The sequence below is a fragment of the Cyrtonyx montezumae genome, unplaced genomic scaffold (genome assembly GCF_038088225.1).
Source record: "Cyrtonyx montezumae isolate F1298 unplaced genomic scaffold, pur_monq_1.0 scaffold_11, whole genome shotgun sequence".
NCBI lineage: Eukaryota > Metazoa > Chordata > Aves > Galliformes > Odontophoridae > Cyrtonyx > Cyrtonyx montezumae.
The window spans coordinates 10,450,727-10,511,674 of record NW_027071837.1 but is presented as its reverse complement, the minus strand read 5'-3'; the positions used below and the strand labels follow the sequence as shown (position 1 = coordinate 10,511,674).

Genomic DNA, 60,948 nt, shown 5'->3' with positions numbered 1-60,948 from the left:
TGCCATGGTCCAATGCTCACATGTCCAAATTGAGGGCATTCCCAGTATAAGTTTCCTGTGTACTTGCCCTAGCTGCTCCCTAGGGAAGGTGTGCAGGAGCCAGAAATCCTCCCTTCTGCTGCTCCAACAATAGTGTTAAGCCCAGCAGTGATAGAACTCTGAATAGAGCATTTCCAACGCACCCATCTTTAATTAAGCCAGTGCCTGCCCACAGACACAGGTCACACTGTCAGCCCTGAGTGGGAGCCAGGAGCAAGGGCAGTGCATTCCTCCTCCTCTCCAGCAGGAAGTCTCTTGCCAAATATTTTCTTGCCTCCTCTCTGAATCAGCTGCCAAGGAGCAAAACATTCACGGTGAAAGCCTTGAATGAAAGGCAGTGCCTGAGCATAGCATCCCATGTGGCCATGGGCTGCAGCTTCTCCTTGCTCTGCATACTGGCCCCCATCACCTCGGCCCTCTCCTTTCCCAGAGCAGCAATGAGTAACTCAGCTTTGTTACCTGGCTGTGGAAAGTGGGTGTATGGCCTTTTGCCTTGAAATCCACCATGGTCCCTGATAATGAGCATCCTTCATGGTGAGGAAGGAAGAAAGTGTGACTCACGCTGTTATCAGGAGCGTTAGCCCTGCAGGTAAGTGCAGTTGCACTGACGCAAGGTTAATGGTGACGACTCAGTTGGGAACCTGCCTCGCTAGGGAACCTGGTGCCCTCTTCTCTGGGACCTAATCTAAATTGATTTACAAGGGGCTAGCGGGTGGACTAAACTTCCATTGACAAAGGAGTTATCTTGCATCCGGAAAAGGGATGTGGTACCAAGGGACAAAGGAGGTGGCCTGAGGGTTAAAAAGTGCTCAAACCTCTATGGGCACCTTGCACCCTCTCTCTGTTTTCCCTGCTTTGGCACAAGTGGCTTTGCTCAGCACCACCAGAAACCTCTTCACAGATCCTTGCCAGCTGTTGGGGCTGCAGCTGCACATCACATCCCACCTGTGCTACAGGTATGCAGGAAGCAGGTTTGGCCCTGCCCTCCCATCCCAAACCTGCCCCTGCAGGGATCCATGGGCTTAGGCCCAGCCTTCAAGACCCCTCTGTGTTTTAATTCATCTCCTGTATGGCCAAGAGCAAGAGATGGGGCTCCCTTTGAAGGACGGATGAAGCAGGCAGGTGAGCACGGCCCTGCCATAGTGTGCCCTGCCACTGGTGAGGTGCCAGAGGAAATCTCAATCACAGCCCATCTAGAAACACAGATTTATTGCGATAACAGCTTGCAATCAGTACTCCATCCCCCCGCTCTCCCTCAGTGATTCTGGGCCCCTGTGGGTGCCCTAATCCCCCCCCTCTCCCCAACGTCTCCAGAGCCCCCAAGGTCACAATTTCACTGTCCTTGCTGGGCTGTGGGCTGCATGCTGGAATTTGGCCATGACAAGGCTTCTGCGCAGGGGCTGTGGGTGCACTTCCAACTTGCTTGCAGGGGCAGCTCCAGCAGGCTGACAGCACCGAAGTGGTAACAGAAGCTGGATTCAGGGTCCTTTACCATCAGCTGGGATTTCTGAGCAGTCATATATCAAGACCCCCAAGCATGCGCACGTGAGCAAGAGATATGAGTGTGGGAGACACCGCTGTGTCCTCTCCTCTTATTGTGTGTCCTCCGTGCCAGCCCAGGTGTTTGGGAGCTGGGAAAGGTGCTGACCAGGCACCCTACAGCCTCTACACGTATCCTGTCAGGTTGTAGGAGCTGAACTCACTCTTGGGTTTCTGCATCTGTTTGACAGAGGGCTGGGGACTCCTGCTCATCAGCAGTCGGGGTGAGTAGGGGCCCGAAGGGTCACGGGGAGGGCAGGAGGCACAGAGGATGAAGCCACCAATGAGGGAGAGCAGAGAGGAGATGATGCCCAGATATAAAGCCTCCCCCATTTCGAATTTGGTGCTGTCAGGGAGGATGGGGTTGTAGAAATCTCGCAGCACCACGTGGATGTTCCACACCAGTGGGATGAAGCAGAGCAGCCCCCCGAGGATGAAGACTACACCACCTGCCACTGCTACTCGGTCCTTGGCTGGCGAGTCCTGATTGAAGACGGTGCACCTCATGCCCACCACGGCCACAACGCAAGCGAGGGAGGAGACGGCACAGGAGCTCACCATGAGGGCCTGGGCTGCCTGGATGTCGGGAGGCAGGTTGAGCAGGGAGCTGTAGATGTCACACTGAGTGATGCCTGTGCTGTATGTAGCACACTCCATCCACAGCCCCTTGGTGAAGCTCACGGCTGTCACAATGCTTGAACCAATGTAGGAGCTGATCTTCCAGTTGGGCAGCAGCGTGGTCGTCAGTGTGCCGACGTAGCCCAAGAAGGCCACGATGTAGCCCACCAGCTGGAGTCCCATAGACACCATGGTTGGGCCGGGTGTCACCTCTCCCGCACGCTTACCTTCCCATGGCCCAGCTGGCGGCTCCTCTCGCTGTGCTGAAGCTCCTTGCCGCTCCTGTGGGTGCTGGTTTTGTGAGGGCACGGGCACGTGGGGGGAGCCAGGGGGAGGAGAGGTTACCTGCAAGAGTGGAAAGCAATCCCTCCCCGATTAACGATTGACTCGAGCCTGCGGAGAAGCGCCAAGAACCCTTTCACCTCTGTTATCTTCCCAGGCAGGCTTCAATAGGTAGCACAGCACAGCCTGGGCAGGCCGCCAGAAGCCCTCCCTTGTGCTGCGGGCAGGATGGGGAGTCCTCAGCAGGTCTCTGCTGGGCCATCTCCTGCTGCATGGTGTCTCCTGGTGCAAGCCTCCCCAGCCACCTCTTCCTTCACCCCGCGTGCTGCTTAATGGAAATATTCATTTGCTGCTTTGCACTCCTCCAGCTGCCTTTGCAAACTCAGCTAATCTTTATCTTTCTCTGTCTCAAGGCAAAAAAAAAAAAAAAAAAAGAAGCCAAAACACAGTGACCGCATGTTGTTTATTTGGGACTGCTGGAAGTGCTTCGGAGTGGTGGCCCTGAGGTTTCCTCAGCAAAGGAATGGGGTTTCCTAAGGCATCTGCTGCTGCCCACCCACCCCGTGGAGACTCCAGCAGGGATGGGGCAAAGCGATGTGTTCTCTTGAGGCTGAATCGCAGCTATCAGCCTTCCCATGTCACGATGACAGGGAGGAATGGCAGGTGACAGTGACACCTACATCCCTGGGAGAGCCTGGAAGTCCACAAAGGTCAGCAATGCACTGGGCATTTGTGGTGGTGAGTCCATGCCAGCTCCTGGAGCACTGTCCTGCAGTGGGGTGCAGCGTGCAGGGATGCAGTGTGTGCTCCCCATGCGGGTGCTGGTGCTATGGAGTTTTTTTCTACCCCGGCTCAGGGTGGGCAATGAAGATTTGTCAGACACAGGGCAGTTTGTTTTCCTTTCACCTTATTTCAAAATTCCCCCTGCTGTGGTTATTGCGAAACAGCAAACCACATTGATACCGCCTGGCCAGCGGCCTCTTGCCCTGGGAAAGTTGCCGGCTGAGGGTGCAACCCCTCCCGGAGCCTCCATTCCCCTTCCCCGGCCCTGGAACATCAAACGTTTGTTATCAAAGCGTCCTGACTTTCGTCTCTTTTCCCATGCGCAAAGCAAGAGGCGACCACTCCATCTTAGGGGTGCTGCTAGAAAAGGAACACCCAGGTTTGGGGTGCTGGCAAACCGGGGTGTGCGAGGGACCGTGTACTTACAGAGATGGCTGGAGATGTGGTGTGGGATCGAGGGCAGCTGCAATCCTACAGGAAGAGGCTCGTTAGGGCCGGGATCAGGGACTGCGAATGGTTCACGTCAGCTTTGCAAAATCCATCCACAAATCTCAGCCTGGAGGCTTACTGCAGATCAGAATTAAACCCTTTCGGTGTCAGGAAGGATTGGGGAGCTGGGATGCCTTGTTTTGCTTGTTTTCTATTATCAGGGTAGGTGGTTGCCTAAGTGGCTTGGGATACCAGGCTAGGGCGGGGGCAGTGGAGGAAAGGCGGTGAGAAGAGATGGGGTGGAGTGAAGGGAGCAGAGCCAAGGATGGAAACCAGCTGCAGAGATGAAGCCAAATTCCTCCCTTGCCCTCCATCTGCACTGGCTCTGGGGGCCCTTTGCACTCAGTGGTGATGCCTGGCTGGCAGGGGAACAGCAGGGACTTTCCTCCTGCAGGGCTCAACAGCCCCTGGTATCTGTTTTGGCCAGTGCTAGAGAGACTGGATGGGCATAGAGCAGTGCAGTGGGCAAGCTGGCAAGAGGTCCCTCAGCAGACCAGTACCCCAAGAGATGGACAACCACGGCGTTTTCATCTTGTGTCCATGCCAGGCTGTGTGCTGGGATTGCAGGGCAGCAAAACTCCAGCAGGTTGAACTCCCAGCCTTGCTTGTCCTCTGTGGGGTTTGTTATTCTAAGACTCCTGGCCCAAATGAGGAGCAAATGGGGACAGTAATGAGGGCTGTGCTCGTGCCATGCCCCCTCCCGCTCCCCGGCTGCTGCAGATGGACAGGGGCAGGGAGGGCCCCTGGTGACAAATTGTGCTCAGAGTCAAGCTGATCCTGGCCAATGTTTGGACACTGCTGGCAGAGCTACAGCAGGGACCATTTGCTATTTTCTTTCCTTGTCTCAAACTGAAACTCTCCCAGGACTGGGAGGTGACCTGCCTGCAAGTGGCACCTCGTCTCTAGTGAGTGCCCAGCAGCATGAGGGGTGGGATGCATAGTGGTGCCAGGGGTGTGAGCCTTGCACCGTCCTATTAAGAATCTTTCTTGCATCTCCTGATGCTGTCTGTATCCCACAGAGCCTAGGAAGAGCCAGGCACGCAGGGATCGCTGGCAAGCACTGCAGAAGCAAATTACAGAATCACAGAATTATTTGGGTTGGAAAAGACCTTTGAAGATCATCTAATCCAACTGCCCTGCTATGGGCACGGACATCTTTTTAAGATATCATGTTGAACCGTTCTGCCAGGAGGGGACAGCCAGCTCTGGGTGGGCTGTGTCAGCTCAGCAGAGAGACTGCCACAGCTCTTTGCTGCCAGTTTCATGCTGCAGCTGTGCCCAGCCCTGCAAGGCTGAAGCTTGAGAAGAAGTTGCCTTGAGTCTGTGTCCTGCTCACCTTGGGGGTGGTCCTGCAGCCAGCCTTGGGGATACAACAGCCATTGCACCTCTCTGCTGTAGGAATAGAACCTGGGGGACCTGAGCAGGGACATGTGTGCCTGAGCAGGACCACTGCAATCCCCTGGCACCTATCTTCACCCCCATCCTCTCTGAGCATCCTTTCTCTCACCTCCTGGTTGGACTGTGCTCACTTCTGCTGCAGCCCATCACACTGTCACCATCATGCCATCCCCATCCCTTGCCCACTGGGATGCCCCAGCACTCCTGATCCTTTCCCCAAATCCCCTCTCCCATATGCAAATGGCTACTAAGAACACTTAATCATCCTTGTTAATTGTCTTTGCCCTATGCTGTTCTCCCCCACACCCCTCCCCAAGCCCTCCTGGGGACTTTCTCACAAATGGTGTCTAACTTTTCCCTTCTGTGTTTTGCTTTTCCACAACACCCTGTTTCCAGTCCCCCCCAGCCCTCTGTTTACACAACTGGGACAAATTTCACACCCTGTGGACTGCTGCCCCTTAGCCCCCAGCCCCACACTCTCCTGCCACAAAGAATTTGTGAGTCACCAGCCAGGGCAGGGCTATATATAAAGCTATCCTCACCAAGGGCCTGCAGCCTTGGAGGGGACATTGCTGTCACCATGGAAGCTGCTGCCTGTTGCCTGCCTCTTTTCTGGCTCCCATTGCCCACAGCTGGTGCATGCCCAGCCCCAGGGCTGCAGCAGGGAGGAAGGTACTTGGAGTGCAGCATGGCTGGGGAAGGGGGGTGAGCAGAGTGGGCAGCAATAGTGAGGTGTGGGAAGGCTCCAGGTGAGTTTGGGTGAAGGCTGTGATGATTCTCGTTTAGGTACGGACTCCTATGATCCCAGCATTGAGGGTGCAGAGCATGGGGGGAGCAAAGCTGGGAGCTCCTCAGGAAGAGTACTACAAGTGGGGTGGTGGATGTGCCTGGCACCAGGGCAGGGGCTGAGCCATGCTGCCAATGTTGGGGTGGGTGGTTGGGGAGAGGGTGAGCGAGGCAAGGAAAAAAGACACCAAGCTCATCCTGTTGTCCTCCCCCAGACCCAAGCCACTCTGGAGACCATGGCTGCCCCAGGAGGAGTACACGGCCAAGCAGCAGAAGGAGCAGATGGACACTGTGAGTTTTATTCTTTCTTTTGGGGCCCACTTTTATTCCACTGGCAGTGTTTGGGTTCCTGTTCGGCAGAAAACCAGCTTCTGGCCCCAGACTCCTTTACCCCTCTTGAGGGCTGAGCAGAGGGCACTGTCCCCAAGGGTGCCTGCACTCTGACATCCTGCCCGAAGCCCACGGGATGACGGCTGCAAGAAGGGGAGAGCAGGGCGTGCTTTGGGTACCCACATTCCCCAGCATCGCCTCTCCATGCTCCAAGCCTACAGCCTGCTGGGGCAGTGCCAGCTGCAGCAAACACAGCTGCTCTGTGGGGCCTGAAAGGGATGCCTGTTCCCAGCCTGGCGGGCATTCCTCAGGGGGTTAGCAGGACGCGTGGGCACAATGGGGGCGATTACACTGGCAAAAAGCTCTTGTGTGGTGTTTAGATGCCAGCTTCCTTTGTGGGAGCGCAGGGAACTAAATCCATTCAGCAGAGGAAAAGCAGGGTGCAGAGCCTGGCCCATAGGAACACTGTGTGGGGGCTGTGAGGTGGTGCGTAACCCCTGAGGACAGCAGGGAGAGGTCTGTGCCACTGCTGCCATTGCAGGAGCAGGGGCAGCGAGACATAGGCTCTGTCTCCACAGGCTCAGCCCCTCGGTGCAGCAGGAGACCACAGCCCTGAGAAAGCTCTAGCACTGTTCCATCACCCGGTCAGGTACGTCCCTCTGCCCGGTGCCACGCACAGGGCTGGGACAGGCAGGCCCTCACGGTGGCTCTCCCCAACAGGCTCCTGTGGCCCAAATCCAAGTGCTTTGACTATCTGTACAGCGTGGGGGAAAAGCTGCTGGAGAACTTCCCGGTGCAGGCCACGCTCTGCCTCTACGACGATTCGGACAGCGACGGGGATGAGGCCGAAGATGATGATGATGACGGCGATGAGGGGGACTCCCCCGCGGTTGGGACAGGCTCCCCGCGGCCGGCCTGATGGCAGCGCGCGTGGCACAGGGATGGAGGATGAGCGGGACCCCGACCAGCGCGGGGCCACAGAGTAGCGTGAGCCGGGCCCGGCAGGCCCCGAGCAGCTGTGACGCTGAGAGGGGCGGAGGGCCCAGCGGTGCTGGCAGGCGGTTTGCGGTGAAATAAAGCGTGTGACACTGACGGCTCCCGCGGTGCGCGGCGTTCCGCGGCGTTCCGCAGGCGGCGCGCCATTCCCCGTCACGGCCCCGCAGCGCCGCCCGCAGCACGAAGCGCTGCTCCGCAACGGGCGGGCGACTACTACGACCAGCAGCCTATGCGGCCGCGCCGCGCTCTCCCATTGGCTGCTCTTCCACGGAGTCCGCATTTGATTGGGGAAAGAGCATTTGGGCCCGCCTACTCTCGCTCAAGGCGCTTCCTATTGTAGAGGCGGGGCGTGCTGACCGCGAAGGGATGCGATTGGCTGGGAGGTGGGCCGGGGGCGGGGCTTTCTCCTTCCTGCCCGTCGGCGGGAGGGAGCGGCTGCGGCGGGGCCGCCATGCGGTACGGGCGGGGCGGCGCGAGGCGGGCGGTACTCGGGGCCGTGAGTACGGGCGGGCTTCGGGCTGTGGTTGTGGGGGGAGGGGGAGGAGGACGCCAAGGAGGTCGGGGTGCGGGATGGATGGGGGCTGCGGGCGGGGCCGGGGGCAGGAGGAGCCGTGGGGTCGGGCACGGAGTGGGGTTGGGGCGCGCTGAGCTCTGCCGTGGGGTCTGCAGCGCATCCTGGCACAGAGCATCGCTGGGGATGGCGGCTGCGGCCGCTTCCCGGGGCGCGGCACCGGCGTTGGTGGCTCCCATCGCCCCGCTGTACCCCTGCCCTGGAGCAGCTGCCCGCCAGCTCGGGCTCTGCGGGCTGGGGTCGGGCGGGCTTTGCCAGCGCGGTTTCCTCCTTTGGCATCGGTGACGGCAGCGGGGGGAGCCCGGGGGAGACACAAATGTGCGACTGCAGCATCCTCGCTCTCACGGCCGCATCCCTCGCTGTTGCTGTAGCAACCTCCCGTCGATGGGGTATTTATAGAGGAGGCAGCGCTGAGAAGCGGGGGGGGGAAAGGGCTGGGTGGGTGTCCGCCGGGTCAGCTTCCAGCTCCTCTCATTGCGGTGGGTGGGTGGGTGGGTGCTGCTCGCCGGCTGCCGGCCCTCCCGCTCATCTCACACGGGGGCGGTCAGCAATCTGCGTGCGGGAATTAAAAATAAACATCAGTGTTGCTCACCCAGGCAGGCAGGCATCACTTGTGCTGGCAGGCTTGTGCAGAGCAGGCTTATTGTTGAGCTGCAATAAACCGTCTCTTGTTTCTGGCACTGGGTGGTGCGTTGGCACGGATATTTGGGGTCGGGGGGAGAAAGTTAAAAGATGAAGTCTTCCCAAACTGATGATTACTGTACTTCTATGCTTGCGATGTGCTACTGATATAAACTGTGCTTTGTGTGGACTGGGATCCTAGCAAGGATCTAGTCTTGAATATCTTTATTTCTGTGACGCCGTGCTGTGTGGATGCTGGGGCAAGTTTCCTACGCAGCCTGTTCTTTGATGCAGTGCTTTTGAATTTCTTCATTAAAACTGACAACAACAAAATCAGGTCAGTGTCTGCTCACAGCCAACAGAACCTGTAAGGGAATGTGCATCTCCTGCTGCCTGTGTGCTTCGATCAGACCCAGGGATGTGGTTTGGAGGAGCCAGATCAAGTATGCTGTTCCTTGTGAAGAGAAACATGGATAGCTGCCTGGCCTGGGGACTGGGGGACAGCAAACCTGTTACATGTAATTGTTCTGCTGCTTTCCCTCTGTCCTGCTTGAACTCCAGGCTAGTTGTTGCAGAATTTATCAGACTGTCCAAAAGCAACTGCTCTTTGCTGATGGAAAACAGCTCCAGACTTCCTCGATCTCTTGCTGCTTTTGGTACAGGACCTTCAGAAAGCATGCAAAGCCTGATTTTGGCAGGGAAAGACGTTAGCTTTACTAAGAAGGTGTTTGTTGGTGAGATCTGATACCTCCTGATGTGGCGATACACCAGCTCTGTTGTGTGCCTGGATTCTGGCCTTTTGAGTGCAATGGGAAGTATGTTTCTAGTGCTGCTGACCCAGTGGGTGGCTTTGTACTGCCACTGACCTCACTCCAGCAGAGAGCTAATTGAAGTGCTTTAGGGATTACTCTGAATGTCTGCAGTCCTGGACCTTAGATCAGCTTTTTTGTTCCTGCTGTTTCTAAACTGCCTTTGCTCCTACATCCACAATACATCCCTGTGGGATCTGGCTCGGTCTTTTGATGGAGCTGTGGTTTTGTCACAGCAAGATGTCACGGAAGGTGAGAGATGAGTTTGGCCAGGATGGTCTGATCTGTGGGATCTTGAGCATAGTGAAAAGACAAAACATGGAAAAATAAATGAGCGAAATTCCTCCTGCAAGCAGATAATAGCATACTCTTGTACAGAGCTTCATTGCTGTGAGGTTTTGTTTTGAAGTGTGGAAAATGCTTTCCTAGCAGGAGAGTTGACATCCTGGGTATGCAGGGTGTGCTGCTGCTACTCTGAGCTTTGCCAAACACCCTTTAGGAGATGCATATCTTTTCCTCTCCTGCTAAGTAGTCAGCTTGATGGCAGTGGAGTAAACAATCCAATCTTTGTTGCAGATTGTGAGCAAGAGTTGCAGAAGTGAGAATTTCTGTGACTGTGAAGTGGGTGCAAACCAAGTTGATAGCTTTACCTGTGTCCACCAATCTTGTCTTGGAGGGAAGAGCACCATTCTGTTCCCAGCAGCTTCCAGCTCTCAAGTCATCCTACGTCCTGATCTTATTCTTCCCTTCCTACCTAGCTTGTCTGTTTGCCTCCTGGGGAGCACAGATCATGTTGGGACCTGCCCTGGGCAGCTGATGGTAGCAAGTCTGCCAGGCAGAGGAAGGCTCTGTTTCCAGGTGTGCTCTGTGCCTATCAGAGCATTGCTGATCACTTTCCAACTATGTGTCCTCATTGGGTGTGCCTTGAATCCATGAGTGGGAGATTCTCAGTTTTGCTCTTGGTATTGGATGTATTGGAGTCTCCTTTCTCAGAGGAACTATCGCTTTCTGAGCATTCTTTATTTTGTGGACTCAAAGGTTAGGAGCTTAGCAGGTTGCAGGGTTGAGCCTGCTATCCCTGCAGATCCAGGGGCCATATCCAAACAGCTCCCTGCTAGAGGTGAGAACTGCTGAGCCTGAGTGCAGCAACGTGGGATGATCTGAGGGATGGGGGTGCCCTCGCCACCTCAGCCATGTGCTGGGTGGGGAGATCAAGTAGTGTCTGGCTCTCCAGGGAGGTAACACTTGGCTGACAGTTTTGTGGGTCTTATAGGTAGCACCCTGCTTTCTGCATCAATCTGACCCTGGATGGTGCAGGGCTTGGGCTTTAGTGTCCACTGGACTGAAACTGAAGCTGTGGATAACCCTCCTGTTTTCTTTCCTGCAGGTAGGTGGGAGTCCCCCGCAGCCGAGTGAGGCAGCATGGCAAGTAAGTGTTCCCTGTTCCCCTTCCAGCACCACTACCACCTCTTTATCTGCAGTGGGGGAGTGTTTTGTAGGTGCCTCACAAGCAAGAGGCACCTGTGTTTTTGGGGAGGGTTAGATGCCATTGTCGCTTGTCCCTGAACATGGTCTGAGGCCCAGCCTGCCTTGTGCCTCTTTCCTATGTGCAAGTTGGGAGGTATTGAAGGGCAAACCTCTCCAGGAGTGCCTTTATTTCTATGAGGCTTTTTGAGCTGTCTCACTCCTTTGCAAGCATTGCTGGTTTGCACCAAGATCTCCCAGCCATAGTGCTCTTCAGAAAGGTGGCCTGTGATTCAGGCCATGCTGTCCTGCAGCGTGTGTGGCCTGTGACAGTGTGGTTCTGTGCTTCTGGCAGGGACTTGGGCAGTGGTGTAACACATCCCTGCTGGTCCTTGCTGAATCTTGGTGTCTGAAAGAGTGCCCAGCACACATGGCCGTTTGGTGCCAGCAGCTGTGAGGACAGGGCTGGCAAAAGCTGGGCTGAGAACAGTGAGGGTGCAGGGTGGAAAACAGCGCGTGGTCTGTGAAGGGCTGGACTCAACCCTCTGTCCTTGCTCATGTGGGCAGCATGCACAGAGGCTGCATGCAGCAATGCAGTGGGAACTCTAGGAGAACAGTGATTGTGAACAGGAAGATGCTAGAGATCTGGCTGGAATCTCAGGATCTGCACCGGAGCTGACTGTGAAGGTGGAGGCCTTACCCAAGCTGGACAGGAGGAAGATTCCACAGATGACAGGTATGCTTCTTCTTGTTATCTGTATTGAGCTAGGTGGGGGAGGGGGCAGAGATCTCCAGGCAGGTTCTGCCACAAAGTATACTACTAATCTTGTGTTAATGAGGAAGGTACCCAGTTGTTGCCCTGCCTTCCTGCACCTTCTCTCCCTTGCAGACCTTAGATGCTCACTTAGTAGCGCTTGCTGCTTGTGGGAGCAGTCCTTTGTGGTGGCAGTGCCCCTTGCCAAGTAGTTCCTGTTGTGCTGATGCTGAAGGCTGTGACTTGCAGGAGTAGTTTGTGGTGGTCAGCACGTTCACAGTCTGCATGTACTTCCCAAAGCTGCAGCCTTGGCCGCCCCCTTCCAGATGCAGCTGTGTGTCATTCAGGCAGGGCAGCACAGTTGTGGGTTGAGGTATGGCCAAGCCTGCCTTCCACCAGGGGACAGCAGCGCCTTAGGAAACGCAGCAGGGATGGCAGTGAACTCCTGCTCCCCCAGCCTAAAGCTCTAATCTTTCCTGTGCACTGGTGCTCCAACTGGTGTGGGGAGACTTGGAGAGGCATGAGGAGTCAGTACAGACACTGCTGGGATTTGAAAAGTCTCCCCTCTGTCCTGTGACAGCTCAGCTGTCTGCTCTTCCTGTGAGTTTAAGATCCCAAGTCAGAGAAGAGAGTTTACAATGCTCTTGTTTCCTGAAGGCCACTGGTTTTCCTGCCCTGATTCCCATGCATGAGAACTGTTTATGTTTTCCACATAAAAGGGGAAGGAACAGTGACTTAGTTTCTGCTCTCCTGTCATTTCTAGGTCCTCAGGGGAGATTCTGTGGGGAAAGAGACACATGCGTTCATCACAGCATGTTTTCAGCTAAGACTTTGTTTGTGATGCCTGCCTGCATGTCTGTTTTTATTTCCATCATAGTGACCAGTTCAGCAAAGCAGGGAAGGGGTCAAGCAACTGGTATCTGCAGGGATGGGACACCTTGCAAGTGAGATCTGCAGCTAAGCTTGTTGCTCCAAGGTGTGCTGAGGAAGGTGGAAGAAGTCTCAGGCTCAAGTGCTGAGGAGCAAAGAGTTAATTGCACAGCTTGATCAAGGCAGGAAACCAAGGAGGTAAGGCCAGATTTCTCCAGCGAAAGATGAGACGTTTGCAGAATGGATGGTGCCTTTGTGAAATTTCATCCAGTTCTGGAAAGGGTCAGGAGAAAGCCAACGTGCTCCATCTTCAGCCAGGACAGCCCTCCTTGACTGGGAAAGCCAAGGCAAGCTGATCCCTGCTGTCCAGCAATATGCCTTCTGTGCCTCTTGAAGATGCTTTTTCTGGTTTTCCTTGTTACTTAAGGGAAAAAAAAAACCAACATTTGTTTGCATAATAAAGTTGATTCTGAAGGGAAAGTCTCTGACTCACATCATTCACGCTGTTCTTCATTCATACCTCGGTGGTTCAGCCCTCTGCAAGCTCTCTCACTGAAGCAAGCCATTAATAAATCACTAGGGGGAAATGCACCTACACAGCACATAAAGAGCACGGTGTCTCCAAGCACAGAGTGGCATAGCACTGTGCTAGTTTCTTACGCTGTGATCTTTCCCCTGCCTTGACACTTGTGAGTATTCTCTAAAATACCTTGCTATATTATTTTAGGAGCAGGATAAATGGAAGGTAAAGCTGAAGGAAATACGTTGACCTCTCTGGTGGGTGGCTGCTACTGAATGTCACCTTTGATCATTTACTAAGCCTCCTTTTCTTTTATATCCGAGTTGATCTAAATGGGAGACTATTGCAGTCCCCTCACCTCCTTGTCCTGCATCTGTTGTTGCTGCAGTGTGAATTGGTTCATCTGGTTGATCCGTTGAAAGGCTGAGCCTAAGGGTGGAAGGAGTAAACAGGCTTCTATAGGTCAGCCAACTGAACTGATTCATCTAACTCAAAGGAGGCAGTGAGATTGGCTGGGTGGGAAGAATCAGTATCATCCTCCAGCTGGGTGTGTTTGGTTGCACTGCAGAAGGGCTGCCTTGTGAAATGTGTGTGGGAAGCTTGTGTCCTGGGAGGGTCATGGTCTGTGTGCAGTGTTGCTTTCTGGACAGAAACTCACCTCCTGTGCTATTGGAGTCAGTATCCCTGTGCTAGGAGCTCCCTTTTCCTTAGAGAGCCTCTGCCTGGCTCTGGGTCCTCTTTCTGATGCAGTTGTCCTGCAGCAAAGGGGCAGTATGGTGAAATCCCATCAAGGGCAGAAGGTTAAAAACTAAGTCTGTTGGAGCTGTCTGGTGTCGTCTGAAGGTGCCACTTTCTGTGTATCTAGCATCCAGTCTTGTGGGAAGGATGTTGCTGGGGCTGCATGTCTCTGGGCAGACCCCAAAAGCCCTGATCCCTACTGTGTCCTCTTCCTCAGCAAGCAAACTGCTGTGCAAACTGAACTGTAGCTGTTTGGTGTTTGGGATGCCTGTTCTGCCAAAAACAGGTGGGAAAGCCTGGCTGTGCAGAGGCTAGGTGTGGGTTTGTCGCTGTTCAGCATCTGTGCCTTGTGTGTTGCAGTGTTCTTGGGGGCCAGGAATGCCCACTCAATCCTGAAGCGCTTTCCCCGAGCCAACGGCTTCCTGGAGGAGATTCGGCAGGGCACCATCGAGCGGGAGTGCATGGAGGAGGTCTGCAGTTATGAGGAGGTCAAGGAAGTGTTCGAGAACAAGGAGAAGACAGTGAGTTTGTCCCACCCTGCTCCTCAGTGAATGTGAGGTGCCTACACCTTAGCATGCTGTGGGTAGAGAAAAGCACAGTGGGAATGGCCTCTCCTGTTCCCTCTGTCCTCTTCAGTCCACAGGCAGCATGCTGTAGCCTTACTTCCTAGCATGACTTTCCCTTCCTAGGCAATGCTTTCTCCTTGTCGTTACTGGGACACCCTGCACTGCTGCAGGTTGAACGGGCACTCCCCTAGCATGTATGAGAGATTTATACTGCTGTCCCCCCATCTCCAGGTGGGTGTTGACGTTGGCCATCCTGCTTGATGCAGGGGCTGGTGGCTGCTGTTGAGGTTCGTTCCATCATCTTTTTTGCTGGGTCCCGAGGTTGGTTCAGATAGTGGCAGAGCAGCTCACAGCCCTGGTGAGGGTGCTGCAAGGCAGCTGGAAAACACCTCTTTGCGGGCTTGGGGACAGCAGTGTTTATTGCATGTGATGGTTAGGGGCTGCTTGTCCTGTGCACGAGCACATGGTAGTTCCTTCTCTGTCCCTGCTGCAGATGGAGTTCTGGAAGGGCTACACCAACTCTGTATACTCTGTCAAGGACCCTGGGCACAGCACAGAGCGCTCAGATGCTATGTATGTGGTGGTGCCCCTCTTGGGAGTGGCTCTTCTGATAGTCATCGCTCTCTTCATCATCTGGAGGTGCCAGCTGCAGAAGGCCACCCGTCACCGCCCTTCCTACACCCAGAACCGCTACCTGGCCAGCAGAACGGGACGCAGCCTCCCCAGGGTCATGGTGTACCGGGAGCGGTCACAAAGCCAAGGGGAAACTCAGTACCAGCGGGAAGCAAGCAGCCGGGGGGCTGGAGACAGCAGAGCAGGGGGCACCCCCCAGCAAGATGGCACTCTCTGTCCACCAGAGCATTCGGTCTCTGTCCTCTCCAGACTGTCCAGTGCCACCCCTCCACCTTCTTACGAGGAGGTGACAGGGCACCCAGAGAGCAGCAGTGGTGAAGAGACCAGCATCTCCTACAGTGACCCTCCGCCAAAGTATGAGGAGATCGTGGCTGCTGCTTCCACTGCAGGCAAATAGAGGGTCTGATTCTCTCTTGCCTCTTCACACACTCATGCTCATGCACCCACACCCCTTGCCGTGCCCAGAACCTTGTTCAGGTGGCATTGATCTCCCTGTCTCACTTGTACAAGCTGGTGCCATCACACAATAGCCTTACCTTCCTTACCAAAAAACAGCTATCCCCAAGCAGGGTGTGGGTGGCATGTGAGGATGGCTCTGGGTTCAGCCAGCCATCCGCCTTCCCCTCGCTCCCTGCTCACATAAGTGCTGCAGCAGCCAGAGCAGAGCGGCAGCTTGTTCCTGGCTCAGTGCGGGGGTCCTCCCCATGGTGCATTTGATTTCTTCACTTTCCCCTCAGACATAACATTTCCCATGACTAAAACAGCCTCACTGCCTCCCTGGGGCTCTGCTCAGCCTTACCCTGTGTTGCACACTGGCTCATGGACCTGAGGCACGTGTGGGGCTGGTGTTGGGGTTGGTCCTTGCCATGCCTGAATCAGCAGGGGCTGGTTTGTGATGTTCTGGAACCCCACTCCTCACTGTCTCCTGTTTGAAGCTTGGTGCTTTGATGAGGAGGTGTGATATTTGTTGTTGGGAGAAAGGGGAGGGACTGGTTGAGGAGTTGCTTTGTGATCTAGAACCCTTCCAAACAGGGAGAAAGGCTTGTGGTGGTTTTGTATGTGAGGTAAGTTGCTTTGGGACCACCAAGATGGCTGCATGGCTTTAAGCAGTGGGGATGTGCCTCCTTCCTGCAGGTGCCTGCCCCACCTGTCTGGTGCCCTCCCCAGATGTGGGGTGTGGGCACAGGGATGCTGCAGATGTGCCAGACTTCCCTTCTGCCTTCCACTAACCTCTCTGTCCTGGCCCTCTTTTCAGGGCATGTGTCCTCCAAGCCCCTGTGGTGGGCAGAGGGCTTGTTGGCAGAGATGGCTGCAGAGGTGAGCAGTGATTGTGCCACCAACCGTGCCCTGGCAGCTGGGGATGCTGGTGTGATGGGTGCAGAGCTGAATCCTGCTCTTAGAGCCAGGGCAGAGCGGAGCACGTGCTTTGCCATGGCGCCAGCCCATCCCCTTTTCCTAGGCCGCCACTTCTGGGGTCCATGCGATGGGGCTATCCTTTCCCAGTCATGCCTGATGGGCTATAAGGGGGCTCTTCTCCCCAGGCCCAGCCCAGAACCTCGTAGCACTGCCGCCCTGTAGCGATAACCCCAGCACCAGTCTCCACCAGCACCAAAAAGCTGCAGTGTACCTGCAGGCTGCCCTCACCCTGCTGTCCTGCTCCGTCCCACTGATGCTCTCAGATGCTCTCAGCCCGGAGCTGAGGCTTGCCCAGCATGGCTGTCCCTGGGGCAGGATACGAGCCTGTGGGGTCAGCAGCTGCCGGCACCTTGTTTGTCCCTTCCCAGGCCTTCACTCCGCCTTTCGGCCTTAGTAAACGCGGGTGATGGGACGACCTGGCAACGAGTGCCAGGGTCAGAGCTGGGGAAGACGGGAGGGACCCAGAGGGCGCTCTCTGATGCGCGGTCATTACGTTTGCGGTTTGTACTCTGTAAAACTTGGTATATTTCTGTGCAAAAAAAAAAAAAAAAGAAAAAAAAATCAAAAAGGTATTTATTAAAAAACCCTCACTGTCTGAACAGCACGAGGTGGCTTCTTCCCACACTGTCCGCAGAGGGAGGGGGTTTGGGCACAGCTCCTCTCGTCTCGGCATTCCTCTGCACGCGCCTAAACCTCGCAGATAATCCCCTTTAAATAGCAAGACTAGGGCAGCGCGAGATTTATTTTAAGCTCTTTCAGAACTGGATTTTATGGTGAGGCCTTGGACTCCGTCCCCATTCAGAAGCTTTTAAAACCGTCATTCATCCCAAACGGATGGTTTTATGGCTGCACGATCCGCTGAGAGGCAGAAGAGATCCGCTCCGGAGCGGCGATGCGGTGACCGCTTTCGGGAGCGCCGGCTCGGGCTCCTTTAAGGCCGGCACAACGCAGGGAGGGCAGGGCTCGCCCCGCTGACATCACGTCCCGGCCGGGCAGGAACAGCGGCCGCTTACAGGTTGGGAAGTTGCTTTAAACCGCAAAAAAAAAAAAAAAACAAAAAACGAATAAAAAAGTAAGTGCCCGCTCCCACCCCGCTGCGCCCTTCCAGCGGTGCAGCCGGCTTAAGGGGCTGGGGGGGGGGGGGGGGGCATTTCTGGGCGAGAAGATGGCACAGGGCGTTCGTTCCTCTAAAACCCCAAAACTGGAGGATAAACGCAGTGATTGCCACGGCTGCGGGCCGTGGGGCTGCGTGCGTGATGCAGCGTTCTCGTGTGGGAATGGCACCTCTGTGGGACGGTCCCAGGACTCAGCGTTGGGGCTGAGCCGGTTTGTAGGGTCAGGGATCCGATTGCCCCACGCACGGAAGCCGCCCGTGGTGCCGCAGCGGATGGTGCTGGGCAGACTTCTGTCCCTTTAATTAAAAGGTTTTTAACGATGGAGGAGGAGAGAACAGAAAGAAGTGAAGACTGCTGGCGCAGAGCCGCCCTAGCATGCCTGGAGTTCAGGGCTGCAGGTGCTGTGGGGTGGGATTGGTGCACCTCCGGCCGGCCGTGGGGCTCCAGGAGTGCTGCTGCTCCCCGGGAGGTGACATGGGGATGGGGGTGGGGGTGGGTGCCCTAGCTGCTGCCAGCTGGGAGTGGCTTGCTGGGCTGGCCATGCAGCGTCAGAGCGCAGGGTGCTAAAAATAGAGCCCGACGTGATCAGAGCATGCACAGCCCCCGCGCTCCGCTCCTCGCCTCCTCCCGTTCCCCCCCTCTGAGCTCTGAAGGGGAAAACGTCCCCTTTTCCGCGGTGGTTTGGGAGAGTTTGGCTCAGAAGCAAAGGGGGATTCCTCGGTACTGCGGGATCAAGGGAGGGCCGAGGGGGCCGTAGGGGAATGGGGTTGGCTGGGGTATGGAGGAACCCAGAAGAGTACTTCAGTAACGTCAGGAACGATAAATCAGAAAGCATAGAGTCAGAGGGGCTGTGTCCCTGCTGTGTCCTTGCTGGAAGAGGCTTCCTTTTCCTGCGGGAAGATGGTCAGTGTCTGACAGCACTGCCTGAAGCAAAGTCCATCCCGTTCAGCTCCTTGGAGCGGACCCCTCCAGGAGATGGGCATGAATGCAGTACGGCCTTGGGGGATACTGCGGTGAAAGTGTGTATGGGGACAGTTTAGTTCTCCCACCTCACCCTGCTGGTGGCAGTTCTCACCCCATGCCCTTCCCCTGCCAGCTGGGCTCCGTAGGACTCCCTGCTCTCCAGCACATCTCCTGTGGTTCTCTTTGTTGTTGTTTGTGCCTGTGTGTAGGTGCCTTTCAGCACATGCATTGCCCCTGTGCAGGTGCCGCTTCCTTTCCCTCTGTGTGGAACCTCGGCTGCCTGTGCCATCTGGGGAAAACAAACGAGATGTGGCCACTTTTGGAGCAGAAAGTGAATGCAGTCCGCTGTGACCTGCTCTTCACTGAGGACATCGATCGGAGGATGCGGGTCCCCAACAGACTCACTGTGGCAAACAGCTCCAGCCCCGTGGATGAGGAGCACATGTCTGAAGGTGCCCCTCCTTCCCTTCCGACGCATATCCCTGTTAGGATTTCTCTTGTTCTGAGCTTTTTGGGGTGCCTGAAGTTTGGTGGGGCTCTGTAACCTTGTAGAGAGAAGAACTACTTTCTAAAGCACTCGGTGGTTTGCTTTGCAAGAGAGGAAGGAGTCAGATATTGTAGTCATCTTTCTTCTGGAAGGTAGTGTGGGAAGGTGGAGAGATGCCTAAGGAGGAAAAGTGGATGAAGGTGACCAGCAGAAAGCAGGAGCGGCCTTTGATCCAAAATGTGAGCAGCAAAATATGGACTCATGTCCTTCCATGTCTTCAGTTTCCTCTCAGTTTTTGGGATGCTGAGACATATGGCCCTGTTCTTTGATAAACTGATCCCAAACCTTGCTTTCCAGGAGTGGTGGATCCAGTTATTTCCAGTCCACACTTCTCTAGGCTCTCCAATTGCTCCCATCTGCACATGTGGCTTTTAGTGTACATCTGGTAACTGTGGACACAGGGCTGGCAGCCCTATATGGGAGATCTCTCTTCCCTGCTGCCCTGAGGACAGATGGACACATTCAGGTTGTTTCATTCTTCCTTCTCTCTTTTCTGCAGAAACATCAGATGCAGACCTGAGACCCATCCTGCTGGACCAGCAGAGGAATGTCCCCTCCGCTGAGGCGTGCATGTCCCTAGACTTCTCAGCTCAGCATGCTGCCCTGGGGGAGATCCCTTTTCTGCATGTGGCTGGCAGATCAAGTGCCCAGAATCGCAGACGACTGGTAGTGTAATGAGAGTGGATGGGCTCGCATGTGTCAGCAAAGGGAGCGTGTTTCTGGTGGCTGGTTTCCTCTGGAGATCCAGGATCATCTTGCTGGGCTGGGGCTTCTGCAATGCTCACACCACTGAGGGCTCTTCAGGAGGCACAGGGCTGGCTCTACCCAAATTGAGCATAGTGGTGATGGGTTGACGGTTGGACTGGATGATCTTAGTGGTCTTTTCCAGCCTTAATGATTCTATGACTCTAATGCCTCTGTGTTTGATGCCAACAGGGCCACCACAGCAGCAGGTCACGGTGGCAGAGCCAGCACAGCAGTGTGTCACGGCGGTCTCCAAGTGACAGTGCCCAGCTAGCCTTGCCCAGCCCAGCCCGGCATCATGAGCGGTGAGCATGGACCTGGAGTGGTGTGGGACTGGCATCCCCTGGGGTCTTTGATACTTTGTGGTGGTGTGTCAAGATTGGGGGGATCCAAGTCAGGGCTAGAAAAGAGGAAAGTGTCCTCTGATCTCAGTAAGGAGAGGTTTGCTGCCACCTGAGGTACATGGGACAGCGTGTCCCCACTTGAAGCTTGTTGGCAATGCTGCTGGACCTTGCCTGGCCATTGGGTTTGCAGCCAGGGTGAGCAAAGAGCACGTGTGCTTTTTGTGAGCAGTCATGTGTTTGACATCGTGGTCTTTCTCTCCAGTGGAGAAAATCCTTAATCCCAGAGCAGAGCCGTCTTCTGTCTAGAAGAAAGCCTGTCCTGGGCTGGCAGAGAGGTGTGGTAGTCGTACTGTCATTACTGCCTTCGGAGGAGCCAGGTGACTGAACCTGGGCTGCAGGAGGGGCTCCTCTCACCTGGTGACATGGAGGTCTGGGTGTTGATGGCATTGTCCTGAGGTGCCTGGAGCTGCTGGAGGAACGGGGGGTCTGTGCTTGTGCTAAGCAGGTCCAGGCAGTAACCAGAGTGGTTCTGTGTGCATCCCAGGCTGGACACCTGCCCCCAACCTGCTCGCAGTGCCCCACTCCCCCTCCTTGCTGGGACTGGCAGGATCTACTCCATGCAGAACATCTTCCAGACCATGTACTTGCTGGGTCAGGTCCTCTTCCACCGCGTCCAGAACTGTCTGCGAGACCCAGTGCCATCCAGGTGACGTCGGCTTGTCCCGAGCCACCTCCCTGCTGCTCTAAATAGACCTAGCTTTGCCTTGCTCAGGCAGGAGCCAGCCCTGAGCTTTCTAACCTCATGGGACATGGCTGCCCCAGCCCCTTCTTCTTACCTATCCTGCCAGCTCTGGGTGCCTGGTGTGGTCAGGCTGGGTGCCTCCTGCTTGGTTTAGTGCCATCCAAGGGACCTAACACCTCCTGTGACGCTGCTGGGTTTCAGCTGCTCTTCAGCACTACTCCTTCTGCATGCCTTGATAACGTGATGGAGAGAAATGTGGGAAGGGAATCAAAACCCAGGACAGATGGCCCAGTCCTGATCCTGTCACGAAGACACCTCTCCCCATGTCCTCACAGCGTGCATGGCCATCTCTCAGCTGCTCTTTGGTAACCTTTTCATCAAACCATAGACTATCCTGAGTTAGCAGGGATCCATAGGGATAATCTAATCCAATGCCTGGCTCCACACAGAAGCACCCAAAAATCACAGAATTACAGACTCACCAGGGTTGAATTGACAGAATACTTCTAATTCTCCTTGAGCAAAACCTGCGGGCAGATGGGGAGGAGGGGGAGCATCCATCATCCATGCCATCTCAGCACATGGCACCTTCCCTCCCCGCTGAAGTGGGGCTGCAGGCAGCAGAGTTTTTCTCTGTGGGCGGTACCAGGTGATAGCCAGCACACTGCTTAAAAGCAGGGACATCTTCGGATGTGGCTTTTTTTTTTAAGCTTTTAAAAATGTAGTTATTGCCCACATAGACCTTCTCCTGTCAGACGTGGAGGAGGGTTAACTGTGGTACTGTGGAGGAGGGAACTTGGAGAGCGGGGTGAGTCCTGAGCTCTCCCCAGCTCTCTATCTCCATTTGGAGCCAGGCAACGTGGAATGCCTCTTCTTGGTACTCTGCATCCTTTCAAATGCATGCATTCTTTTGTACAACAATAAAAAAAAGTGACTGAGCTGGCTTGTTTATCGTGAAATTTTAATGAAGAAAGATCTGGCCTCAGAGAGAGGCTGGAATATTTCCATGGCAGTGACCTCTTGAAAGGTATGAGTCATCAGAGGTAATTTCTGTTCTCTGCTGTAAAGGGTGTTCGCTTATGTCAATGGGGATTTTTCAAGTAAAAGCTGCAGGAAATGTCCAATTTTAATGGCTTTGTCCTGGGCTAAATTGGATATTCTTTCTGTTGAGACTTTCATATTTACCACAGCTGCATTATGTGGATGTATTATCTCATGAATGTGTTTTCAGGCCAATTCCTTGAATGTCACAAGTGAGTTCTCCCCTTCCTGAGGTCCCCAGAGGACAACAGCCTTAACACATGCCAGCGAGGACCTGTGGCAGAGCATAGACTGGTTTCATTTGGAAGGGACCTTTAGATCCAATCCCCCTGCAGTGAGCAGGGACACCCACAGCACCATCAGGTGCTCAGAGCCCTGTCCAGCCTGACCTTGAGCATCTCCAGGCATGGAGAAACCACCGTGTTGGTGTGTGCAGGAGAACCCTGGATTACAGATGAGCTGATGTAGGGCTACCCTATCGTGCTGGGAGCAACAGATGAACATGGCAATTCCAATTTCTCAGAGTGGACCTACATTATTTGTGGCTTTGTGCCATGGGCCCTGGAGTGAGGTTGTACCTGCATCCATGGCTTCTGTCCCTTTGTTTTCAGGGATGGAGGGAAGCGTTGCATGGTTGTGATGCTTGTTTATGCTTCAGCTTGCAAATAACATTTGCTGTGAGGGGAAAAGGCAATGCCTTTTGAGAGGGAAGTATTGGAGAGGAGCAAATCCTGGTGCCAGCAATCCCAGGCAGTCTGGCACATGCTCAGATAGGTCCCCCTCACTGGTAGCTATTTCCTACCCGCTGGGTCCTCTCCTGCTGGGGTAAATACCATCCCTCCATTTGGGCATTGGCTGTAGGATCTCTGTTTGCCTGACTTGCTCTAATGTTGGTTTATCCAATCCTCAGTGGATTCCTTCTGGCTATAGAAAACGGACTCTGGGTAAATATGTTTTCTCTCTGTTGGGTCTCTAAAGAAACATAAGCATGCGGTTTTCCTGTTGCCTGTCCTAGCATGTGCTGAGTGCTTTGTTGTAATCACTGTGGGCTGCACGATGGGGGTAAGAAGTTGGTAGATGCTGTGTGAGTGCTGTTTCCTGTCTCCCAATGCTGCATGCTGCCAGCATCGCCTGGGTGTGCATGCAGTGCTGCATAGCCGGGCTCCCCATTTCAGTGCCATGTGTGCAGGAAGGTAACCACACCTCCTGAGCACTCTGAGCAGCTCTGTTTTCCTCCCGCAGCTCCCAGGAGGCTGGCGTGGCCCCGGAGGAGGTCGTAGTGGCTGAGGCTGCAGCAATGAAAAAGGAGGTGAGAGAAGGAGGATAGAGCTGCCGGTGTTTCCTGGGAAAACTGCAGGAAGGTGGATGGGGGTGCTCCAGGTGCTAGGGCCTGGCTGGGCACTGCCAACTAGCAAAGGGTGGTGCTCCTCATGCTGCTCTCCTTGCAGCTGGCGAGGATCTCAGAGCGGCTGTGTGTGCTGGAGGAGCAGTACAAGGCCTGGAGGAAAGAGGAGCCGCTGGTGTACTCCATGCTGCTCTCTGCTTGCCTCGTCAACACCTGGCTCTGGCTGTGGAGATGATCCTGTTCCTTGGGCTCCCCGACCCACTCTGGGCGATAGCAGGGAGAGCACCCTTTCTCATCTACTTGTGAATGGTAAAACTGTGTGTTTTTATTCTCAATTTCACCTGCTCCTTGGCATCCTTTCGGATCTGGGGTGGAACCATAAAGCTGGACCTGGTGCCACAGCAGCTGAAGATGGATGACAAGGAGTGGTGGGGGTGTGACAGAGAGCATGACACAGCGTGCACAGTCCCAGGGCTGGGCTATGTTTGGTGTATGGTGTGTTTGATGGGGTCAGTGTTCATGTGAAAAGCTGCTGCAAAAAGTCCAAGTGTCATAAGAAATTTGTGAATGACACAGGAGGCATGGGTCCTGCATAGAGCAATGGGAGAGCCTCTGCCCCTCGGGCTGCGTGTGTTGGAGGAGGCACAAAGCCAAGCGTTGGGTCTCTGTGCACATCAGGTCCTGTTACAGTCTTAGGCCATGGTTGATCTGGTCCCCTGACTGTGTCCCAGCTTGGACAACTTAGTCCTGCCTCCATAAAACTTCTCAGCCAATTTGTAGATAGAATGGCTTTAGTTGGAGGGGTACTCCAGCACACCCAGCCCCATTCCTTGCTGTGGTCTGGCTGCTCCCCATCAGCTCAGGCTGCCCAGGGCCCCATCCCACCTGGTCTTGAGCACCTCCAGGGATGAGGCACCCACAGCTCTCTGGGCAGCAGTACCAGTTCTGGTTGCTGTGGTCTCTACTTCAACTTCTACCCCAAAAGCTTGTGCAGAGTGTTTGGGTGTTTTTGAACTGCTACTAGGTTTTCTTCCCTTAGCAACTGTGTGAGCAGTCCCATTGTGCTGGGGTAGCTCCTGCTCCAGGGGAGGGGTGGACTTGGAGGAGCCAGGGGCTCCCATCCGGAAGGGAGTTGGACCAGTTGACCTTTAAAGGTCCCTTCCAACTCAAACAATTGCATGATTCTATGATTGCTGTGGCCACTGCTGTGGCACCACCTCCTCAGCTCCTGTTGGAGGCTCTCAGCAGTGGATTTGCAAGAGCTCAGATCCCAAGTGGCTGTAAGAATACCGCTGAGCTCTAGGCTTAACCAGGAGCTTGGCTTTTTCCCAGAGAGATGTACAAGGGAAACCTCCCCAGGGTGATTATAAGACCTCATAATAACAGCTCAGGAACCAGACAGGCCATGGACAGTTGCCCATTTGGGCAGCAGTGGGTATTTGTGAGATTGCCAGTGCCAGAGGGCAGGATCACTCCCAGTCTGCTGCCAAGTTGTAACTTCAGCGTGGTACAACAGCACAGGTGAGGGGAATCCTTGGCTCAGGTGTTAACTAAAACCAAGCCCAGTTTGACAGCTCCGCTGTTTCTTTCCTTCCTTGATGTTTAGGAACACTTGGATGCGTGGTGAATTGAGATTCTCACAGTGGTTCATCTGCTGGAGTGGTGCCTGCAGGCTTGGGGCAGATGTTGGCAATAGGACCTCTCTGTTTCACCTATAAATGATTGCAAATCAGATGTCCTGATGGCTTATTTACAGACACGGATGCTTAGGTGTTCCCTGCCTGCCGCTGCAACAAGCCTCCGTGGCTGTAAATCTGGCAGCTGGACGTTTAATAATAAATAACTGTCCCACAAATAACTGCAGGTCTGAACCTGTGGCTGATGTCTGGGTTGAGGACAGTGCCGGGATTTACTGCAGATGGCAGCAGGATGGGGGGCTGTGCTGCAGCAGGGTGTGCGTAAGGGATGGCAGCAGGGCTCCTGGCATGGCTCAGGGATGTGGATGGGCTGGAAATACGTGGAGGTGAGGTGATCAGATGGATGTGTTCCTGCAGGCTAATCATTGGCAGGTTGTATTGGGTAGAAGGTGGCTTTTTGTCCTGGTTTCAGGTGGTAGTTCATAGTGCCTGGTATGGTGCTGTGTTTTGGCTTTGGGAGAAAAACAATGCTGACAACACATGGATGGTTAGCTGCTGCTGAGCAGTGCTGCACACAGCCAAGGACCTTTCAGTTCTTGGCTTCTGGCTCTGTGCTGCCAGAGAAGGGCTGGGGGAGCATAGGGAGCTGGGAGGGGACAAGGACAGCTGACCTCAACTGGACATGGGGGTATTTCATACCACATGGCATCGTGCAGAAAGCCTTGACAATGGTGAGGAGCTGGTGGAGCAGCTGCTGCTTGGGGACTGGTGGGCACTGGTCAGTGGGTGGCAAGGAATCATGTTGTGCCTCACTTACCTTGTAAATATATGTTATTATCATTCATGTTTTCCTTTTCCTTTTTTTTTTTTTTCTTGTCTTAGTAAATAGTTTCTACCTCCAGCTACGAGTTCTGCTTTGTTTTCTGTGTTTAATAAACTGTGTGTGTGCTGTGTGGGGTGGGTGAGGTTAGCTCCCCTGGCAGCAGAACACTACCCTGCTCCACGGTGCATCTGCAGTGCATCCGCAGAGTTCCTCCTCCGCTGTGCCAGGGCAGACACACGAGGCAGGGCTGGGTGTCCCCTGGGGAGGCTGCCACAACAACATGCTTAGAAAAAGAGGTGTCTCATGCAATCCGGCGCTGGAGGGAGGTGTGTGGCATGCACCAAAGGGACAGAAACAGTGGAGCTCTTACTTTTTCGGAGGTACCTGTAGGCAGGGAACAAAAGGAGAGGTGGGAAGGGGGGTGAACTGCTGCCAGTGCTTCTGGCCTGTGTCTGATTCTGTGGCATGGGGACAGGGGAAGGCGGTGTGTCCCTCCAGTGCTGCTAACCGAGGCTGCAGAAGTTCCACACCGCTTCAAGCTCACTACTGCCGAGATTTTCAGTGAGAAGAGGTGGGAATTGAGGCTTTGAAGGAAGAAAAGGTAAACTTCTGGTGCTGAGCGGACCCTGGGTGCTGGTGCTCTCAGATCACACTTACATGATGTGCTTACATTCGCACCCATGGAAGGGACTGACCCAGCTTCAGTCACTGCATATGTTTGGATGTGAGTAGGAGAGAATGATGTTAACCCCTTGCTTATTGTCTTGGGGATGCAAACGTTCAGCCAGCTGGTTGTCAGGATGGCAGGTGTGCAAAACAAGGCAGACACCGGTGACAGACGCAGTTCACCACCGTCATCAAACTCTGCAGCTCTCTTCTCTGGGATTCCTGAGAAGCAAATGTAGCTTCCTGCTGCCTGAGAACAGGTAACTGGATGGAGGGGAGGGAGGGGCGGTAGGGAAGAAGGGCATGTGTGGGAGGGAGCTCCCTTTCATCCCTAACCCTCCTCCCCTTTCATCCCTGGGTACAAAGCTGCTGTGTCTGGCTACTCTGACGCTCGCTGTTCTGCCTGGGGCATTGAGGGAGCCCAGGGGCTGGGACTGCACTGCAGTGAGGGGACACACACACTGAGCATCACCTGCCCTGGGCACCATGGGGACCCCTCTGCAGCTCTGGTGTTTGCTGAGGCTCCCATGAGGGGATGCCCCCTGCCCACCCCTGCTGGAGGCCTCGAGGGACACCAGGCTCGTAAGTGGGTGCTGTTGGCATCTTGGTGGTGGCTCTGCCACTGTGGGGAGGTGGCTGGGTCTGTGGGCAGCTCTGTGTGCGTGGTCCCTGGCCAGCACAATGCGTGTGCATGACAGAGACGTGGGCAGGGCTGTGCAAGGCATTGCCCCGTGTCTGTGCAGCCCATCGCCAGTGGGGCTTGCTGTGGGAGAGCACCAGTGATCTGTCCCCAGGAGCCTGCCTTGCCCCGTGGCTGTGGGTATGTGGAAGGCTTGCTGAGCAGACCACCAGCAGCTTGCAGTACCTGAGCAGGAGAGCAACTTCTCAGATGCAAGGGTCTTGTATGTGCTGCCCTGTGACAGCATCTCCCCTCCCACAGTGGATGTGCTCTCCCATCCTTCCTGGGGATTGTTTTCACACCCTTGGGCTGAAGGAGAGCTGCAGCTCGTCGCTAGGGCACGGTGCTGCACATGCTGTTGCCCTGGCAATGGCTGAGGAGCCCAGGTGGTGGGGAGAACATCTTTCAGGGGCAGATATAGGGCCTCCTGGGGCAGGTGCAATGCCTCATAGAGCTCTGCAGTGAGAGCTACATGGAAAACACGAGGCGGGCACATCTGTTGAGCTTTGCCCCTCTTCCCTCTGAGGCTGGGCGATAACTCAGTGCTCACACCACACACCTCCTCTTGTTCCCTGTGCTCCTGCTCTCTGCTCATCCTAGGTCCCCTGGGTGGCTCGCTGAGAGGATGATGGCCAGGAGTAACGGCCTGCAGCTGCCCGGCCCCTGCCCACCCCTATCAACCACAGCCAGGGCTGATGTGCAGGACACGGAGCTCAGCACGAGCAGGTCAGGATGGCTCGAGAGAGGGTGGCACTGGTGGGGCAGAGCTGAGTCTCAGGGCACAATGGCCCCAGCAGCCTGGTTTCCCTGGCTCACCCAGCAGGGTGTGGGCTGGCACTGAGATATGTGATGAGGCCACAACCCTCCCTTCTCACCACTGCAGGACCTGCTCGACCCAGGATGAGACCTTGGAGCTGCACAGAGGGACTCCTGTGTATGGAGGGGAGCAGGCGGCTGCCCCTCCTTTCCAAGGCAGGCGAGCCCTGGCCAGGTAGTGGTTTGGGGTCAGGGTGTGATGGTCGGGTCTGTGCATTTCCAGAGCATGGAAGGAAGCTGGAGAGATGTTGCATGGGCTCTTGTCTGATCCTTTTGTGCCTGGGTTTGACCCCTTGCTTGTCACAAAGCTTTGCTTTCTCCTTGCTGTGAGGACAGCTTCTGACTGCCTTTCTTCCCCATTTAGGATTGTCAGGCTTGTGCTGGTGCTGCGGGAATGGGCCAGCAAGAGCTTGCAGGAGGAGCAGCAGAGGCCAGACCCCTTCCTCGAGCGCTTCCAGGGCCCTGAGCTGCAGACAGTGCCTGCTGATGCCAGCAGCGATCCAGAGGAAGAGGAGGCCGAGGAGAAAACCAAAAAGTAGGGGGCCCTTCCCTGTGACACAGCCTCTGTAGGGTGAAGGTTGGCTGCGTGGTGCTCTGCTGGCAGTGATGGCACAGGGAGAGAAGGGTCAGGAGTCCCACGGGTGGTGGGCTCAGCTCTGCCCGAGAGGTTGGCACCAGTGGGAGGGGTCCCCTGTGCCCTTTTGGCATCTGAGCCAAGATGGGTCTGCAAAAAGCTGTCCTAGCAGCTGCACATACGAGGAGCCAAGGGACGTGGAGAGTGCACACAGGACATGGCAGCTAGCACAAACCTGTGGGCTCCTCCAGCCTCATTCATCACTGCAGGACGAAGGGAGATGAAGGGAGTGCATTTGCTGCCCGTCTCTCCACCTTCGAGGGCAGGCACCGTGACGGCAGCGTTCTGAAAAGGCTCATTCAGAGCCAGTGCTTTCATCCCTTCAGCTCACACTGCTGCAGAAAAGCAATAACCTGGCTTTTCTTCTGCTGGCTAATTAAGGGGCAAAGCTCACGGACTATTCTGGACCCTACCATTGTACATGGTAATTAAAACACCGAGAAATGATCCTTCTCTATAGGAGGAAAGTGTCTGAGCCTTGTATCAGGGCTGTTGCTAGTCATGGGAAAAAAAAGCGCTCTGCCCTGCGAGGTGAAAAGGAGCTTGTTAATTATCGGAGGGAGAGGAGCTGATGTGTGCTGAGAGGGCTGCTCCGTGCCCGTGGCTCCCGGGAGAAGCTGTGCTCTGCAAGGTGTCTGCAGAGGATGGGGCAGTAGAGCTCAGTGCCCATAAATGCCTGTTGAAGGGATAGGATAAAGGTCCCTGGGATGGGGGAGGAGGGGAGGGGAAATGCATTTGGTGCTGCCCTATGGACTTCAGAAGGGAGAGTACCACAGCTCTTCTGGGAAGATGGTGGTATTGGTGACTTAAAGCTGAAACTACCAACATGATTAACGTTGCTGTTGAGGTTATTATTAGTACTTGTGATACGGGTGCTGGCTGGTTGCAGGGGAGTTGGTGTTTCCCATGTGCCAGTTACCTTATGTCTCAGTGAGCAAAGAGTCCCTTTCATAGAAAATATTTAAGCCACACATCAACCCCTCTTTGAGCAAAACACAAGTGTTTTCTCCCCACCTGTAATGAGGTTGAACTTGTCTGTGGCTGCACCCAGAGGGAATGTGGAGGAGCACTGCTGGCCCTGCTCTAAGCTGCTGTCCCACCTGGTGTGCCACTGATGGAGGCTTCAAGGCACATGTTTGCTTCTGAAGCTGTTGGAAGCAGCGGGGCGAGCACAGAGAATGTGCTGGCAAGTAGGTTGTTTGTCCTATTGCTGGAGGGAGCTCTGCACATTCCAAAGCTGGAAGGGAAGTGAGGACGCAGGGGGAGAAGGTGCTTTGCCCTAGCAGGTGGTGGTGGCCGAGCCTATCAGTTCAGCTGCAGAGTTCCCATTCCCCGGCTTCTGCAGTGAGATCTGGCCACGGGAGCACACACATCTTATCTCAGAACCCCAAGATGAGCAGGATCAAATGCTTGGGAGCAGTTCAAAGGCTGGACAGAGGGCTGAGCGGGCCGCAGGCAGGCGGTGTGGGATGGCAGCCCTATGATGCCGACCACTGCTCTGGGGCTTGGGCAGCCCCGTGGTGCTCCCACTGATGTGCAGCAAGCTTTCCTTCCCACTCTAATTAATCTTCTTCTCTCAGATCTGTCTGGCTCCAATCCATGCCTCATTTAGGAGAGGCAAGGTCATCTAACAGAAGTTTTCTGGTCACCCTCTTCCGTACATCTGTTTTTGGCTCTGCCTCTGTGGTGCATGGAGGCCACCTGCTCTGCCTTGCCATGCTGTAGTTTCTCTTCTGCTATCTAATGAGCATTGTTGTGGGGATAAAGGAACTTAAACAATGTGGGACATTTTCACTTATCACTCCTGGGGCTGGATTTAGCTTACAGACTGGCAGTCAAACTGCAGCTGTTTGATCCAGGGTAGTGCAAAGGATGAGGGAGATGATGCAGCTGATTCCTTCCAACTCTATTTTCTATGTTTAGCCCTTTATTCACGCATTGCCAGCTCTGGCCTCTCTCTGCTTCCAGGAAGAGATGGCAGTCCTTTGTGGTGGACCCTGCCGGGGACTGGTACTACTGCTGGCTGGCCGTCATTGCCATTCCTGTCCTGTACAACTGGTGCTTGCTTGTGGCCAGGTGAGCTGGGATGTTGCAGGGCTCCTGTCTCCTCTAGCCCTCGCCTTCACCTGCTTGTTGTGGCTCAGGTGAGGCTCAGAAAGCTGGTGCTGGTCACTGTGGGGGTGGTGGGAGCCTAAAGGAAAGAATAGGCTTATATTCAGTTGGAAGAGAGATTTCTTGGTCTCACCACCTCATCCTGCAGGGCGTGCTTCAGTGACCTGCAAAAGACTTACATTGTCCTCTGGCTGGTGCTAGATTACATCTCAGACTGCATCTACATTGGGGACATAGTGATCCGCCTGCGCACAGGTAGGCATCCTGACTTGTGAGTGCTTTGCCCTAATATCCTAAAAGTGGAAGGACCTGATCTACAGCTCCAGTAGAAGGAGGGTTTTGTCTACCTTGGTTCTCACTAGTACGAAGCAACCTCCAGAGGAAGAAACTAATTTAAAGATCTGAGAAATGAGGTAAGTTTCAGAATGAAAGATTAATCATCCTGGCTTCCAACTTCACCTTTGAATAATGTGTACAAGATTACCCACATTACTATTAGTATTCAGGCAGAATTGAATGTCTGTATCTCTGATTTTGCACAAGTTCAGCTAGTGAATTATCTACATGGAAAAATGCTAGTATTTAATGCTCTTGGAATGGAGGAGGTGGCTGTACACTTTCTGTCCAGAACTGCAATCATTCCTGATATGGAGAATGAAAACCTTTGTGTTCCTATTTCATCCTCGATCAGAGTGGGGAGATATGTTACCTTTACATGGCTTTTCCTAAGATGCTTGATAAGAAAAGCTTGTATGCCGAGAAGATCAGGTGGAACTGGTAATGTTTGGAGGATTGTATATAGCACGCATACTCATGACATGCTATGAAATATTTATCAGAAGTGCTTACAAAGCCTGCAGGAGAGCTGAACATAAGCCAAAAAAATTCTCATTCCCTTCTCTGTTAGGTTTCTTGGAACAGGGCCTCCTGGTTAAGGACCTGAAGAAGTTAAGGGATAACTACACCTACACCTTGCAGTTCAAACTAGACGTGTTGTCCATCCTGCCTACAGACCTGGCATACTTTGCTGTGGGACTGCACTGCCCTGAGCTGAGATTCAACAGGCTGCTGCACTTCTCCCGCATGTTTGAGTTCTTTGACAGGACAGAGACCAGAACCAGCTACCCCAATATCTTCCGCATCAGCAACTTGGTTCTCTACATCCTGGTTATCATCCACTGGAATGCATGCATTTACTACGCCATCTCCAAGGCCATAGGCTTTGGAGGAGATACCTGGGTCTATCCCAATGTCACAGACCCTGAATACGGATATCTCACCCGGGAGTATGTCTACTGTCTCTACTGGTCTACAATGACTTTGACTACCATTGGAGAGACCCCCCCTCCTGTGCGTGATGAAGAGTACCTCTTTGTGATCTTTGATTTCCTCATTGGTGTCCTCATCTTTGCCACCATTGTGGGGAATGTAGGGTCCATGATATCCAACATGAATGCCACCAGAGCAGAGTTTCAGGCAAAAATCGATGCCATTAAACACTACATGCAGTTCCGCAAGGTAAGCAAAGACATGGAAACCAAAGTCATCAAGTGGTTTGATTACCTGTGGACCAACAAGAAGGCAGTAGATGAACGGGAAGTTCTCAAGAGTCTCCCCGATAAACTAAGGGCAGAGATTGCCATCAACGTTCACCTGGAGACACTGAAGAAGGTGAGGATTTTCCAGGACTGTGAGGCAGGTCTACTGGTGGAGCTGGTGCTGAAGCTTCGCCCCCAGGTGTTCAGCCCAGGGGATTACATTTGCCGGAAAGGAGATATTGGAAAAGAGATGTACATCATCAAGGAGGGGAAGCTGGCTGTGGTGGCAGACGATGGAACAACGCAATACGCTTTGCTGACTGCGGGGGGCTGCTTTGGTGAGATCAGCATCCTCAACATTAAAGGGAGCAAAATGGGCAACAGGCGCACAGCCAACATCCGTAGCTTGGGCTACTCGGATCTTTTCTGCCTGTCGAAGGAGGATCTGATGGAAGCAGTCACGGAGTATCCTGATGCCAAAAAGGTCTTGGAGGAGCGTGGCCGGGAGATCCTAACCAAGGAAGGCCTGCTGGATGAATCAGCTGAAGAAGAAAGCATGGAAGGGAAGAGTGTGGAAGAAAAGCTGGACAGACTGACCTTGAACCTGGACACACTTCACACTCGCCTTGGCCGTCTCCTGACAGAGTACAACGATGCCCAGATGAAGCTCAAGCAGCGCATCACTGTTCTGGAGTCCCAGATGAGGCAGCAGGATCTGGAGGACTTCTTCTCAGATAGCTCAGACAGTCTGCCTGAGGGTGAGGGGGAATCTACATCAGCTGGGTTGCAATGAGAGGGTGCAGATCTCAGCTAGATGGTGTCTGGCTTTGTGCTGAGGCAGTTTCTATTTCCCATGGCAGCACTGCTGACTGCCTTGACAGGACTTCTCTCAGGTTCTTAGCATTGCCACTGAGTGGCAGTTTCATCTGAGAAATTCCAATTTGTGCCTCTCATATCTGCAGACAGGGAAGCTTGTTTGGTTTACTGTCACCCCATAGGTCATCTCCAACCTTTTACTTGGAGGCTGGGCATCCAGCTGGAGGAACAGGCACTGCCCACTGCTCCATTCTTTCTGCTGTATCCAGTGCTCAGCCATCAGATTGCCCCAGCACAGACAGCTGAGTACCCCAAGCGTCTCTCTTAGCAGGAAACAGCATTCCCTCCTGCTCTGCTGCTGCAGAGGTGGAGGGATTTCCGTTCAGACTACAGAGGACTGGGGTGATGAGTGCAGCACGGAGGTGAAGACTGCTCCTTGCTGAATGACAGTGCCTGCTGCACTGTGAGCGGAGCAAAGATAGCACCTGCCTCTCATCTATCTAATGATGGCTGGATGTGCCAGGAAGGGTATGACTGAAATGACATATTTTTAAGGAACAGATTGGTGATGGGACCCAACTGTGCCCGTATTTGCTTTACTGTGGGTAGCTCAGAAAGAGTGTAGAACACATTTATTTTCTTAGGCAGGAGGTTTTCTTGTACTCAGCGGGAGTTTTGGGGCCTTGCAGACCAGTTGCTGTCTGGAGCAGAAATGAATGGCAGTCATGGGGATGAGCGTGCAAGGACAAAAACCTTACGGCATCGTGGCCCCCGGCAAAGCCCTGCAGGCCCATGGTGCACGCAGCTTGCAGGTGAGAGTGGCAATCCCTGCACGTTCAGCACCACCACTAGAGGTTAGCAAAGAGGAGAAAGTTTGTTAGAGAAGGGAATTCTGTCAACCCTAAGCTGCTTTTGGTGGGAGATGAGCTGTCTTCTGCTCCGATTTCCCCTTGCTCCTCCATCCGAGCGCCGTGCTCCGGACGCGGAGAGGCTGCGGCTGCTGCGGTGGGGCCGGGAGAGGGAGCTGTGAGCCGCGGATCCTCCAGCGCCGGGTTTGCTTCTCCCTATTCTGGAGCACGGTTTGCAGGGGGATGCTGGCAGCTGCCTGCTCTCCTGCCCGGCCCCGGCTGATTGAGATGCTCACAGCTTAGGGGATATCCTGCCTTCTTGCTGCAGACAAAGAAGACCAATCTTCTGCTCGCCCCCTTCCCCTCCCCCCCCCCCTCCCCCCTCAGTTTTAATCCAAGATAATAATCCACTCGGGAAACTTTAAGCCGTCAGACGAATTACCCCGGAGGACGGCTTTGCGAGTGCAGAGCAGATCCTGCTTGTTTTCTCGAGGCAGCAAGCCAGGAAATCACAGATTGATGAACCACTTGATGGGCCTGCTAATGAAATTAGCAGTAGCTCCGTGATTTTTCCAGCGAGCCGACAGGCAGATGCTGGAGAGAAGCACGCAGTGGCACAGCTGCACTGCAGGGCTGCTCATGTCCCCAGCACGGTGGGCACGGGGCACAGCAGATGCAGGCTAGGGCTGCCCATTACAGGTGGCTGTAGTCTGAACCTCACCCTGTAAGGCTCTCCCAGTGATGCTGAAGGCTCTGCATGCTGGTGGGCGCCCAGGAGGAAAAGCTGATGATCCATTAAGCTTTTTTGGCTGTATATTATCTATAGTTTTGTTTCTACTAGATCTCTCCTCCCCTGCACAACAGGCTCTTGCTCAGCTGTGTGTTGTGAACAGGAGACATTGAATATGAGCAAATATTTTGCGGCTTGGTCTCCAGAGAAAGGAAAAGAGGGAAAGTGTGGGGATTGCCAGGCAGCTCCTTCCAGTGCTGCCAATCCAGGGGCGCCCCCGACCTCTGCTGCAGATTTCTGCAAATCTGCTGTACCAGAGCAGTAGAAAACGGGCTGGGTGAATCAACCATAAATACTTTGTTCGGTACTGGGCTTTCCTCCTCCTCTCCTAGCACCATTTCTAGGAAAGAAGTAATCATCTCTGGATGATACCCAGAAAATCTCTCCTGTGTGCCTCTGCGAAAGGTAAGTATGCATCTGACAGCTGGGGGAAATGGAGTGGTCCTGCCAGGACACAACGGGGATGACTCCTGCCTCCTGCCCACCTGCTGTTTGTCCTTCTGAAGATGTTCACAAAGAGGCCCTTTGGTGAATTGAGCAGGCTTCAAACTGATCTCTTCTGTTTAGAAAACAGGGCTAGCAGCCTGGCTTTGCCCCCATTCCAGAGAGGTAAGTTAGCCAGTGTCAGATCAGCAAGCCGTGTGCAAGGTTTATATGGGCCTGACCACTGGATTTTAGGATTGCAGGGTGGTTCCGGATGGAGCCCTGGGACTGGTATGTAGGCTGAAAGCTCAGCCTTGCTCTTCCTAACTGCACCATATATGCTGGGGCTCAGCTGAGCTATCTCTTGAAGCTCCAAGCTCTGCCAAAGGGTCTGTTGTGGTACTGGGCAATGGGCATGTTGTTTGCAGCCCTGGTGGGTGCCTAAGGGGTTTTAAGAGAGAGGAACGTTCCTGAGATGTTTCACTGAGTCTTGACTCACTGATGCAGGCTCTGCCCTATGGAGGAAAGGTGGCTGCTGGGCATGCAGTGTGCCATGCACCCTGTTTGGTGCTCAGCCCCCTCTTTGGTCCTGTGGAGCACAAGTCCTCTGTCACCCTTTGTGCAGGATCTCAGTGTACTCTGGAGACAGTATCCCCAGCCCCAGGGGCATCCTCTCTTGCTTGAAATACCAGGGTGTGCTGCCTCTTCCTTGGATAAACAAGCAGAAGTACCCCACCTGTTCTTTCCCAAATGGGAGCACGTGTTACCATGACAGTGGCTCAGGGTGAGCAGGAGTTGAAGCCACCCTTGTCTGTCTCCCTTGTAAGGATGGAGGGAATGACACAGGATGCCTTCCTGGCACCCCTCCTGCTCTGCCATACCAGTTTGTTGCTGCCTGGGGATAAAGGGAGGCTGTGTGCACATGCAGTCCCCCATGGCTTTCCCTGGGGTGCAGAAGAAGCCCAGAAAACACTTGAGGTGGAGGATGAAGAATGTTCCAGGCCCTGCACCCATGGTGTGGGCACAAACCTTGCTGAGGAGGCTGCCAGGGCTGCTCTGAAGGTCATGAATTTTGAAGGTACTTCTCTGAGGAGCTTTTGGAGCATATCCAGTAGAAAAGTTCTTGCCTACAGGATCACTCTTGCCTCCGAGCATAAATTCATAAATCACAGAATGGCTTGGTTTGGAAGGGATCTCGAAGATGATTTAGTTCCCAGATGGTGATGCTGCACTTGGGGACCCTGTTCCCAAATCTAGGTCATGGTGGATCTGCTTGGTGTGTGGGATCAGGGGGACCAGCTGCAGGTTTTCAGTCCATGTTTTGGCTCTTCTCCCACACCACGAGGACAGCTGTTTGTAGCTACATGCGATGGAGGAGTGGGGAGATGGTGATATTTGGTAATGAGGAGCAAAAGCGTTGGTTTCTCATCGCATGGATGTCTGCAGGTGCTTCTGAGTCTATTCATAGCTCTGTCACTGGCAGAGAGCTGTCAAGATGCTCTTCACTCTGCTTGTTTTTTAATTACAATTCAAAGTTATAGCTCCTGTTGAGAAGAGAGGATTCAGCAGACACCCTCCTCTGCAGACAGACATGTGCTGGCCAGACATGGGCAGTCTCAGCACCTGCTTCATCGAATGAACCAGATGTTTCTATTGAGAGAAACCCAACCATGGCAGAGACCCACATCTGTGGTGATGGCCTCCATCTCCCCTTTCTCCATTCCCGTGAGAGCTGCGGGCACAGCTTTTGGTACTGAAAGCCATGCTCTTGTAGGGGAGAGTGGCTGATGATGTGTAGGGTGGATGAACTGTGGACCAGTCCCCCTGGCACCTTCCAGTCCCTCCAGCAGCTTCTCCCGAGACGATGTACCGTGTGTGCTTTGCTGTGTATAACTGAGTTACAAAAGCAATGTGTTTTGTGTGTTTGCACACGGCTTTACAGATGTGAAGGTCAGAGGGGATGGTGAGTGGTGACCTTTAAGCAGGCTGTGCCACTGCAGCAGCTGTGTGCTCCCCCTGTTGCAGGATCTCTGTGTGCCATCAGAAATACAGGGGGCATAGTGAGCTTCTGTGGGTGCTGGCACAATGATAGGCTTGGGGACTTCTTCAGTACAGAAAAAACCTGGTGTTTTGGAGACTGTGCCCTGCTGGAGGACAAAGGTCTTCCCCTTGGTAAGAAGTCCCAGGGAGCAAGGAGCACCCATCTGCAGGGCCGCAGTCTTCTTTTCCCTCTACTGCTCCGGGTTCCTCATCTCTCCGTCCCTCCTGGCCCTCTCTGCATGTCATTGAATGCCACATGAATCGATACTTTTAATTAGCTGCTATTCCTCATTTCCGCTTTATTGCTTGGGTAAGCAAATTAAAAGCCAGCATGTTGCAGCGAGCCGCTCCCCGGGGAGGGCTGCAGGCAGGCACTGCTGTTTGCCTTGGGTTTGGGGGGGGGCACCAGAGGCTGGGGCTGTGGCCAGGGCCTGGAAGGAAGGGCTGGGGGCTGGTGGGGCTAGAGGAACACCTGGCTCCTGCTCCCAATCCTGCAGCATCCTTCCATGGCTGGGAATGGCTGCAGAAGAGCTCTGTGGAGCAGAGGCAGTGGGTGAGCCCAGCTCCCGCTCCACAGACACCCCTTTGCAGGAAGGGAGCGGCAAGTATCAGCTCCCACTTTGTCCCGAGGAGGGTCTCTGCCAAGGGAACGATGGGAGGACCGCAGCTGTAATTAAAACTTTTAACAACATAACCAAAAACGCAATGAGCCGTCATCGTTATTAGTCCAGCCAGAATGACACTAGCACAGAGAGCCCGAATTCAGTAATTAACACTTAGCGCATGCCGGCAGCAGCACTGCCATTCCCAACTGCTGCGCACGGAGAAGTGGCACTGATGTGTTTGCCAGGAGCAACGAGCAGCTCGCAGGGCTCTCACCTCCTGTTCTCGGGTCTGCTTTGGGGCCGTGGCGATGCGTTTCCCAACAAGCATTATGCATTCAGCTCTTTCTTCCCTGGTCCGTGAGCTCTCAGTGCAGCTGGCACTGCTGCACGTGTATGCGTGCAGAACTTCTGCTCTCCAGAACCCCATTTGCTCACTGCAGATCTCACCGTTGTCTGGGTGCTCTCCAGGGCAGCTGCATTCCCTCTCTGCAGAGAATATCTGCTCCGAGACTTCCTGCAGCAACCGGCTCCCAAAGCTCTCCTTGGAGAGAACATAATTGTAAGGCCTCTCTTGTGCAAAGCCCTGCTTTGTGCTGGTGCTCTGGGCTTTCTAATAGTGCAGTGGCCTACTCCATTGGGAGAATAAAAGAGCGCTGAATGTAGCTGGGAGACAAAGTGTGGTCTGACGGTTCCTCTGGCTTGTCAGAGCCTTGGAGTGATGGGCGCCGGTGGGCTGCTGTCTTTAAAAGTGACCTTTTGAGAAAGACAAATTGAGGGAAAACGTCTCGTGGAGAAAAAAAAGAAAAAGAATTCAAACAAAAAACAAAACCACCCAAGCAGCAAAACAGCTGCTGTCTGTGGAAATCTCTGTGCTGCAAAGCAGTGGCAAAGGTTCCTGTGAGCTGGCCTTGGCTTGATTGCTTTCTGTCAGACACAAAGGGCATAGCTGGTGTTTCAGTGAGAGCTCGGGCTGATGGACCTGTCTGTGTACAGCAGTTAGCTTTTACTCCTTTTCCCTTCTCCAGTCTCTTGTCCTGCCCTCTTCTGCTGTAACATTATGTGGACCTGGCACGCTGAATTTTGGACGTTGTTTGGGTGGTGTTTGGGAACTGCTTGGGGATGGAGCATCTTGGAGGCAATTAATTGTATCGATGTCGTTAACTTCCTCTGTAAATTCACAGAAATTACCAGATGAATATTTGATGAGGCTAATTAAGGCTGAATTACCGCCCCACTCCCCCTTTCTTTCCTGCTGTTTTCTCTGGAGTGTGGGTGAGCATTTGATTTCCGAAAGTGTCCTGTCCCCAGAGCCCCAGTCTTAAACTCACAGAACCATTTGATTTGGAAGAGACCCTCAAAGGCCGCATGGTCCAACGCCCCACAATGAGCAAGGACACCTACAGAGTGGGACAATGCCTTCCCTTGCCCGGTGGCAGTGAGAGCCCATTGCACCCCAGGATAAAGCTGGCCTTCCTGGCTGGCTGGGCAATAGTTGACTAATGTTCAAACCCTTCTCCTTCCTCCTGTTCCACAGCACAGCCTGTGTTAAGGCTAACGAGTTAATGAGCCGGGATAAGTAACAGGGCTTTGTTCTTAGCCTTGTTTTTTTCCCGTTCACCTTTAAAGACACAAAAGGTGAAAATAAAACAAGAGCAGCTCTGTGGGTGCACTTTCCCCCTCCTTTTCTGAGGCTTTTCTCCCCCGCATCCACCTCTCCTGCTCCCTGCTGTGCACTGCCGTGCCCCGATCCGCCAGCGCTGGGAGCTGACTCTGCTGTCAAGGATGCCCTTATCTCCAAGGATATGGCTTGCCTCTCGGATTCGGGATGGCGTTAGGATCAAGGCTCTGACTAATCTCCTCTGATACGGTGTGCCACAGCAGGGCAGAGTGTCTGACAGCATGGGCTGCTGCCCAATTTGTGTTCATCCCCAGCCTGGGCACAGCCACGGAGACACAGCGGGGTCTGCAGAGGGTGGTCCTTACCTGCACAAAGCAGTTTCATCCCCTGGGCTGCTGAGCTCTGAGCCCATGCCCAAAAGGAGCTGCACATTGTAAAACAGGCCAGGTGTGCTGCAGTGAATGGAGTGACAAGCAGAAATAAGCACAAAAGAATTAGATGGATAGATAGGAATGAGGGATCAATAAACCAAGACTAAAGATAGCAAGAGAGATGCTCTGAGTGCTGTTGACAGAGAAATAGATGTTGCAGGCAGAAAGATCCTTGAATCAGAGAAACATCAAATGGGAGAGATGAGGCTTTGAGAAGGGTCACTTTAAATGCACTTCAGTGCTAGGCCAGGATTAGCCCAGACAATACCTGGCTAATGCTTCCTCTTTTCTCTCCTTGTTTTAGACCCAAGTGGGACTGAGCAGCACCACCAGCCTTACTTTCAGTGCTGCATTCAGACCTCCATCAGACCTTCCTTTCAAGCCACTGCCAACTGAGTGGTTGTGGGGAGGGAGACAGGCAGTGAGCAGCAGGATGGGGGCTCAGGCCATGTCCTGGAGGCTGCAGCAGGATGGAGGGGTGCAGCTGGGTTGGGGGGAGCGAAGCCTTCCCAGGAGTGGCTCTCTCTCTGGTAGTTTGCTTTGTGCTACTCAGTCTGAATTGGGCTGGGTTTGGTTGTTCCTTTTTGTGAGTGTGGTGGGGAACTCCAGAGCCATCCCATATCACCTGCCCTCAGGAGGTCCTGCCCCCTGGGCATTTCTAGCACAGCTCTCTACCTACAAAAACCCCAAGTTTGAGGCAGCATTATACTCTACCACTGCTTTATTTCTTCTCCTAGGGGCTGGTCTGACAAAGGAGTGAAAGTGCTCAGCAGCTCCAGAACATCTATCCATTTCTTTTCTTTTTGTAAATTAGGCGAGCTACTGTCCGTCTCCCTCTTCTCCATAGGCACCTATATGGGCATGAAGCTGCTGTCCTTCTCCGTGCATGCAGGAGTGTCCCTGGGGCACTGGTGGGTGTCTGGTTTGGAGGCAGGGGATCGGGTGAGTGCTCTGCTGGGAGATGCATGGTGTGGTCCTTCCCCAGGGAGGAATCTGTGCTCTGGGCGCTTTGTCTGTGGGGCTGCGGAACACTGGAACCATTTATCAGTCCCGATACATATTTAATGCGTAAGTGGTGAGCAGAAGCAGAACTGTGTTTGCAGACAGGCGAGCCGGGGAGCTCTGCCATGGCTGTTAACAGTCCTGCATTAATTATGATGGAATAAATAATTCACAGGGCTAATAACAAAGGCTTGTTTTTAATGGCGATGGAAATCCCGCTGCTCCCAGGAGGCAGCAGAGGAAGTGCTGTGCACTGAACCCAGTGGGCAGCAGAGCACGAGGGCTCTGTGTGGTGGCATTCTGGGGGGGGCTGCACAACACTGGGGCATCATGGCTCTTCATGGCGCCTGCCTGGAAAGCTTGTGGGGATGAGGGCAGCTTCTGTCTGTCTCCCACCCATCTCATTGTGCCTTGCCATTTGCCTTGTGCAGTGGAAGTGCAGATGCAGAGCTCTGTGCCGTGTCCGGATGCAGTGGGCACAGCCTGCATCTCCCCAGTCCTTCCCTCAGGCTGTGTGTCCCTCCCTTCCCTCCATAACCTGCTCTTTGGCTTCTTTGAACATGAATATGAATGTTTTTTTGCACCCCTACTGTCCTTCAACTTAAATAGCTTTTTTCCCCTCCCTGATGTTTACCCTCCAGATGTATTTATAGAGAAAAAAAATCACACTGCTGACAGTTTGCTTCAGATGGGCTAAGTGATATCTGTTCCCCTTTCCGTGCCATGTGCCCTGGCTCAGACCACAGCCCTGCTCTGCTGCTCCTCACCATCCCTCACTGTGGGTGTCCTCCTGGCTGAGCCACCATGGTGGGTGACCTTGGGCCGACCATCTTGCTTTGCCTGCCTCATTTTCCCCATATAGGGAGAATGGTGCCCCCACCCTGTGGCAAGGGCTGGGTTAGATGCCGTAGGAAACACAGGAACTTTCTCCTTCCCAGTGCTGATCCTTTATGGGGTCTCACTTCAGTTGTTTACAGCTCAATGGGACCACAAATCCTGTCCCAGCCCATTGCAGGCAGCTGCAGAATGGCACAGGCACAGAGCTCTGCACCTACAGAGGATGTGCAAACAAACAGCCGCCCTTGGAGCATTCCCATCCAAGGAAAGAGGTGTTTTAGAGGAGACTGGGACAGCCCCCAGCCCAGACTGTTGACACAGGAGAATGCAGCAGATTTCACCTAGAAAGGGGCTGTTTGAACAGAACAGCACAGCTCAGAAGTGCTTATGTCTGGAGAGTGGATGTTTACACAGGGGAATAGCGCATCCGCCTTGCTACTAAAGCACAAAACAAATGTTTGCCCAGGTAAGCACAGAGCCCAAACTCAGGTTTGGCACTGGGTCCATAGCTTCTGAATGAGCACTGCCACTGTTGGGCTTCCAATGCTTCCTCACTGTGCTGGGGGAGTGGGGTGCATGGCTCACTTATAGCTAAAGCCATCTCTCTTCTCAGCCAGCTTGAGAATTAAGAACCATTCAACACACGCTGGTGAAGAATTACTTTTAGGGTTTTTTTCTTTTCATTAGGCATGCTCTCTCCTTATCTTTTTGTTCTGAAAGAAATCAGTGCAGAAAGCCTCTGAGGGATGTCCTCTCCTCTCTATTTTAATAAGTTCCCAAACCACCATATTTGTATCACACTTCCTTGAGTCTTTGGAGGAACTTTTGGGGCAGACACGGAGTGTGAGTTGCTGGGAGGTGGCAGCTCGTGCCTCGTCACAGTCAGTGATGCGAGGATACAGACATCAATGCTCTGATTGTCAAAGGAGATGGATCCTGCCATAGGAAGGCATCTTTAGAGACCTGCAATGAGCAGGGACCCTTACAGCTCCATCAGGTGCTCAGAGCCCCTCCAGCCTGACCCTGAATACCTCCAAGGATGAGGCACTCACCACCTCTCTGGGCAACCTGTGCCAGTGCCTCATGGCCCTTATCGTAAAAATCTTCTTTCTTATATCCAATCTAAATCTCCTTTCTTTCAGTGTGAAACCAATTCCTCTTTCCCTGCCTCAACAAACCCCACTAAAGAGTCTGCCCTTTTCCTATAGCCCCTACTTAGATTCTGAGCACCCTATAGACTGTGTGTGTGCATGGGGAGGGGGAGCTCAGGGTTCTCGAGTTACAGAGGAAACAAACATTGCCAAACAGCTGCATGAGTGCTTCGGCCTTAACTCTTGGAATGGCTGCAGTCCACGTGGCAGGCAGCAGCTCTCAGGAGTGCCCCTGTGCACCCACACCAGCAGGACTGCTGCAGTGGGCACGTGGGTCTGTGCAGGCACTGAGGGGCAACACGCAGGGCTGGGGTAATGCAGGTGGCACAGGGTTGTGTTGCAGCAAACATTGGTGGCTGTGGGGATCGGAGGGAAATGAGTGCCAGAACGGCTGTGCTGAGGGCTGCTGTTGTGGTTTCAGTGCTGAAGCTCGTGGGCTGCAGAGGGGGAGGCGAACCAAAATATTTATACCATAAGATGTGCACTTTTTTTGAGCCGAAGCTTGGGCAGCATCCCAGCCCTTCCATATGTGCCTGTAGACACGGCTTTACCTGATTCCTCTCTCTCCCAGCGTTAGTGCAGCTCAGCTGCTCTATTGCAGAGGGGGAAGTTGGCATCTCCTGCACTGGATGCTGGGAGCGTGAAGGCTCTTTCCCTGCCCCTTTGTGCCCTTGGGTCCTGGACTGAAACATCAACCCTGGTGGGGCTGAGAGGACTGGAATTTCTCAGGATCCAGCCCCAAGGAGCTGCCGTGGGGCAGGGAAGGGCATGGAGCTTTCTTCCTTCCCATGGCTGGGACATACAGCACAGCAGGCTGAAGTGCTGCAGCATTAATCACAGCTGTGGGAGCTGAGCTGCACTGGTGTGCATTGGAAAGGACCAGAATGATGTCCCTGTCTCTTGAACCTTTGATGTGAGTCTTTCAGTCCATCCTGCATTCAGGCTGTGGCAGCCTGGCAACACTCTGACCCTCCCTGGACACTGGGAAGGATGTTCAGCCCCTCTGGAGTGACTCCTGTGCTGTTTGCCTTCCTCTCCCTCGCAGTTTGAGCACAACACCTATTGCTCAGCCCCAGCCCAGGAGCATCAGCCTCTTCCTATGAAGCAGCTGCATTTGGGGTGGGGGTCTTATTTTTTAACTCCACTGCAGAACAGCAGTGTTCAGTCTTCCAATCTGCACACCGGGGATGGCCCCTCTCCTCCTCCCTCTGACAAGATTTAAGATGGTCATGGGTAACTGCCTTTCATTATAGCTGTGCTCATAAATCCTTCCTCCATCCTCTTTTGGACAGGCTTCTGCCATCAGCCACACTGCCCACACTCTGTAGCAGTGGGGGCTCCCCTGCTCCCCACTTCCCCATCCCTGCCCTCATCCCAGCACCTGCCCCCATTTCCATGAGCAGCCTCTGCTCTCCATCATTTGGCATTTCCCTCCCTCTCATTTCCCCAGTGACAAGACAAATTCTGCAGGAACAAAAGCACTTGCTATGCAATTTTCCCTGATGGTGCTCGTGCAGTTTCCCATTGCCCCTCCACCCTGTAACATACAATGCTCATGAGCTCTCCTCTCCCAGGCTCCGATCTCACAAGGCTCATTGCACCAGGGCTGCTCATCTAGGCACGGCACAGCTCATGCTTCATCAGCCCTGGGGCTTTGAATGATATCTGCAGCTTTCTTCCAATTCCCAGCTCATTTCTGTCATGTTTTTGGCTCTGGCTGCCCGGTAGTATTGATCAGACTCCTCATGCTATGAGGGCTCTTCCCCTATTTCTTTATGATGCAAGACACATTTCAGTGGTACAAGAGCTACAATCTGGAAAAAGAAAGAATGAAAAGAAAACATCACATAAAACCAGACCTTATGTCCTACTCCTCTAATTGCCTGTGAGCAGAGATGCAATTAAATATTTGTCAAGGCTTCTTATTTCATGTTAAGAGTACTGCTTTTGGCAGCCCTCTGGCCCTAAATGTGGGCTGAGAAAGATGTGATTGGAGTGTATGGAGGAGCCCACAATGGTTTTCTCATCCCATGAGAGCTCGGCAACTCTGCTCCTTCCTTTTCTCTGGAAGTGGAACGGTATGGTGGGAGTTTTACTGCCATGAGGACTGCCTGCTCTATTCACAGAACTACAGAATCATAGAATGGCTTAGTTTGGAAGGGACATTAAAGATCATCAAGCTCCATTCCTCTATGTTGTATAAGAGTTTTTGATTTGCAGAGATTGGGGTTTAGAGGTGGTACTAAGACCACTGCAGGCCTTCTAAGAGCCAGCTATAAAAAAAAAATCAGTGTTGGTGAAGGGGCTGATATATTGCAGCTGCTGCCTGATCATCAGGAGGAAGCAGAGTGGTTAGCAAGAGAGGTAGAACAGCCAGGAGTCAACGAGAAGGGATTCAAAGGGGGATGCCACTCCACAACCACTGCTTTGGGATCTCTGCCCATGGAGCAGGGTCAAGGCTGGTTGTGAGTTTATGGCTACCAGTGCTTGAAAGGCAACTCAAAATGGGAACCAGTGGAGGGAGGGGCTAGTGCTTCCAGGGGAAGGTCTCCCAGGAGGTGTGGTGGAAGGACGTGCCTTCTTGGCCTGTATGGAGAGTGCAATTTCACCTACTCATTTGTGGCCTCTCCCTGCCAAAATGTTTGCATGTGGGCTATGGATACCTGCCAGTCAAATCTGAGTGCAGCTCTCTGTGATGGCCAAACAGCCGCAGGAGCTGAAGTGGGGCTTGATCACCATCTGTCTGAGCTTGTGGCAGGGCTATGATTGTGGGTTGGGGGGGGGTAGCTGTACCTGGGGTTGGTGCTGCAGGGCTGAGCCCCCAGGAGCTTGGATCTCAGTGTATGTGATACTGCAGCAGCTCAGGTGGAAGCAGCATAGGTGGAAGCACTATGTTGGGCACTGCTACTTGTCAGTGCCAACCTGGGCAGGGAACTGCTTGGGATGCCAGGCTGGGAATGGAGAGGGGTCCTGTGTTCAGAGGGTGCCAGTTTGGAAGGAAAGCATAGCTCCTGGGCCAGTTTTCTGCTCCATTTGGTTTCCCCGTGGCTTGATGGGGATGTTAAATGGCAGGTGTTATTTGCCAAGCTTAGGCATCTCATCCGTGTGGAGGAGCTGATGAAGAGCTGTTCTCAGGCATGGATGCAGATATAATCATTATTGGAGCTGACTGTAGTTGTGGAGGAGATGGCGGTGAGCAACAGCCAGCGTTCATTGCAGGAGCTCGCCTCCCAGCCCAGCTGTGGGGTGTCTGGGCAGGAGATGGAGTACTTGACTTGTGGGCTGTGCTATGTGGGGAAGAAAATTCTTTTGCAGACAGACTGTGCCTTGCTGAGCCCCAGGTGGGCCATACCCTCAGCTGTACATCCTGGGGTGGCAGAGGAGGGAGCTGTGTATCTCTGTTGTGCCCCTAATCCATCCCCAGGCTCTGCCTGCTCACAGCAGGTGCACTTCAACACGGTCCGTTTCCCCTGTATTTGTCTGCTCATTGAGTGGATTTCCAATAACACCACTGCAGGTCTTGAGCAAAGTTTTCAAAGTTAATCCCCCTGCACATAATCACCAGAGAAAGCCTTGTTTTAGCAAGGCTCTGCCTTACGCTTGTTAGGAGGTGAACGGCAGCAGCTGTCACTGAATAATCATTCTCATTAACTCATCTTTGTACCTTCTTTTGCTAGATGAAACCCTCTCTCCAAAACACAGCCTTGAGGGCTGTTCAGAAACAAAGCAGACAAACAAAGCTAACTGGCAAAGCAAATGAGGACAAATGGGACTGAACGTTCTTCTACTTTCTCTTTGTCCCGTGAAAAACATGTAGCAAAAATGAGCTCCTGTCCCTGCCCTAGGCAGGGCAGCCCACCAGGGGTACCATGTGGAGGCCATGGCCCAGATAATTACCTCTCCCTTCTGGCACTGGATCAGGGATGAGAGGTAATGGCTTCAAGTTGCACCTGGGGAGGTTCAGGTTGGATACTAGGAAAAAGCTGCTCTCAGAGTGGTGAGGTGTTGGCACAGGTTGCTCAGGGAGATGGGGCAGTCACCGTCTCTCGAGGTGTTCAAGAAACATGTAGATGTGGTAGTTGTGGACATGGTTCAGTGAGCTTGGTGGGGATAGGCTGATGGTTGGGCTTGGTGATGTAGTGGTGTGTTTTCCAATCTTAAGGATTCTACAATAATAGAGAGAGCAAAGAGGCTTGGGTGTGAGATGGATACCTGTGGGAACAGAAGGACTCTCTGCTGTCCCAATAGTTTCTGGGCACTTGCATCATTCTGGAGACAGTCCTCAGCCTTTTAGGGAAGCAGGATCCCTGGGAGCCCACTGTGAGATGAAGAACTCTCTGCCTCTTCCTCGCCTCTGTCTGGGACTCTGAGCAATTCTGGCTTCTCTTTGACCAATGGCCTCCTGCTGACAAGGAGCATACGGCCAGGGAGGGTGCAGAGGGAGAAGTCATAGATTATCCTTAATTGACTAGAACAGACGGAGCTGACCTTCAGGGAACAAAGCCATGAATCTTCAGACAATGGAGTGAGTGCCACGTGGATTTACTGTCCTCTGGCTTTAAAGGCCTGACCTCCACCACCCCTCTCCTGCTGCTGCAGGAGAAGGACGAGGAGGATCTGCTGGGGGATGCCCTGATTTACATGTCTCCCTGTGCGCAGGAGCTTTCATGCATGTTTTCCTTGTGAGTTCAGGGTCCTGAATCCCTTGATGTCTTTGAAACAGAGTGCTGTGCTTCTGCCTTTCCCTGGGCTCCGTCAGCCCTCGAGATGGCTGGGGATGGTGGGCAAGGCTGGATGCTGGGCTCCAGGGCTCGTGCTGTACAGGGAGGGATGAGAGATCGAATGTGACGGAAGGGTCTTTCTGTACTGCTTCCTATTCTGCAGTGCCAGTAGTCACCAAGAATGTGTTGTTGATGCAGGAGGATTCGTATCAGATGCTCGGTCACTCTGAATCAGCACGGCTGTGTTGATTTGTACCAGCTGCAGCCCGGCCCCCCCTGCAGACTCTTGGTTGTGCTCAGTGCTTAGGAACTGAGAGTAGGCACAAGGAGGAAACAGGGGGAAGGAAAAAATAAATAAAGCTTTGATGCCTGAGAGCAGCTCTGTGAATATCGGACAGCTCTCCTTGGGCAAAGCCAAAGGCACGGCTGTGGTCTGTTGGGCCAGTTCAGCTTTACAGAGGAAGAACTGTGGTGTTTGTCTGTCTTGGTACACGGGAATGGCATTAGTGCATCCCGCAAGGAGCTGCTAGGGCCAGGGGAGCTGCATGTGGGTGTGGTGGTGTCTCCCCTCTGCCCTTCCTTGGGGCAGAAATGGATCATGCGAAGTGACAGAAACTCCCTGCGCTGCCGAAACCCATCTCTGCAGTAGCAAGGCGAGGCCTCCAGAGGGCAGCACTGCGGCTTTGGTGCGGGCGAGGGACGAGTGCACGGCAGCTCCGCGGTTTTCGATCTGCGTAATAGTGTGTTTGGGAGGGAGAGGAGATGGGGAGTGACAGGCCGACCCTCTGGGTGGTGAGTGTGTGTACGGAGAAGGTGCTGAACACACAACGTGGGCTGCTCTGCCATGCTGAGGGGCTTCTGAAGGCAGGACTCCATCTCAGCCCTCTCTTGCCCTGGGCTGCTCCATGAGGTGCCTCAGGACACAGCCCTGGCCTTGCGCTATCTCTGCAGTACAGAGAAAGCAGTTCAGCGGAGAGAGGAGTGTAGGGATGAGCCCTGTGTCCTGGACCTCCAGCTCTGCCCCAAGACCTGCACCAAAGCTGCTGGGACTGGCTGTCAGAGTACCCTTCTACCACACTTGTAATCCTTATGTGCTGCTCCTGCAGCACCCAGTGCTTGGAGGGACAGTGGTCAGCAAGGTGCTGCAGAAGCTTCTGGCATTTGGACACGGAGTGCTTCAGGCTTAGGCACTAACCAGCTCTTTCTTCCTGCTGTCACATCCCTGAGGTCCTGTTTATGCTTCCAGGCACAGCTCTGCCTTTGCAAAGTGATTTAGTGCTGCACCACCTGGGGCACTGCGAAGCAGCTCCAAGGTTTGGGACAGAGTGGACCTGGCTGATAGAGCTGCTCTGTGGCATGCAGGGAGACACACGGAGCTCTGTAGTGTTTACTCTTTTTTGCGTCCTGGGAATCTGACACAGACTCATGTCTCTGCCAGCCACAGGCTGCTAGAGCGGCTGCCAAAGGTCCTCTGCTCTGAAGGCTCTGCTTTATCACGAGGATGGTTGTGATCAGTGAGTAACGGGTGCTGAGAGCTCTCCCAGCAGTGATCAGATCCATCCAAGAAGCCTGGCCCCTGTTATTGTGTTGGGGGATCTCTCCAGATCTCGCTGATGCTCAGACACCAAAAAGCATCTTCCCTGGCAGCGTGTTTGAAATACAGCCCTGTGCCACAAGGAATCCCTTCCCATCAATGCCCCATCGTGTGACATGTGGAATGGTGCATGGAGGATGCTCACAAGGGGAAGTTCCTTTTGAGAGAAGGAAGTGTATAATCTTCAAAAGAAATGTCTCAGAGAAACAAGTTGGGGATTCTTCTGCAAACTGCTCCACTTCGAGTAATTTGGATGCTTATGCATTTCTTCCAGGCTTTCCATAGCTTTACATAGACTCCGCGTTAGAAATATGCATTAAACAGGAAACTTCTGGGTTAAATCTAAGTGGTTTCTATTTTCCTTTTGCAGCTAGGAACTTTAGGAGGAACAAATTCCCTGCCACACATTTAAATGATGTGAAAAGGCAGAAAGCATTTCAATTTTTTCTCTTTTACATTAACCTCTTTGCTTTTTGAAGGACTGACCAGCAGCCTCATAAGAGAGCAGATTTCCATAGCACAGAGTGCTGCTTTCATGCTCATTCAGGAAGTCCCACCAGAGTCTGTTTCTTCTTGTCTCATCCTAAATCATTATTATTGGTGGATCTGCTCAGCTTTTTGCTCATTTCTTTCATTTGATGCTTCCCACCAAAGGCATTTCTCCAGGGAAGACCTCTCCCTCACAGTTTGTGACTCTGATGACCCTGCAACACACCACTAACCAGAGTCACTTGCGGTGTTTCTTAATGACTTCTTTTGCCCAGACAGTGGTGGGCACCGCTCTCACTTATTTACAGCTCATTCTTCCCTGTGTAGTCTTGTTGGTCTGGTCACACCTTGGATTTACTCTCATTGTTAGTGCTATTATAGGTTCACAGAATTGTTTGAGTTGGAAGAAACCCTTAAAGGCCATCGGTCCAACTCCCTTGCAGTGAGCAGGGACACCCTTTATCTTTATCAGGTGCTCAGAGCCCCATCCAACCTGACCTTGAGTGTCTCCAGGGATGGGGCACTCACTAACTCTCTGGGCAACCTGTGCCAGTGCTTCACCACCCTGGCTGTAAAAACTTTTTCCTTTATATCATGTCTAAATCTCTTAGTTTGAAACCACTTCCCCTTGTCCCGACACAATGGACCCCACTGAAGAGTCTGTCCCCTTCTTTCTTACGGCCTCTCTTTAGGTACTAAAAGGCTGCTATTAGGATTAAACCTGCTTTTCCCTCCCAGGTCTTGCTGAAGGGACAGATGTGATCTCACATGAGCGTAATCTTGCCAGCAAACAAGGTATTGCTGTTCTCATTCCTGTTATGCTTTTTGCCTGTTATCTTGGCATTGTACAAACTTGTAACTCAGACTTCCCTGAAGAGTTAAAGCAAGCATGACAAATGAAGGCTTGGGAGTGAGGCTGCAGCATGCCTGACTGAGGTTTTTGTATGTGGGGCATGTGTGTAAGTTCAGTGAAAATGATGAACAATTGGGAGTAATACTACATTTCAATTATCTGTCGTCTTTCTCAAAACATACATATAAAATAATAAACTCATAGTGGCCTCTGCTGAAATGACTGGCCTTAGAAGGAGTTATTAATTCTTAATCACTTGCATCATGTAGTATGCCTCGCGTCTGCTTGTTCTGTTTGAGGCAGATGAGAGAGCATGCAGCGTGAGAGCGTGTCCCCAGCAGCAGATATTGAGAGCTGCTGTGCCGGGCTGAATCTGGGAGCAGAGTTAAAAGGGAAATACTGATAGGGAAACACTGATAAACTGAGCTATTCCTGGTGCAATAGAACGTACCCATGGGACTATGTCCTGGCTCTGAGGTTGCTCTGTGGTGGGAAAGTACAAGTGAGCTCCTTCTCCAGTCCAGCTTGACTGATTTGGATGATGAGGTGTGATGGTGGCTTGCAGAAACTGCAGAGGTGAGCGGGGAAGAAGTCAGGGTCTGTTGGTCGCTGGGTTGAGCAGCACTACCTGTGTGGGGAACTGAAGGTGGCTGTGCATTGGGGGCTGCCATGGGGAGCTGGCTCCAGAGCTGGTGGGCAGCACAGCTTGTATTTTCTTCACCCACACATGGGGATATGTGGGTGCTTGCCGAGGTGCAAGAAGGAATGGAGGAGCAGAAGAAGGTAAGGGGAGTGGAGGTGGAGAAGCTTTCCATGGAATATCATTTTAAAGTTTAAAAAAAGAAAACAAAAATTCCCCTGTTGGGAAAGCCCTTGGAGGATATCAGAAAATGAGGCCAAGCAGAGTTTCTTTGGATCCTGTGGAATTTAACACAGATTTGTCATCTAGCTGTCAAACCCACTGGAAATGTCTCACTCTCTATTAATAGTTTCATAGATTTTTAGAGATTTTCTGGCTCAAAGGACCACTCTGTTCATCTCTTCTGACTTGCATAAAGTGTGCTGCTCCTGTATCAAGCTCATCCATCCCAGCCAAACATAAGCCTATCTTTCGGAAGGATCTCCACTGAGGTTTAAACACTTCCAGGCACAGATAATCCAATTCTTGCAGAGGCTAATTGCTCTCACAATTAACCATGTCTTTTTGAATGTGTCCAGCCTTCCAGCTGCAGCCTTTGATCCTGCAGGCGGGGATTCAGCTGGGTTAAATAGCCCTTAATTGCAAGGTTCCCTGTCTGGGGACTTGTTCACTACACAGAATCAGAGTGATTGGGTTGGAAGGGACCTCAAAGCCCATCCGATCCCAGCCCCCTGCCATGGGCTGGCTGCCCCCACCAGCTCAGGCTGCCCAGGGCCCCATCCCACCTGGCCCTGAGCACCTCCAGGGTTGGGGCACCCACAACTCTCTATGCAGCCTGTGCACCTCTAGTTGTGTGTAGCAGATATGCACTCTGTGGTGTGAGTGAGCCCACCTGTTCCACAGGTAGGTGCAAATCAATCCCATCCCCATTTCTTGGTGACCTGTGGTCTCTGCACCTTCCCTCTCAGTCTGCAGTTGGGGAGGTGTGGGTGCTGCAGTGGGAGGTGGTATAGTGCTGAACTTTTCTCCCCCACTGTTTTCTAGAGCTCCAGCTTCAGAGGCTTGTGCCAGACCTCATAATTAAGAGCCCGTAAAACCTTCCCCTTGCTGCTGTGGCTTCTCCACATGGCATACTGCAGCTGCGTCCCAAGAAGCTGATTTAGAAGTGTTATTGGGACTGGGACATTTTTATGAGGTGCTGCTTTCACACTCCACTGCTTGAGAAGCCCAGGCTGCCTTAATTAAAGATCCAGAGGGACACAGCTCCTGGACAGCTCAGGGGGGCCTGTGCAGCACCGTCACCCAGCTCCCAGAGGGGCATGACTTCTGCCTCAGGACCTCGAGTTCCCCCTCTGCCCCAAAACCAAGGACAGGGTTAGTGACTGTGGGGGGAGGAGGACACATCAGTAGTGCAGGATTAGTTTTCAGGGCTCATCTTCTCAGAGCACCTGGAGCATTGCGCTGCTCGTGCCTGGGGGTAATCCATCATGAGACAAATCTCCTTCCTGCGCTGAGCTGTACGTTAACAGTGATTGTCCTTGGAGCCTGGGTCGTTTGGATGCGTGACTCCAGCACAAGTGAGACCCAACGGGAAATGAATGTAGTTATGGGCTGGCGTGGGACTGCTCAGCCTCATGGTTTAATGTAGCAGCTATATTTTCTCCAAATTAAAATGTGTTCCAATATCAGCCATACCTCTCTTTGTCTCTCCTGCCAGCTGAATGCTCTGGTGCATAAAAATCTGCGCATGGGCTGTACTTAATAAATGCTAACAATCATGTGCTAATTCTGCTAAATTTCTCAACACTAACAGGTAAGATAGACATGTTCAGTGCACAGATGATGACAGAAATTCATATTAAAAAAAAAAAAAAAAGAAGAAGAAACAAATCGAATCCATCCTTTCTGATGGAGAACTTCATGAATTGCACCATCTCAAAATGCTCTTTAGTCATTAAATCTAATTACTGGAGCTGGTTACATCCAAATTTACATTTGCGACTGTAAGAGCAAGAAACCCAGATATTCCAGTAACTGTGTGGCTGTGCCAATGTTGTTAACTCTTCTCCCCACAGAAGCAGTGTGTGCTGGAAGGACAGACCCGAGGAGCCCTGCATGTGGGAGGTGCCCTGCTTGCTAATTGCTGGCCAGGTACGAGCTGCCAGGCTTGGCTTCAGTAAGGAAGCGTCTTCTTTTAGTTTATTAAGAGCAGGTTAGAGGTGATGTGATAATGGTCCAGAAGTACCTACATCCGGGGGGGGGCTTCTGGGACGCTCTTTAATCTCTGAGACAAGAGTGCTGTGAGACTGGAGCGTTAGCGAGAAGAAAGGTTAAAGGTATATGTGCAACGTGAGTTTAATTATCCAGAGGAGCAGCAGTCTGAGGGTGACGTCTGCTGTTTTCAGCCTATTTTGGAGAAGTGATGCAGCTCAAGTAGCTGTGGCAATGCTGCTGGTGGGCTCCTCGGAGCCCGTCTCAGTTCCCAAGCCTCCCGTGGGGCAGTGTGTTATATATCTGTCCCAGGGCTTTGCACAATTGCTTTATTTTCAGCTTCCTGCTTGGTGCGTGGTTCATAAGGCTTCCTGGGAATTTATGGTAGCCTGGGAAGAGCTGGTGAGTCAGGAGGCAGCCAGTCATTAATTCCCAGTAATGCCTTGGACTGAGTTCATTACTGTTATCAGAAGATGAAATGATGTGGAAAGTAGATTTATTTATTTTTCCGAGGCTGATGCAGTTTGCTGTTGGGAGACACTGCTCTGGGGAAGAGCAGTGCCAGGATATTGGCAAGTGAGGAGCCCAAATCCTCTTGCAGCCATTCGGTGCAGAACTGTTTGCTGTATTGAAACAAGAGGTTGTATCAAGGTCACCCTGACGAGATTCAGCTTTGCAGCCTCTATGAGAGCAGCACGAGTGTCCTCGTAGATCTTTTTTACTCCCCTCTACACTTAACACGCAGGTCTAGCAAGTTCCTGCAGAAGAAATAGAAGGTTTGCAGGATGGGACTCTTATGTGTCCAGCTCTAAAGGACTTCTCGGCATCACAAACTGCTCTGTGCACTGTCACGCTGGGCTCGGGAAGTTGATTGTGGCTTTAACTTCATTCATTCCTGCAACTTAATGCAGGCAGAGTGTGTCCTGCTTGCCCTCCCAGTCCCTGCTGGTGCCATGGAGAAGGAAGTAGGATGCACTGAACCCCCAGAGCACAGCAGGGCCGGCCCAAGTGCTGATGGGGATTAATGTAAACCCTGCCAGCACTGGAGGAGGGACGGGAGCACTGATCCAGGCTGGAGGCTGGGCAAATAGAGACACTGATCACCGGAGAGTTCTACAGGGATAATAAAGAACATCATAATAAATGGCCATGAATATTTCATGGCAGGGGTAGCACTGATATGATGTATCATAGAGGAGCAATGGGGTTTTTCAGCATTCAGATGCAAATGGAGAATGTGCTCTATTTTTTAAAGGTTTCTCCCCAGACATGCTATGTTTTCTGAAAATCAGATTGACTGGGAGAGCTTGATATGAGAAACAACTTCAGGGCTCTGGTTAGTTAAAAATAGGCTAAAAATAATGCAAGCGTATCAGAGGCTTGCTGGTGCTAGAGATTAAAAACTCATGTAGATCAGGCAGCCCATCTCCCTTAATCAAGGGACACCAGGTGGGAGTCACCAGAGGGAAATCAGCCACATCACTGTCCTCGGAGTTGCAAATTGAAGCTGAATTCTCCTTCTTCCTATTGGCAGCCTCTCCACACTGGGACTCTAAGACATGGAATGATTATGCACTGGGAGAGGACATGAAAGCCAGGGTCCAGGTCCTCCTTTGCCATTGACTGATTACTGGTACATGTTGGAACTTGCTTGGGATCAGCCTGGGGCAGGCAGCAAAGACATCTCCCATCTGGAGGGGGCAGTTGAAACTTGGAGTTGAAGCTCAAGTATTGGGTTTGCTTTGGTGGAACAAATTCATCTGCAGGGTTGCTCAGTCCAGCTTCTCCTTGCTGTACTGGAGGCAAGAGGAAGGATGTCTTTGTGGTGGTGTGAAGGAGGTGAGTTGCACACTGTCTCCTGTAGCCCCTCCATCTTTCTGGGTACGCTGTTACAAATACCCCCACCACTATTTCTCCTATTTGTTTGTAAATTGCCAGTGAATCCACACTGATTCCCTCGAGTTTCTCACTCAGCTCCTGTAAAGAGGGTCTTCTCCCCATTTTCATTTCACTCCTTGTCAGGACACAGCACCCTAGGCATCAACACACTGGTGAGCAAACAGGAGCATCAGCAGAGCAAATTGGCAGGTCAAATCTCAGCTGATGTGTTCATCCAGATGCCATCTCAGCATAGCAGGGCCCAGCAAACTCCAAGTACTGTTCCAGAGGTTAACAAAAAACAAAAAACAAAAAAAAAAGGGGGGGGGGGGGAAATGTAGATTAAATGTACTTGTTTCTTTAAATCTGAACCTCAGTGGTGCTGTGAGCTAATTCTTTGCAAGCTGGGTGTTGTTAGTTGATGAAAACTCTTCCATAAAGGTGCTAAGCTCACTTGCTGGATCAGAAACATTTCTTCTTCTTGGAGAATGCTGCTGATGTGCCTCGATCAGCCAAAATGGGGCTGATTTTAATGTGCTTTACTATAAAGCAGTCATTACATCTCTCTTTAGAATTCAAATGAACATTTCTTCCATATTTCAGCTGTGCTGAACTGGCTTTGCAAAGACCCCTGCAGGCATTTGCTCAGGAACTGGTGAAATTACCCTGCCTAATGGCCTCCAGAAGTGAACGTACCCAAGCAGAAAGTGTGCCACACAGATCCCAGGAGCTGTGCGGAGCGAACGGCATGATGGTTTCTGTGCCAGTCTCAAGGTAGCAGCTGAAGCGTAAACCAGGGAGAGAAAATGACTTAATGTGCTCATGCTCATTGTTGCTTTGGTTTTGGGCTTTTATTGTTCATTTATTTGTTGGTGCCCCTCCTGGAAAACGCGTGGATGGGAGTAGGAGCAGTTGTCCATTTGTCCCATCTGCTGTGTTAGCACCTGGGGTCAGCGGGGCTGGGGCTGCCATCAGCATGATGCTGAGGGACCCAGGGCTGTGGCTAGTAGTGAGACAACTGTGAGAGTGGGAGACACCCTCCTGCTGCCTCTGTTGGTATTAAATCCACAGGTGCTGGCCACGAATGCCTGTCAACTGGATTGGCACTTTCTTGATGAGCCTCTCCTCCTGTCCAACTGCAGGGAGAAGAGCTGTCTGTGGGCTGAGCATGTACTCTGATTTCCTTTGTCTGAGCGTAGCAAGAAAAACAAACTGCATCAGCCCACAGATAGCTAGCAGAGCTCCAGGTAGTATTTGCTGCAAAATTTGGATCAAATCAGACAGAAGATTTCTCAATTAAGTCTCCTCAAGCAGAGTTATAGTTAGGAGCACTTGGGAGCACTTATGTGTTCTGCTTTATCACTCAGAAAACAATTGGGGAAGAGAAGAAGAAAGGCTAGTAACCAACGAGCATCTTGCACAACCCCAGGGGACTCTGCACTGTGAAGGGATCTGAAGGCCCATGAAGAGCATTGTGGTTCTCATATTTCCTCCAGTGCAAGAGCCTCTGCTGGGAGCTCCAGGAGGTTAACTGTGAGTTACAGCTATTCATAATTAACATCTTTATCTATACACTTGGAGACTTCTTGACTTGGGGTCGTTTGGGTTTGGCAGGTGCTATTGTGCACGGGAGAGAATGAAGGGTGATGAAGTGCCATTAGAATATGGACTGACTGGGAGCTCCATCACCAAATGTGTGCATCTTTTCCCTGCATCGGTTTACCCAAATAACTTTGAGTTACTGTGGACCGCTGGGATTTGCTCTCCATATGTTTACAGTGGGTAGCTGTAAAAGGAGACATCGCTTTCATTTGTCCTGTTTTAAACACAAATGAAGCACTTCCCTTCTAAAAGCGTTTTAAGATGGATTAATTAGCAAACAGGAGAACAAGCACCAGTTTGGAGCCTCGTGAATCCGTTTACACTTCCCTCAGGACCCTTCCTCTCTCCTGTCCCATTTCTCCCACTTCCCTTGTGGTTGATGGCCCTGAGCTGTTAAATCACATCCAGGCCATTGCTTGTGCTGCACGTAGGTAGTGGTGTGATCTTGTGCGATAAATGTGTGTGATGGGAACGCCTTCAGCCCTGCTGCATCGCCCCGGGCTGGGAGCGCTCGGCTTGTGGGTTTGTTATTTATCTTGGTTTGCTGTGCTCAAAGCTGAGGAACTGACTTCGTGCCCCCCTGAATTACTGCACCAAACGTGTGTGTGAGGACCTGGGTTTCAGCAGCGACTGATATGAATAGGTCTGCCTGCAGCTAAAAATAGAAAGCACGGGGCAGGCTTCCTGGCAGAGCTGTAGTAACTTCTAATAGAAGGTGGCTCGGCAGCAGTTCCCATGGCAAAGCTCCCTCTGAGGCACTGGGAAGGCTGCCGTGCGTGCTTGAGCCAGTATTAAGCAACAGAGATTTCTGCTGGCGAGGCACAAAGACCAATATTGTGTTCTGAAGTTTCCTTTTTCCCAGTGCAGGGGTGCCTTGGCCCTGAGGGAATGGCTGCTCAGCTTTGTATTGCTCCGTGCCATGGTTTCCCCTCTGTGAGACAATCTGGGTGCTGTGTGGATGTGTTCTAATTGCGCAGTGGAGACCTCATCCCACTCCTAAAGAGCCCATCTTGCTCTGCAGCATCCTCCTTCACTTTTATTTCTCCATGCAATGATTTGTTCCTTCTCCCACTCTCAAACCCAGGGGAAAGTGAGGACAACTCTCAATGTGGCCCTGCCCGTTGCAGAAGTGCAGCTGCCTCCAGGGCAGAGGGTAGCAGCAAGATGACATGGGGCTGGAGAAGGCTGGGTGAGGAGATCTTGGCCACTGCTACTGGGTTCAGCCTTATGTTTGTGCAAAATGAAAGTGCTGTGATCTTTTCACCCCTACAGGAACATTCTATTCCTGCATCAGCCAAAGTAACCCTCTAGGGAAGGACTCTGTTTCTCTGCAGCCAAAGACAGGTGTCAGGTAGAAGGTTTCCTTGAGTTTACTGGGGCTTCAAGAAGGGAGTGCAAGTTATGCTGACCCTTGTCCCAGCACCTCCTTGGGGACAAGACAGGAACACAGGGTGGTAATCTTATTTTTGAGGCAGAGTACAGCAGAAAAAAAAGTTTGGCTCAAATGAGCTGTCCAAGACACAGGTTGCCATGGCTTGCTAGGGTACAACATTCCCCCCAAGTAATTCTTGGCTGGCTGCAATGAGCAGTTGTGCTTGGGGCTTTTTAGGTGGTGAAGTTGCTGGATCACTGCATGAGGGTTAGTACAAGCTTGACAGTTGGGATCAGTTTGACTTTGGATAGGAAAATCATCCCTCTCTTATTTAACTTTTTTAGATGTACAATTTCCTTCCTCCTTGTGTTGAGCTTGGATGCACAAGGTGTCCTTGGGCTGGCTGTGGTTCAGGCATCATCATGTTTTCAGGGTGAAAGTGAGCAGCTCCAGGGCATGGTGGGTGCCAGGAGCTGCAGAGGGAGGAGAGGGCTGCCCAGGAGGGAATGCAGAGACTGGGGGTGTACTGTGAGTAAAGAAAAGTCTTTTACTTGGGATGGGAACTCTCCAGAACTTAGCTCTCCTGTCCCTAGAAGTTTTCTGGGAAGCCCCCGGACAGTCACTCTCCAATGCAAGCAGAGGCCTCCCTGTGTAAGCACAAAATCCTTCTGTAGGAACGCTGTCACTTGGTGTTGTGCTTATGGTCCGTCATTTGATGCTGTCTCTGCTGCATACGTCTGAAAGGCGGGATAGAGCAGTGCTTGTGGCTGCCCATGAGCCCTGGTCACTTGCAGATCCACCCCTGGAGCAGCCTTGCCTCCCAGAGCTCCTGCCACAGGGGCTGTCTGATAAGTAAGGGCAGAACCCTGCCTTCCCCCATCCACTGCCTAGAAGGCTTGGCAGCATCCATAGGGCATGTTTTGATGTTGCTAGAGATCAGAGATGCTACTGAAGGAGCCTTCCTCAATTTGCTGTGGTAATGGCTTTAGAACTGTGGTTGGCAGTCACTGAGATGAGGGTACATTGGGGGATTTTAAGTTGTCTTTCCTCCAGTTCTGTTCTCTTTTTCCTCTTGCTGAGATCCTGCATCCTCTTGTTTCAGGGGGCTTTCCAGCCTGCCATGGGTAGGATGGGGTAGATTTTTGTCCTGGAGTTAACATTAGCTCAAGACTGAGATTCCCAATGCTAAGCCAGTGCAAGATTCCTCTCAATGTCCAGTGCAGGAATAATAGAAGGAATAGAATCTTGTGTTGCAAGATGGAGTGCCACTACAGATGTAAGATGTTGGAACTGCAGATTCTCTTGGTGCTGTGGCTTGCAGCTGAGTTGTGATGCGTTCCTGGGATTGCAGTGCGCTCTGATTCACTGAGGGACCCTTGTGGGATCTGGAGAAAATCACTTGTGTCTGAATTTTGCATCTGGAAAAGGTGCTCTGGGCAGCTGACTGCCATGTGTCTGCACTGCTCTGTGCATGGCAGAAACAGGAAAGTTACACTGGCTGCTGCTGCTGGGAGAAGGGCTGGCAAATGTGGAGTGGTGGCTGACCCCAGCCCATGGGCTATGTATGAGAACCACTTGATGAGACTGCCTGGAGGAGCAGGGGTGGGAGCTGGCTCACTGGATTTCTACCTATCTTGTGAACTAGAGGACCAAGCCTTTTCAGGCCTCTTTTTTTTTTTTTTTCCAATATATTTTCTTCATATCTCTGTTCTTAAGCTTCTCAGCTATGTCAGGTAGTCCTAGTGGCCATCTGTAGAAAAGAATTGAAATCTATCTGGGTGTGCTGTCCTCTACCAGGCAGATGAAGACTGCTGCAGGAAGTCTGTGCTGCTTAAGTGCTATTGTATCTACAGCGTGTCTGTGTCCAAACTTACAGAAACTGATTTCAGAACCTGAACCCATTAAAATGGATAGACTTTGAGTTCCTCAGTCCTTTTGGTGGCTTTGACTCCTGTCCAAATGGTCAGTTGAGGGATGGCTGTGAAGCATTTGTGGATGAAATCAGATGTTAAGTAGCTGCCAGGATAACAGTGGTCTGTGAGCTAATTACTGTTACTTTTACATGTGGATCAGCACTGAACTGGGCAGAGCTCTGGCTGTTTGCAGAGGTGTGGAGAGTTGATCGTGCCAGCTGAATACGTGGCCTGCTGCATCCCCTCTTCTAGTGTGGAGAAAAATATCTGTATGGAGATGTGCAGGTGATCTGCAGTTCAGGGACTTGCTTTCTGTCTAATGTACTTTTGGCATGTTGTGTTTTGTTTCTTACTGGTGAGCTCTGAAGGGATTTGGATGGTTGACTCTCCCCAGCCTGCTGGCCTTGGCAAGAAGGGGGTTTAGCTTCTCAGCACTAAGATAACTGTGCAAGCTCAAGTGTCTCAGCCAGCTTGGACTCAGGGCTGATTTATTGCTCAATAGAGCCATTGAGGAGCTGGAAATTGGATGTGATTTGTACTCAGGGCCAGCACTGTCTCACAGGGATGAATTCTGTTCAGAGAGTCACCTGTGACTCCTGCCTTCCACGCCCTTCTCTTTCAGAGCAATGATAAAACCGAAGCTTTCACAGTGACTTCCCACAGTGGGCACAGCTGAGTGGGGTCCCCACTGCTGCCTCCACATCTCCTGCCCACACAGGATTAGCCAGCCAAGGTATAATCTATTCATCCCTGCTGAACTGCTGAGAGATCCTGTAAAGACTGCTTTTGGGCAAAGAAGGCTCTTTGCTAATTCACAACACCAAGGGGGAAAAAAAAAAAGATTAAAAAAAAAAAAAAAAGAAAAAAGAAACTAGGGAGAATAATTGGCCGATTCCTGGCATCCTCGATAGCTGCTCTTAAGCAATTATGGGGACTCAGCAACACCCGTATCACAGCACGTTCTCAGAGATTAACCGTCTGCTCAGCTGGCAATTAAAGCTGGTTAAATGGGAAGCTGCCACTTAGTTTTGACTTTGTAGCGGCTGTTTTCACTTCTCCAAGTCAGGCTCTGGGCTCTGAGGGAGGGGTGTGAATACGTGTGGGGAAGATTAAGTGTGAGCAGCCTTTCCTGTGTTGGGAGAGAAA

General features: G+C 52.6%; 5 protein-coding genes across 5 annotated transcripts; 4 read left to right on the top strand and 1 right to left on the bottom strand.

The window, feature by feature from the left end:
• Positions 1-1,362: 1,362 nt before the first annotated feature.
• Positions 1,363-3,852, bottom strand: CLDN2 (claudin 2). Its single transcript, XM_065729532.1, has 2 exons — positions 3,688-3,852; positions 1,363-2,541 (listed from the first exon to the last, which is right to left on the bottom strand). The coding sequence occupies exon 2, from the start codon at positions 2,386-2,388 to the stop codon at positions 1,705-1,707; it is 684 nt and encodes a 227-aa protein (XP_065585604.1). The 5' UTR covers positions 2,389-2,541; positions 3,688-3,852; the 3' UTR covers positions 1,363-1,704.
• A 2,066-nt stretch (positions 3,853-5,918) lies between these two features.
• LOC136044293 (protein ripply2-like) lies at positions 5,919-7,206 on the top strand. Its single transcript, XM_065729533.1, has 3 exons — positions 5,919-6,225; positions 6,843-6,913; positions 6,985-7,206. Exons 1-3 carry the CDS (start codon positions 6,061-6,063, stop codon positions 7,181-7,183), a joined length of 435 nt encoding a protein of 144 aa, XP_065585605.1. The 5' UTR covers positions 5,919-6,060; the 3' UTR covers positions 7,184-7,206.
• Positions 7,207-10,423: 3,217 nt separating this feature from the next.
• On the top strand, positions 10,424-16,044 carry PRRG3 (proline rich and Gla domain 3). Its single transcript, XM_065729620.1, is given in 3 exon segments — positions 10,424-10,690; positions 13,968-14,128; positions 14,667-16,044. Coding segments are annotated over 3 exon segments (819 nt in total). The 5' UTR covers positions 10,424-10,569; the 3' UTR covers positions 15,204-16,044.
• Positions 16,045-18,030: 1,986 nt separating this feature from the next.
• LOC136044339 (uncharacterized) lies at positions 18,031-23,867 on the top strand. The gene is made up of 7 exons (XM_065729612.1): positions 18,031-18,057; positions 18,543-18,752; positions 19,347-19,513; positions 19,784-19,896; positions 20,480-20,641; positions 22,961-23,027; positions 23,167-23,867. The coding sequence occupies exons 2-7, from the start codon at positions 18,608-18,610 to the stop codon at positions 23,296-23,298; spliced, it is 786 nt and encodes a 261-aa protein (XP_065585684.1). The 5' UTR covers positions 18,031-18,057; positions 18,543-18,607; the 3' UTR covers positions 23,299-23,867.
• Positions 23,868-27,493: 3,626 nt separating this feature from the next.
• CNGA2 (cyclic nucleotide gated channel subunit alpha 2) lies at positions 27,494-32,761 on the top strand. Its single transcript, XM_065729580.1, has 6 exons — positions 27,494-27,594; positions 27,752-27,859; positions 28,049-28,219; positions 30,287-30,394; positions 30,579-30,685; positions 31,338-32,761. The coding sequence occupies exons 1-6, from the start codon at positions 27,494-27,496 to the stop codon at positions 32,759-32,761; spliced, it is 2,019 nt and encodes a 672-aa protein (XP_065585652.1).
• Positions 32,762-60,948: the final 28,187 nt, after the last annotated feature.

Coding starts and splice junctions, on each gene's coding strand:
- CLDN2 (XM_065729532.1), bottom strand. CDS start 2,388: ATGGTGTCTATGGGACTCCAGCTGGTGGGCTACATCGTGGCCTTCTTG.
- LOC136044293 (XM_065729533.1), top strand. CDS start 6,061: ATGCTGCCAATGTTGGGGTGGGTGGTTGGGGAGAGGGTGAGCGAGGCA. Junction 6,226..6,842: donor AGAAGGAGCAGATGGACACT/GTGAGTTTTATT, acceptor CTGTCTCCACAG/GCTCAGCCCCTCGGTGCAGC. Junction 6,914..6,984: donor CTGTTCCATCACCCGGTCAG/GTACGTCCCTCT, acceptor TCTCCCCAACAG/GCTCCTGTGGCCCAAATCCA.
- LOC136044339 (XM_065729612.1), top strand. CDS start 18,608: ATGTGGCCACTTTTGGAGCAGAAAGTGAATGCAGTCCGCTGTGACCTG. Junction 19,897..20,479: donor CCAGCCCGGCATCATGAGCG/GTGAGCATGGAC, acceptor TGTGCATCCCAG/GCTGGACACCTGCCCCCAAC. Junction 23,028..23,166: donor CTGCAGCAATGAAAAAGGAG/GTGAGAGAAGGA, acceptor CTCTCCTTGCAG/CTGGCGAGGATCTCAGAGCG.
- CNGA2 (XM_065729580.1), top strand. CDS start 27,494: ATGATGGCCAGGAGTAACGGCCTGCAGCTGCCCGGCCCCTGCCCACCC. Junction 27,860..28,048: donor GGCAGGCGAGCCCTGGCCAG/GTAGTGGTTTGG, acceptor TTCCCCATTTAG/GATTGTCAGGCTTGTGCTGG. Junction 30,686..31,337: donor AGTGATCCGCCTGCGCACAG/GTAGGCATCCTG, acceptor CTTCTCTGTTAG/GTTTCTTGGAACAGGGCCTC.